Source organism: Castanea sativa, chromosome 11, assembly GCF_040712315.1.
Source record: "Castanea sativa cultivar Marrone di Chiusa Pesio chromosome 11, ASM4071231v1".
NCBI lineage: Eukaryota > Viridiplantae > Streptophyta > Magnoliopsida > Fagales > Fagaceae > Castanea > Castanea sativa.
This window is the reverse complement of record NC_134023.1, coordinates 44968422-45040510: the sequence shown is the minus strand read 5'-3', so window position 1 is coordinate 45040510 and position 72089 is coordinate 44968422. Positions and strand designations below refer to the sequence as shown.

General features: G+C 34.7%; 3 protein-coding genes, 1 long non-coding RNA gene and 1 other non-coding gene across 5 annotated transcripts; 3 read left to right on the top strand and 2 right to left on the bottom strand.

Annotated features, from left to right (window-relative positions):
• Positions 1-4387: 4387 nt before the first annotated feature.
• LOC142615574 (uncharacterized) lies at positions 4388-7007 on the top strand. Its single transcript, XR_012840789.1, has 4 exons — positions 4388-4727; positions 5870-5948; positions 6513-6735; positions 6819-7007. It is a non-coding gene; the product is annotated as an uncharacterized LOC142615574 (long non-coding RNA).
• Positions 7008-16114: 9107 nt separating this feature from the next.
• Positions 16115-17832, top strand: LOC142616566 (uncharacterized). The gene is made up of 2 exons (XM_075789391.1): positions 16115-16341; positions 17361-17832. The coding sequence occupies exons 1-2, from the start codon at positions 16115-16117 to the stop codon at positions 17830-17832; spliced, it is 699 nt and encodes a 232-aa protein (XP_075645506.1).
• Positions 17833-36208: 18376 nt separating this feature from the next.
• On the top strand, positions 36209-37993 carry LOC142617946 (hydroquinone glucosyltransferase-like). Its single transcript, XM_075790921.1, has one exon. The coding sequence runs from the start codon at positions 36306-36308 to the stop codon at positions 37725-37727; it is 1422 nt and encodes a 473-aa protein (XP_075647036.1). The 5' UTR covers positions 36209-36305; the 3' UTR covers positions 37728-37993.
• A 4922-nt stretch (positions 37994-42915) lies between these two features.
• On the bottom strand, positions 42916-43628 carry LOC142617481 (putative lipid-binding protein At4g00165). Its single transcript, XM_075790364.1, has one exon. It carries the CDS (start codon positions 43471-43473, stop codon positions 43096-43098), a length of 378 nt encoding a protein of 125 aa, XP_075646479.1. The 5' UTR covers positions 43474-43628; the 3' UTR covers positions 42916-43095.
• A 267-nt stretch (positions 43629-43895) lies between these two features.
• TRNAI-AAU (transfer RNA isoleucine (anticodon AAU)) lies at positions 43896-43969 on the bottom strand. Its single transcript has one exon. It is a non-coding gene; the product is annotated as a tRNA-Ile (tRNA).
• Positions 43970-72089: the final 28120 nt, after the last annotated feature.

Here is a 72089-nt window from a genome sequence, read left to right as displayed (position 1 = left end):
AATCAGCCTCCTCGGACATAAGCCAAGAGTTGTTCTTATATTATCTCTCTCCTTGTTTCTTTTCTTTTTAGGTTATAAAAAGTCCGTCCCCCCCTTTTGTGTTCTAGGTTGCCCCTTAAATACTTCCCTCTTTGATAATTTGTACACGTGTTGTCCCATCTCCCCCTTAACCTAGATATTTCTTTTCTCAGTGCCTTTGAATAGTAACCAGAAGTTTCCCTTCCACTGTTCAGGTGTCACTTCCCCATTAATGCGGCCAGAGTGGTAGGTGTAGGGTCTTTAATGTGGAGGCAGCAGCCTTTATCTTTGACATTTCTCCAACACCGGTGCTTCTGGGACATTCTAGGGTTTACCCCTTTTAACCATTGGCCTTAACCGTGTCATCCCCTAATCTTTACTATGAAATCCCGAGTTCTTCGGTGTCCATCCGAGGGTAAGTTCACCCTCGGCTGGATCCTCGGACCCTCGGCGTATGGGCCGACCCATAGTACTTAACAAATTCTGAACCCAGGAGCAGGTCGGCCTTCCTTAACACGGCCCAAAAGGCCCACATTCCCATCAGGATCTTTTCACCCCCCACATTTACTATGAAAAGAAATTGAATGAAAAAATACAATACTCTAGAACTTTTCTTTTTTGGATACATTGTATGAAATTATTTTCCATCAAAATAAATCAAACGACCAAATTCAAAGCTCTGTATTTTTTTTTTTTAATTTTTATATATATTATAAATGGTACAAAGATAATTTGAATCCTAAATGTTTTCGTTAGAAACATAAAAAAATGTCATTTGATCTAAAGGTCGTTGGCAATACTCTATAACTTAACTATGAAGAAAAGATAATCTAAAAAGATTGCAAGATAGATGAATTTGATTAGTAGAAGGGTTGAAAATTTTAAGAAATAGAAAACTAATCAAGTGAGAACTATCCATACCATTCAATCCAAAATGATGTTGCTTGTGGATTCAACCAAGTAGAGTGGCTTTTAGGGTTGCAAGTTCAATATATCCAAGTGACTATTATTATTATTATTATTATTATTATTATTATTATTATTATTATTATTATTATTATTATAACAATGAGAGATTTGAAACCTAGATTTTCTTCATATATAATTGAACTAGATAATACCACTTAACTATAAAGCTCTTGACAATTATTTTAACATAGTGTGGGGGTCTTTATGTTTTTGCGAAGCTTATTAGACTCCCTATTTATATCCATAATTAAGGAAACCTCTTCCCTATAATGGCCTTCAATCTTTGCGAATCCTAAAGTTCTCAAGGTAATGAACTTTTGATTCATATCAACGCACACCTTTGGCATGATGTGTTGGGCTTTGTGGAGCCTAATTGTATTTGATCCGGATTATAACCCAACCCGAAATAATGTTGTTATAGTTTTTAATGGAAGATTTTTTAAGCCCGTTTTTGTAGCCCATTGTGAATCCTGTGCACAAGATATAAAAACTGTTGTTTTGGAGATTAGGGGCCCGTTTGGTACATACATTTAAAAACTAAAAATTGTTATTTGAAAACATTTGTAGAAATACGTGTGGATAAAAAAGTGTGTTGAAATACGTGTAATATTGTTTAAAAACTGAAAATTGTTGTTTGAAAATTAAAACCAAACACCCCTTAGGGTATTGATGTCGTTTTTGAGAAAAAAAAAACTATACTGCCGCACTCTGTATTTTTCCCTAAGAATAGTGAAATCCCTACAACTCCGTGGACGTGGGCAATTTGCCAAACCACGTAAATACTGTCTTGTGTGTGATTATTTTTTCTTTGGCATATATTTTTCTCTATTTTTTGCATCTCATAGGTCTGGGAGTTTTGGACATATTCCCATCAGGATGGTCACTTTACATGTATACTTGTGAAATGTGGGGGGCAAGAGCAAGGGTTCAAGTCTTCAAGAAGGAGCTTCACACACATATACACGTAGATTAGGTTAGAGAAGAATTTCTATCTTGTATCAAAAAAAAAAAAAAACTTTTGATTCATCTTTATAAGTATAAGCTTGATTTCTAGATTTGGTAATAACTATGAGAAAATGCTTCCTTGTTCTAACCGCGAATGAAATGGTAGTTAAGGGTAATAAATAGTGATGGAGCTAGTTTAGTATGCAAGCTATCCAAGGATATTGTTAAATTACTAATTCTTCCAAAAGCTTAAACTAGTAATCTCTCGTTTCATGTGTGGGCCACCTTAGTTGCTATTGAGTGGAGGCCCAACATGTGAAAATTCAAATGGGAGGTAAAGTGGATATATGGAATCGAACCTAAGATCTCTTGCTCTAATACCAAGTTAAATTACTTATTCTCTATAAATTTTAAGCTATTAGGAGATGATGAATTTATTCATTTAATCTAACAATATAAGGAAATATTCTTGACATTCACCTTGTTGTAGACCCTCTTACATTCTTTCGGAATATATTTGTTTCCTTGAAAACATAATGGTTTTGATTGTGACAAGTCAAGCTCCTTTTCTAGCTTGGGTTGTAGATCAAGCCATTTAATCCTAAAGTATTAACTTTGGAATGAGTGACAATTGTGCTTTGCAACCGTTTGCTACAAACACTAAGACCACTGAGTCCCTCATTAAACCCCTTCTAATTTTTTCATATCAATCCTCTCTTGGTTCATGATATGACTTGGGTTCAGTGTTGTCAAAATCAAGATCCTACATAGGATCGTGGGAGGTAGGTGGAATCATAGATCGTTGGACCGAATTGTAAATCGTAAGATCCTACATTATTTGAGAAAAAAACAAAAAATAGACATTGGTATGTTAAATAATCGCATACATTATACATTCATTGATATAATTATCATATATCACTATATTCATTTGTAAGCATCATTTAAAGAGGCCAAAAACCTAAAAAATGTGACACTCTATCGGGATATTTTTTATTTGGGTCCAATTGACACTCTCTCTACATTAGAGTGGAAAATCTTGGTCTATTGAGATTTTATTTTTCATTTAGGTCCATCTAAGCCTTCTGTCAAGTTAAAGAAGATTACAAGAAACTAAGGTTGTTTGGGGTCGTCAAAATCGTACGATCCTAAACGATCCTTGAAAGATCCAGATCGTTTTGGGCAAGTGGGATCGTAAAATCGTAGGATCCAAATCGGGATTTTGACAGCCATGCTTAGGTTAGTTTCTTCAGGTTTTATTGTCTTACAAGTTTGAGTTTATGACATGAACCCTTGTGGGCATTCACTAGGGTTCAATTTCTACAAATTTAGTACTATTGGCCTCTTTTATAGGGGCACTTATGTCCTTGTGGGGCTACCTTGTTGGCTAGTGTTTTGGTTTGGGTCTCATCCTTTTCATGGATCAATGCAAGCTATCCTCCCTTGGGTTTAGGCCTATGGTAGCCCATAACAATGGAGTTCACAACCCATAGGAATAAAAATTTTCATTATGCTCCATTTGTTTTTAAGTAAAATATTTTTAAACGTAAAATATTTTCAAGTGTTTAGTATAACAAATAAAAATTTTCAAATAAACCACCAAAACTGATAGCTTAACATCGAAGTCACTGTTGCTAAAGGTCTGGTGACCAGGCCGTTGGTACTCATAGTCAAAGCTGTAACTCAGGTCACCAGACCGCCAACATTAGTCGACAAAATTGTGTTTTTGGTTATTTGACCTCTAACATAGGTCACCAGAGCGAAGTCTCTAGCCACTAGACCACTGGCACTAGTTGCAAGAGCGGTGTCTCTAGTCATCGGATCGATGACCTAGCGACCAGATGGGAGAAGGGATGGTCATTGTGTGTTTTTGGAAAATGTTTACCAAAGTTTTGAAGGTAAAACATTTTACAACTTTTTATAAAAAAATTTACAGTCAAATAGTTACTAAAATAATAAGGGAGATGATATTTTTTTTATATACATGATAGAAGTTCTTCTCTAACCTAATTTAAGGTAAAACATTTTACAGCTTTTTGTTAAAAGATTTTATAGTTAAATAGTTACTATAATAATAAGGGAGATGATATATATATATACACACACACACAAGATAGATCTACTTTAGTCTAATTTAAGTATATATATATATATGTGTGTGTATGAAACTCCTTTTTGAAGACTTGAATTCCGACCTTAACCCCCCTCCACCACATAAGAATTTTTTACTTGTGAATTAACCATCACGCCAATTGTGCATGATAGTAGGAGAGATATTATTTAAACCTTAAACGTTTCTATTAAAAACATTAAGCGTGCATTTGACATGCTAAAAGTTGGCTGCGTTTCTACATTTTGCTTAATTTTGTGGGTCCCTTTTCACCGTTTATGGGCCTATGGCTGAAAGAAAAAAACGTAGAGTATTTTTGACAAAACGATGCGTTTAACAACGGTCATTTTTTGAATCTCTGCTTTCTCTTCAACTGTATCTTGCAAGAAGATCTCTCTTCTTCTTCCTCATCAATGTCCCAACCTCCTCATCAATGCCCCCAACTTCTTCCTCATCAATACCCCAACTTCGTCTTCAAGCTCTTAAATTTTACATCTACCACCAACTGCCCCAATTTATGTGAAGCATCTGATACACAAACTCTTTGAAACAACCTTTATTCGAACAAAGTGATACAACCTCTCTGGAATAGCCTTTGTCACTGTGATTTTCTTGGCTGCGAGAGTCTATCCACCACAAAGCTGATGCCCCCGCTGTGAGGGAGAGATGCCGATGTCAGACCACTGTGAGTTGTCTTTAAATTTTTTGAGTTTTCTAATGTGTCGGTGTGTTTTCCCTTTTTGTTGGGTGTGGTTGAATTTTGCATGAACAAAATTTCAATGGAATTGTGTGAATTTGTTTGTGGGTTTTATATTTTTGTGTGACTTATCCGTGGGTTCCTCTGTATTTCATTTAATTTTGTGGGATTCTTCCTGTCTTTGAAGTGGCTCTAATTGAAATGCAATTAACTATTTGTTGAAATGCCTCTACGGGCTATCTATGGAAATAAGATACATCTGTTGAAGCAATTGCTAGCACATGGTGAAATTTTCTCTCTTATTCAGACGTAAAGTTTCAACTTCTTCATATTCAACCATTGTTACAAAAATTTCACATTGGTAGGGAAATGAACTAAAACAGCATTAGACAAGTCTGATTTTTCATTTCAAAAGTTCAACCACAGGTATTGAAATGTTGAATAATAATAATTTAAAATTTTTTTCTCTTGGCCTTTTTAAAATTGTTTTGGTGTAGACATGGTAGACAGGAAAGGAGGGTCACCTTCTTCAATTTTCAGAACGCTTCTTCAATGTTCTGAAATATCTTTTATAAAACATAGGGTTAGAATAATACCATTTGTTAGCTTAGAACCAGAAACTTGAGCAAGTTGGACCTCTGAATCTTAAAATAAGAAAAAAAATGGTTGACATGTATAGCTTGGAAAGAACTTTTACTACATCCTCAATACTACTGTGCAAAATATGAGGAATGATAATATTAATAAAAAGAAGGGAGAACTTCTAAAATATTCATTGAAATGGAGATGAGCTTTCTTTTCTTTTCCCCCCTAATTAAAGAAGTGAGATCCTGTATTCCAATTTAAGACTTGGATGTGTTGTTTAGAAAGAATAATTATCTAATGATAGTTGCTTGAAAGACTAAGGTAAGCTTGTCCTGACTTATATCATTTTGCTTGCCAAAAGCTTTGAAACAAAAAATTTCACTGCTTCTGCACAATCAATGGCTAAGGTTTGTAGATTATGGTGCTGCTACTCTGCATTGAAACTGCCTAGTTTACCATTTAATGTAACTCTTATGTAATTTTAATATTTGCTTCATGTGACTATTTTTTTTTGATAAGTAATTGATGTGACTATTTATATACAGGAAATTAATTAGTACAAGACAATTTAAAATATCCTTGAAGATAAACTTTAGTGAAGGTTGTGGGTGTCGGAACACAAAAGTAAGTGCAGCTTTCCTTTTTAGTTTTTGGGCGCTTCCTTAGCTTACCTGTTTCAATGTTTCACATGAGAAGATTTTCTGTTTCTCACGACTTGGCTTTGTCATCCTTGCATTTCCTTCTTTTGGACATTTCCCTTGTTTTATACATTTTTTCCCTCTCCCTTGTCTTTTCCTAACTATATTTTGTTAATTATACCCTGTTTGTCAAATGGTACTAGCATGGCATTGACAAAAATTTGTTGTGATTGTAACTAAGTATGACTAGTCGATGTCCTGCATTTTGAAATATTTTGTAAGCAATTATCTTATGGTCCTTCTATATTTTGGAAATCCACTTAGGTATTGGTTCACTGAATTATTGGCCAAACTGGCTGGGGCCAGGTCAAATTTAATAACTATGTTGATATAAGCTTTTAGTAATAGATTTAATTCAAAGCATAGTTGGTGTTGGCTTTGGTTGGACAAAGCTCATAAGCTTTTCCTAGAATTACTTTGTTTATGTATATTTACTTGCTTCTTTAGTTACCATGAAATAGATCGACATATATTTACTTGCTCATAATAGGAGTGGAGGATGTTTGAAAAAGGAAGGGTATGATGAAGTGACAATGCAGTTGAGTGAAATGAACAAAGTGGTGACTCACCTGCAAGTTAAAAACAAATGGGATCATCTGAGAGGCCAATGCAAGGTATGGAAGCGGCTTTTTGAGCATGAGACTGGGTTAGGTTATGATCCTAACATTGGGAAGATTGATGCAAGTGATGAACGGTGGGAAAGAAAGCTTAAGGTTAGTTTACTTTTGAGAATGTTGACAACCTCACTTTTTTTCATCTAAGAAATATACCATAACTATTGTTTGTAAACATGTAGGAATGTCCCAAAGCAAAACCGTTTTGTAAAAAGGGTTTGCCAAATGCTGCTTCCATGGAAATCATGTTTGAGGGCACAATATCAAAGGGAAAAAAATGCATGGACCCCAAGTAGTCAAATACCAAAGGAAAGCAGCGAAGGTTCTGGGGACTCCTTTGACAGCAAAGAATTTGTTGATCCCCAATGTCAGTCCCCTATGGATGTTGACCCAATGGATGTTGAATGCCCATTATTATCAAGAGTAGAATCGAAAATGAATAAGGGATAAGGCTTGGCAAGAAATGTCCAACTCTTCATAGGAATTCACAAGAGGCGTGGTAAAAAGCGTTCATTTGCGCAAGAATTGTCCAACTCTTTGAAAAGCATGATAGATGTCATCAAGGAAAGTAAAAGTGTAAGTAGTCCTGCACCATTTACTTCCGCAACAACTATTAAGGTTCAAGCAGTTATGGACATGGTTTTGAGTCTTCCTGGGGTGCAATCCAGTGATCACCTCCATATGTTCAGCACATTCTTTTTCATGGAAAATGAAAATGCGATGCACATGTTTGCAGCAAATAGGCATGATAAGTCTTTCCAGTTGATATGGTTGCAGAAACAATATGAAAAAGGCCTAATCTCCTTTGAAGGAAAGGGGATTGTATTGAAGGGGTTGAAGCAAAATAATGTTGTAGGGTCTGTTTCTCTATGTTGCTATTGCTTTTTTTTTTTTGGGCAGAAACTATGCTTAACATTGGGTACTCTTTTTGGTGGGTATGGAACTATTAGGTACTCTTTTTATTGTAGTAGTAATAGTTGTGGTGTTAAGTATATACTGGTAGTTGTAGCTGTGACTTAACATCCAATTTTCCCTATGTAGACACTCGATTTTGCACCCATGATTTAATCAAAGAGAATGACTTGAATGACCATCCATGAACAAAAAAAAAAATCATCACATGCATCATTCTCTTCTTGCATTACATACATCATTTTGTCTTTGCATTATATGCATCATGTCATTCATTACATATCATGAAAATGACCTTGAGATTCTAATGGTCGCAACGGTGTTTCCGGTTTTCAAATCGGACCATCGGATCGAAAGATATCGCACGATCAAGTTTCTACGATCCGTATGCATTGTGTCTAGGAAGAGTCAACCACACACGATTAATTTAAATTAATTCTGATTAGTCAAGCAATTAAAATTAATTAAATAATTTTGTGATTGGTTGATAATTAGTGTTTAAAATAGAGATGTAGGCATAGGAATAAAATGGATGATTGGATAATAATAAAATTGTGGATAATTTGAATTTTATCAAGATCTATTTTAAGGGAGTTATCCACAAGATAATTTTTCAAGATAATTGTTCCTAAAATGCCTGAATTTTCCAAAAGAGAGAAAAAATCACAGACGGAGGATGAAAACGCGTCTAGGTATAAGGCTTGGCCAAAAAACCCTAAAAAGAGAGTCAAATTGGCACCCGAACACGAAAGTACGTTCGAACTCCAAGAGCCAATTCGGCAATTTTGGAATGTCAAACGGCACTTTGAAAGTGTCGAATTTCCCTTGTGTGGGCTTTGGCCCAATAGCCTTCGGGTGACGATAATGCACACCCTTTTCGACATTTTCACAAAAGGATTTGTTTGAATTCAAACCCCAGCCATTCATACCTATTTTTAGGGATTTCTGGCCTCTATTAATAGAGACTGAACCTCATAATTCAACAACTGTTTTGCTACGCTCTGAGAGGCATACGTTTTTGGTTCTCAAAACACCCATATTTTCTGATCCGTTCTCTGAGTGTTGCTGCCTAAATTAGGGTTTTTAGGTTTTAAAGAGAATTGAACAAATTTCTTTGAATCCTAAAACATCATTTCAAGAACAAAGTGTGCTCATAAGAGGTTGTTCTGTAACCCTTTTTGTTCTTATGTTTCTTTAATCGTGATGATGCATGCTCTCTCTTTTCTTTTCCTTTTTTTTTAAACATTCATATGCTTACTTGTTAATGTAAATTGTGAAAATATGATCTTGTTTTTATTGTTGCTATAATATGTTTCTTAGTTTTAAATATTTGCATGTAATTAACTCATTTTCTTCAAAACAAAACAAATCTACATCTTTTTTGGATGTAGATCTGAATTTTTCTTCAAAACAAAATGGATCTACATCTTTCTTAGATGTAGATCTAAGTATTTCTTAAAATAAAAATGGATTTTGTATCTTCTTTAGATACAGATTTGATCTTTCTAATACATACAGATTTTTAAAATAAAGAAAGAAATCGTGAATTGTTTTTTGTTTTGTTTGAGTCAAGTAGCATGAAATAATTTCATGAATGACATCCTCTCCATAAAAAAACATATCTTTTTCAAATACAAAAACAAATCTGATTTTTCTGTTAGAAAAATCATTCTTTTTATCATCGTCAAAACAGATCTGATCTTTTACAAAACTCAAAACCACTTTTTTTTTTTACAGATTTGAATTTTCTCTTCAAAAATCATTCTTTTTACACATACAAAAGCATATTTGAATTTTTATCTAAAAAACCACTTTTTCTAAATATTACAAAACAGATATGATATTTTGACAAATCAAAATTAATTTTTTTACCAAACAGATTTGATTTTTTTCAAAAGGAGAGATTTCATTCATAAATGATTTTGTGTTTGTCTTTCACATGTTCAACATATCATACATAACATGCATAAATTGGTACATTGGTCACAAGAGTCTAGAAGACCAAACTTTGTCTAGGCGGAATGGGTGCCTAACACTTTCCCATTCCGTAATCTAGCCTCCGGATTTAGATTTTTGGTTAAGTAGACTTAGTTTGATCTTTATTTATTTTGGGTAGATTGTAACCTGGACAAAAAGCCATGTATATTTCGTAGATTTTAACTAGGACCTAAAGCCATGTAAAGTTCAAATTTGCGAACTTGTATTTTTATTTATTCAATCAATGAATGAATGGAATATTCAGTCATGTAAATTTGTATTTAGTTTCTTATTTTTTGTACATAAAAAATAAGTGGCGACTCCATACCACTTAACCAAAAAGGAGAGGTGCCCTAAAAGGTGCCCGAATCTCTTTTTTGAGGGACACCGTCTCTCACAGTGGCGACTCCATTGGGGATGTCAAGGGTTAAGCTTCATATTAGACTTAAGTGACCAAATATGTACCATTATTTTGCATGGTCTTGCATGATATGGTTGTTATTTGTTTATTTATGTTTGATGGGATGTTGTATGATATTTCATTGTATGTATTGTTTGTTACAATCTTTCCCTAACTGTCATTGTGTGTGCCATTCAAACAATATGTATGCACTCCTTTTGCAACAATTTTGTGGTAGTGGTAACCATGGATCATCGGTCTTCATTAGATTCAGGTACCCAGTGGCAAACTCACCAACTTATAATGCAAAGTCATTGGATCATTTTCCGTTGACTGTAAAGGACAAACCATGCCGCTTGGACCAACGCAATGTTTATTACATTACAAGTTGGGAGGTGTAACGTCCTAACTGTGGGAAACAATGAAACAACAAACCCACCCTACAACTTAGAACCTATCCCTAGGTTGGTCCTGATTAAAAATGCATTGCATGTTGTGTGTGTTTGTTTTGGTTGAATGATGAATATGGATGGGGTCTTAGCTTTGATTAACCTGACTAAGCCTGTCATTAGGGGAGAATTTGGTCAAGATCTGAAGGAAGGCTACAAAGAGAACAAAAGACCGACACACAAGCTAATAGCTCTAGTTCCAAGCTTGTCACTCCCATCACCATACTGAAGCCGTCAAGCATAGAAGAGACTCCACTGCTGCAACACCACAACCCCATCTTCGAGCTTTAAGATAGTTCAAGCCACAAGAAGAGTGAAACTCCCCATACTATGGCCAAGGAAGGAGAACACCCAAACATAGAAGAACCCAAGAACACCCAAGAGCTACTCAACACTATGGTAGCTAGTTAGACTCAACTGAGGGAAGATGTGAACCGTATGATGCAATAGTTTTAGAATTTGGAGAGTAGTCAAGAGGAAGACAAGACTGATCATGATCCATCAGCCATAGAAAGTGAGAAGAAGATCAACGAGAGAATGAATAAGATGGAGGAGATGATTAGAAGAGCCCGTAAGATGGAGTACCTTATGGACTACTATTCTCTCTCATTATTCCCCAATGCAAGATTGCCACCCAAGTTCAAGATGCCAACCCTTGACAAGTTTGATGGGACCGGTTGCCCAAAGTCCCATCTGAAGATGTACATGAGGGCTATGCAGCCTTTAGGTACAACTGAGGAAGTGCTCGCTCAAATGTTTCAAAGCACCCTGACCAGAGCCCCTTTTAGGTGGTTCCTCAATCTAGATGATGCATGAACAAGAAGTTGGGAGGACATCTGCCAAGAGTTCCACAAGCAATACAAGTACAATACGGAAGTTGACATCATAAGAAGATACCTTGAAACTACCAAACAAGAGCCAAGGGAGTACTTCTCCACTTTCATCACCAAGTGGAGAGCTAAGGCCGCATAAATGATAAGTAGGCCGAGTGAGGAAGAACAGTTAGCCATGGTTGTAAAGAATTTGTTACCTGTGTATCGTAAGTATTTGTTTACACAGTACTTTCCTAATTTTAAAGCTTTAATTGTTGTTGGAACCCAAATTGAAGATGCTTTAAATAATGGAACCATAAAAACTGATGGCCCACCAAGGTTTAGAAAGAGTGTAGGATCCAAGTCTGCAGAAATCTCCAACATCCATAAAAATGATCCTTACCAATTGATTGTGCCCATTGCACTTGTGCAAGTACCACAAGGACCTAGGCCTAAAAGAGAATTTCATGAGTTGTACATGCCCATGAGCCAAGTGTTTGATAAGCTGAAAGCAAAAGGATTACTGAAGCCCTTAGACCCAAGACCAATTCTGAACCCTTTACCCTCAAGGTTTGATGTAAATAAAAGATGTGCCTACCACCAAGGCCTTGGTCATGACACTAACTGTTGTTTCACCCTTCATCATGCAATTCAAGACTTAATAGACAACAAAGTGACTGCGCTGCCTACAAGACCTAGCATCACTAAAAATCCCTTGCCCAATCACAACTTTAGGAAAGGACCAAGGATTAATTGCTTGATGATTGAAGAGGAGAATAAGGAGGATCCATCCGACTTAATCTATAACTTATCTGCATACTTCATGATGACATGGGAAGAATTAATGGATAGGGCATCTACCACCGCCGCAAGATATGACATATGGAATGAAGAATTAGTACCCGAGGACTGCCAAACACCCACAAATGGGGGGGAGACACTTCAAACCCCAAGACACTGACCTTAAGTGGAGGGGGGGGGGAGACACTTCAAACCCCTACATTTGGAGACCGAAAACCTTGTGGAAGCCTTGAATTGATCCACCCAACAGACACCTGCTGAGGAAGATGAAGTCCTCAAGCAACTACAAAAGACACAAGCCAACATACCTCTATGGGGTTTACTCATGGCCTTATACAAACACCGCCAAAACCTAGAAGACATTTTTAACCAAATCCAAGCCCCTATAACCATAACCTCCTAGGATTTGAATGCTATGATTGGGTCCATAAATAGGGAACTCACTATCTCTTATTCTGACAAGGATCTGACCAAGAAGGGGAAGCACCACAACGACCCTTTGCATATCACTTAGATTCTATGGGGAAGAGGATACCAATGGTTTTGATAGATGATGGAAGTGCTTTAAATGTGTTCATTGAAGACTGCAAACTGTCTGGGCTTTAGTATTGAAGACTTTGTGTCTACTGATCAACATGTGAGGGCATACGACAACAATAGAAAAGAGGCCTTAGGGACCATAACATTAGAGCTTACCATAGGACCAATGGTAAAAAAAGTGGATTTTCAGATCCTTAATATAGCCTTATGCTTCAACATCCTCCTTGGGCAACCTTGAATTTATGACATAGAGGCCATACCTTCTTCCTACATCAAAAGGTTCGGTTTCCACATGAAGGAGCTATTGTGACCATCTATAGGGATACTCTAACCGTGCCTAAACCAGTTTATGGTACGTTTCTGAGAAAGAGCCATTAACCTTGGATGGCTTCGTGATTGAAAGGCCTATTTTCCAAAAGAGATAGGGAGAAGTTGAGAAGATCCCAATGGACTTTCCTCCTTATAGTAACAACAATGTGGTAGCAATGATGAGGAGAATGAACTACCTTCTGGGGATGAATTTGGGGAGAACTATGAAAAAGCCAAATGTTCAGGATTTGATGATCCCTATTGCCACACCACCTTTTGGGCTAGGCTACAAGCCCACTGATGACGATTTGCTAGAGATGGAAGTTAGAAATATGGCCCGAGCCAAAGCCAAAGCAAAAGGACTTCCTTGTCCTCTAAAACCACTAAAGCCCTACACTTCTACGTTGAATGGGAAGTTTGTAAAAGCCGGAGAAAGTCAACGTTATTGGGGATTCCCTAAACCAAGATTTGATCCTGTGACAAAGACAATGGTACTTGGATTTGAGATACTACTTGACTGCCACAACAAGGTTCCAGAATCGAAGAAAGAAGATGCAGTGTGGGTTCTTACTGATTGGGCTGATTACATGGATCCTGACGCCATGACTGTGCTTCTTGGAGATCATATTTGCAACATAGAAGGTGAAGAGTATTGGGAGGCTAGTTAGCATGCATTAAAGAGCCCGTATGAAATAAGAGCCCATAGCGAAGATGAGGAAGGGGGAGTAGCTCCTAGTAATAATGAAGATGAAAGCAATGACAAGAATGATAGTAGTAGTGACAGCAGCAGCAATGATAGTGGACATGATGATGATGACAGTAGCACTGATAGTGAAGCTAGCAATAACAGAAGTTATGATAGCCCGTATAGTGGTGATGATTGGGGTGAACCCCCTAGTGATGGAGAAGATGAAGATGCTGATCTATTCTATGAAGAATATGATAGTGATGTGGACTATTATGATCAAGACATTGAAGATGGCGTAGAAGCTAACAGGTGGGGCGATATTGATAATATTCAATATAGACTAGTGAATGTGTTAGAGAATGCAATAAAAGAGAATGCACAAGCCAATCGAATGTACCACGAAGAATATCTGTATGAGAACATTTCAAATTGGAGTGATATCACTCATGTTAGCTCAAGGTCTGGCCCAAGGTATGACAAGCATGGAAGAGAAGTTCTAGAATTGGGGTCATATTATGATTCAGAACCAAGTTCACCTACTACTAAAGAGGAGGATGATATAGATGCCAAGTTGGCTGCACTAGACCATAAGCTGATGGTCCACAGTCACAGAATCATAACACTTGAGAATGCTAAACATAGTAATGAGAGGGAAGAAGAAGGCGAGCCAGAACATCTCCCTTAACCCACTGACTTGGGCAATAGAGGCAAGCATGACCTATTGGATGAATGGATGGATATCATAGAGCGTTTAGATGCTTTTGTGACCGACAAGTCTATAGACATGGAGGTTGAAGAAGAAGCTACAAATTAAATGGATATAGATCTCGCAGTACTGATGCTGAGGGAAGAAGGAGCTTACTGGGAGCCACCTACCATTGTGGAAGCCACAACCGAGTTGAAGAACTAGGCATAGGAAGGAGCCGCCCACCCCATGGAGGACTTTATGAGGAAAATCAAGACTGTCAAGTCAGTTACCTTTGCCAAGAAGATAAAGATCGCTGAGCCAGTCGCCCCTGCCAAAAACATTGTTTCTATTCCTATTGAGTCTATTTTTTATAGTATTTCTATTCCTGTTATGTCTGTTTGTGATAGTTTTCCAGTTGAGTCTGCTTTAGTTGAGTTTGTCAAGTCTCTTGAGTCTGTTAGGAACTCTTTTCCTTTAAAAATGATTTTTGATTCTGCTTATTTGCTGACTTTGACTGTTTTTATTTCTAAAATTGGTAAAGAAACTCTTAATAATATGGAATTAAAACATGGATACCTAGAACCTATAAAAGAAGAAACTCAACCTATTAACCTAGGAACTGAGGATGAGCCCAAAATAATCCAAGTTGGCAATACCCTAACCACTTCAGAGAAAGATGCATTAGTGGCATTACTGACAGAGTTCAAGGAGGTTTTTGCTTGGTTATATGAAGAAATGCCTGGGATTGATACAGATATAGTACAACACTACATTCCAACAGATCCAACCATGAAACCAGTCAAGCAAAAATTGAGAAGAATGAAGCCAGAGTAGACTCTTAAGATCAAGGAAGAAGTGGAGAAATAGTACAATGATGGATTCCTAAGAGTGGTCAACTACTCGGAATGGTTAGCTTATGTGGTTCCAGTACCAAAGAAAGATGGGAAGGTCAAAATGTGTGTAGATTTTTAAGATTTGAATAAGGCCAGCTTGAAAGATGATTGCCCTTTACCTCACATTGACGTCTTGGTTAACAACACCGCGAGTCATGCTTTGCTATCATTTATGGACGGATTTTCAGGATACAACCAGATCAAGATGGCTTTGGAAGATATGGAAAAAACCTCCTTCATTACACCATGGGGGAAACTCTAATACAAGGTCATGCCATTTGATCTTAAAAACGCTGGTGCTACTTACAACGTGCGGCCACCACTCTGTTGCATGATTTGATCCACAAGGGAGTATAAGTTTATGTTGATGACATGATAGTGAAGTCCAAAGACCATGAAGGGCACATACCAACTTTGAGGAAGTTCTTTGAAAGAATCCGGTTCTACAAGTTACGATTGAATCCTAAGAAATGCACTTTTGGAGTTACATCCAGAAAGCTGTTAGGGTTTATGGTAAGCCAAAGAGGAATTGAAGTTGATATTGAAAAAATCAAGGCGATTATGGAGATGAAGCCTCCAAGAACTGAAAAGGAGATCCAAGGATTTCTAGGGAGGATACAGTACAACAGCAGGTTATAGCCCAGCTCATCATGACATGTGAACTAATCTTCAGACTGCTTAAGAAGGAGGTCTCTACAGTATGGAATGAACAATGTCAAGAAGCCTTTGAGAAAATCAAAAGTTATCTGATGGAACCACCAATACTTGTCCCACCAGCACCAAAAAAGCCATTGTTGTTGTATCTTACCTCTACAGATACAGTAATGGGAGCTCTACTTGCTCAATACCTCGAAGAGACTAGGAATGAGAATGCAATCTACTACACCAGCAAGAAGATGCTACCCTATGAAGAGAAGTATTCACCATTAGAGAAGACATGTGTAGCACTTGTATGGGTAACTCGTAAACTCAGACATTATATGCTTGCTTACCCTTGTTAATTGCAAGAATGGATCCTTTGAAGTACTTAATGGAAAAACCTGTGCAAGATGGGAAGACTGCTAAATGGGTCTTGCTTTTGTCAGAGTTTGATATTAAGTATGTGACTCAAAAATTTGTGAAGGGGAGAGCAATTGCCGATCACTTAGCCCATTGTTCACCAGAAGAAGCTAAAGAGATCCAAGGAGACTTTCCAGATGAAGATATCATAGGGATTGAGGTAGAATCATGGAAGATGTATTTTGATGGAGTAACAAATCAAAACGGAAGTGGAATTGGAGTTTGTTGAGTTATTTAAACCCCTTAAACCACAATTGAATTAACCTAGTTAACAAGCCAAGTTATTACTTAGTCCAAATTTCAGATCTAGGTTAACACAATCATATAATCATATCAATGTAAAGTGCGGAATATAAAAACACAAAGATATGATGACTCAGGAAAACCAAACCGGTAGAAAACCTGGGGAGGATTTAACCTAGCTATTCTTAAGGTAAACTTGAATCCACTATGAAAGAATCGAAGTTTGTACAATAGCAACTTAGACCACTAACATCCTATTGCTACCCACCAGTAGAAAACTTACTGACATGACCACGTGCAAGCTCCGAGACCACGAACTCCTTCTTTCTTGGATTCTCTAGCAAGTACAAGCACAAGCACTCCCGCTTGTATATCTTTAAGCTCTTATGGCAGCAACTGAATGATCATCAAGTTCTTAAAGTAATCTCCTTCTTGATAATCCTAAGCTTGTGTGAAGGCAAGCACCTCTCAGATCTCACAAGAGATTCACACAAACAGCAATATGAGCAACAAAGAATTTAGAGAGCTTTGGGTATAAAACCCTAGATCAACAAAAGAGGCACACATTTCTCTCTCTTAGAAGCCTTTAAAAATGTGCTTAGGGTTTCCTTTATATAGTGGGAGAAGTATATTTGAAACCCTAATCCTTAATGGGCTTGGGCTGAGTTGAAAAAATCTGTAGAAAAAACAATCTGCACGACTTTCGATCGGTCAAGTCTAATTCTCGATCGATCGAGCCAAGCAGAATTGCATAGTAAATTCTGCAGCAACTCGATTCCAACTTTACATATAAGACACATACTTTGAGCAGTCTAAAAAAGACTAAAGCGTTTTGATCATGGTTTGCCAATATTACAAATTAGTGTTCTAATACATTTAAACCTAAAGGTGTTAGAACCTAACAGAGTTCTTTTAATTTCACCAAAAGGGACACACATTCCATTTTTTGGCAGACTTAACTTTCCTGCCACCAACAATGCTACAGAATATGAAGCTCGCATTATGGGTCTACAAGTAGCCTTAGGCCTAGGCATGAAGGAGTTAGAGGTATACAGAGATTCAGCTTTAATAATCTCTCAGATTCAGAATAAATGGAAGGTCAAAGAAGAAAGGCTTGTGCCTTATCATGAATGTCTTCGGAAATGGACATCAAAATTTAGCAAGATCCGATACCAGTATGTGCCAAGGATGCAGAACCAAATTGCAAATGCTTTAGCAACCATGGCATCCATGATGGATGGGCCAAAAGAAGATGAAGCCAGACTGATAGTGTTAGAACAAAAAGAAGAACCAGCCTACTGCATGACAATAGAAGAGGATGAGGGAAAGAATGGGGAAGGTGAATGGTATTCAGACATCCTACAATACCTCAAGGATGGGACATACCCACCATCTGCAGACAAGAATGACCAACTGACCATCTGAAGGTTGTCTATTAATTACATTATTTGTGGTGAAAGACTTTATAGAAGATCATACAATGGAATTCATCTCCTTTGTGTAACCGCTAAAGAGGCACAACAAATAATTGAAGAGGTTCATGAATCAAGTTATGGGCCACATATGAATGCACACATATTGTCAAGGAAGGTAATGAGACAAGGTTATTACTGGACTACTATGGAAGCCGACTGTGTGGCTTATGTTTGAAAATGTCATCAATGCCAAGTACATGGAGATCTGAAACACATGCCACCCATGCCATTACATACTATGACTTCACCCTAGCCCTTTTCTACATAGGGAATAGACATTATTGGGAAAATTCACCCGACAACATCCAATGGCCACAAATTCATACTTGTAGCCATAGATTATGATGATGCTAAGAAGATCAGTGGGTTGGATGCTTCGGACTTGATAGGACCACTTGCTCTCTCTGTAGCCTGAAGAAAAAAAGAGAAGCCAATCAAAGGCGACTGGGGCTGCCGGCCAAAAACCCTCCGATGGGAAAGTTAGTTTTTCTCACTATGTTTTTGGAGTTCCAACTTTTTTTGGAGTAAAATTCACATACCTTTGCCTTGTCTGAATCAGTCTTTATATAGTGCCTTCATGAACGGTTATCGGAATTGGAACCTCTCCTGGATTCAAGGAGGATTAAACGTAACTGCCATAACCGTTTAGGAGTTACACTTCTACTTCACAACAGATACATGACGGTTATGCGTGGGATAAGAGATTGTCACATTATATTCAGAGATTCTTCTAAGTATGATCTCCTCGTCCTGTAATTCCTTCGTCGAGTGTGCCTGATAATTCCAAGTGTAGCATACTCGTCCACGAAGCTTTATGTGGACGAGTCCTCTTGAGGCAGGCCGCGCGCATCCCCTAGACGAAGGATGTAGCTTAGCTATCATCCTCTAGACGGCTTGTTCGTTACCCTCGTCCTGAGGATAACTCCTGGACGGCTGTCGAGGTGATGACCGTCCAGGGACGGTCTGAGCGTTTTCATCCCACATCAGATTACTTTACTAAGTGGGTAGAGGCTGCCTCCTACAAAGTTATGAATTCAAAGAGAGTTGTTCAATTCATTCATACCAACATCATCTGCAGATATGGGGTACCACATGAGATTATCTCTGACAATGAGTTGCATTTTAAAGGAGAAACAGAGAAGCTACTTCAACAGTTTAACATTGATCACCATAAGTCTTCACCCTACTGTCCTCAGACTAATGGGGTAGTTGAGGCTGCTAATAAAAATATAGGGTGAATCTTGAAGAAAAGCACAAAGAACTACAAGGATTGGCACCTACAACTACCGTATGCACTCTGGGGGTATAGAACATCAATTCGGTCTTCCACAGGAGCCATTCCTTACTCATTGGTGTAGGGGATGAAGGCAGTCCTTCCCATTCAAATGAGTGTCCATTCATTAAGGATAGTATTGAAAAGTGAAATCCCTGAAGCGAATTGGTTGCAAAGCAGATACGATCAGTTATGCATGCTGGATGAGAAGAGACTCAAAGCCCTGTATCACATTCAGGGATACCAAAGGAGACTTTCGAGAGCTTTTGATAAGAGAGTAAGGACCAAAGATTTGAAGTTGGGAGATTTAGTGTTGAAAGAAATACGAGCCCCAGTTTCAGATGTTAACGGGAAGTTCAAGCAAAATTGGGTAAGTCCATACATTATCAAGTAGATATACTTTGGATGAGCAGTAAGGTTGATGGACTTACATGCAAATCCTTTCACTGAGCCAACCAACATGGATCAATTGAAGAAGTACCATGTCTGAAGTGGCAATTGCAAACCAAGCCATGAAAAAAAAAAGGCTCGCTAGGCTGAAAACCTGAAAGGGCAGTCTAGGAAAAAATTAGAGCAAAAAAAAAAAAAAGGTAGGTTGAAAACTCGAGAGGGCGACCTACACAAAAGGAGAGTAAAAGGAAAAGAGAGTAAAAGGAAAAGAGAGTGAAAGAGCCTGCTAGGTTGAAAACCCAAAAGGGTGGCCTAGGTAAAAATTAAGGTAGATAAAAATTAATGAACTACGTGATGACCTGATCCTTCTATCCAAGGGGGTACATAAGCAACCATGCATTGGTTCGGTCACAATTTCCCAAAACCCACAATTTGCCCATTAACCAAAATTTTTCCAAAAGTTCAACCATTCCATTAAACTATGTCATTACACAAAAACTTAAACCCTAAGCCAAACCATTTAAAAAAAAAAAAAAAAAAAAAAACCCAGAAGCCTACACCATAAGACAAAATCCCTAACCTACAAACCCTAAATAATTCCTAAAAGTAAGAGTTTTTTACATCAACTTCTAAATAAACATGCTCAAAGCTAAGAAATAAGAAAGTCATTTTGTCTTCAGTCTTTTCTTTTTCTTCTGATCATTAATTTCTTTGGTGTTAGGTACTTCGTCATCCCTGTCTCTTCTTTTGAATTCATAATTGTTGCTTGCTCACTCCCAAGTGTAGGAGATCATAGCAATATAATTCTCGGAGTACCGAGGTCGAACCACAAGGAGCAGGATAAATTCAAAGACAATATAATTAAATAACAATTTGGGTGAGGAAGAAAAATAACTTTGCTTGGTGACTGTTAATAAGAATAATAATAATAACTTATTTAAATCAATAATGTAAACACTAGGGCATCTGGGTGTTTCCTTATATTGATATGAAATTCTTTATGATCTAAGAATATATATATATATATATATATATATATATATATATATATATCATAATTAATTGTTCTTATACAATTAAAAATTTATGATTTGGTTGAACTAAGACAATTCAAGAACGCATGATAACCTTGATTAATAATGCGGTTAGAAAAGTTTTCAAAAAAACTCATTCACTTTAAAACATGATTTCTATTTGAAAATATTATAAATTCATCTAAACAATAAGAAAAATATGATTGAACCTATTGAAAGCATGGAAGAACTAATACATCAAAAGAAATCTAATTGAACAATCAAATATGTTGTTGATAAAATCTTAGAACGAATCACATTGAATATTCATACCGTATAGAAGAAACATAACCCCTAACCCTAGCAAAGAGTTTAGGCTACCATTAGAGAAAGAAAAATACAAGGTTTTCTCTGCCCTAAAATTCATTCTCCCAGCCTCCCTTCAAAACCTTAACATAAAAGTGTCTAAAGAAAATAAAACTTTTACTATTTTAATTTCTGTCCAGGTTTACAACAGTAGCTTGTGATTTAATTTCGGCCTTCAAAACTTGAGAATTTAGAAAAACTCAAAATTGTAAAGTTGTAGATATTTAAGTCACGGTTCCAACCTTGGCCTTGTGTCAATTGAATTTTTGAGGAGAGAGATACACCCAAAATATTGATCAGTGCTCAGATTAGATTTTTCCTTTTCACATTCCGCCTCTTTGATTTCTTTCCTTATTTAAAACTTCCAATCATGATAGATGATCCAAGCACTCCAGCTGCACCTCTTTAGACATTCAAGCATGGTCTTTTAGCTCCACTTAATTTTAGTTTTGCCTCCATTCTCTCATAAATTCCTGTAAACTCATTTTTCTCACATGATTTCCTGAAAGTAGAAAATTACACACAATCAATGGCATCTTATTCAAGAAATTATGTAAAGATAAATAATAAGGACTAATGCAAATCATGACTTAATTATACAAATTAAGCATAGTAATAAGGAGATAACGCCCACATAAATATATAATAAGTATACATTTTAAGGTGTTATCAATTGTCTTCATCGAGTCTTTTCCGGTTGTCTCTGAGAAATTGTTCTCTCATAGTAACCCTCTCAGCTTCCTTGACAACAATCTTGTCTATTAGCCAGTTAAATATTCTGTAGTCATCTTGTGAAAGTGAACCTTGAAAAAAGATTTGTCCATTGGTCAGCCATCTTTAAACCTAATAGCATGTTCTTTACAGTAGTAGGATTTGTGTCCACAGAAGAGAAAGGTCTTCTTCTTTGGCCACCTAGCAATCCTTGTTTGTATTTGAATTGCCTCAAGAGTCTATCTGCCTTGTAGAAAGTTGCCCTCCGCAACCCAATAAGGGAGATGTGATCTAAGCCTAGAGACCGCAATAGAGGGGGTGGGCACTTCCACCAATAATAATCCCATTTAATTGAAGAACTAGACTTCTTGTTCAAAAACTTCACCCAATCACTCTCAGTTTGACATTCAATCTTGATTACAGCCCTGCTAAGAAAACTAGTAGGTCCATAATTACCAGTGGTAGGCTTAACAATCATATCTAGTCGCTCCATCAGCCATATCTGCAAAGTCAAAGGAATCCTAAGGAAGTTTTAAGTTTCTCCACCATGAAATACAACATCCAGTCCAAGAAGGATTTCTACAAAGAAATAGGATTGTCACCATCCTTAAGTTAGCTCACAACACTTATAGCTCGAGCATCCACAGAACCATACCTCCCAGAGCAAAGTAAAAATTCTCCCACAAAACATAAGGCCAAACTGAAGTTTTTCTGCATATTGTCGGCCACCTCATAAATGCGTTTGTCAATCAACCGAGAGATAATTGCACAAAGATTCACCATATGGCCTTCAATCATACTATTAGTAATGGAAGTATGAAGACCGATAGCATCAAACAAAGATTCCTTATGCCTGGGATCGCATGAAATAGCAACAGATTTTCTGATTGGATCATAGCCTAGAATAGCGAAAAACTCTTCAATTGTCGAACAGAGTTTGGCGGTGTTAAACCGAAACACATGATCTTCCGAATCCCAGAATTTCACAGCAGCACGAAGAAAGTCCCACTTAATCTTGACATTCCTCAAAGCCTTAATTCCCTCTAGTTTGAAGGCTATAAAGTTGGTTTTGGTGCTGAAATCAAAGCTACGAACCCATTTGTTGATATCATGAATTATTGGATGAGAAAAATTTTGATTGCTAGCCATGGGTGACTTTTGCTTATGATTATGTGTGTTGCTAACCTTTTCGCAGAGAATTGTCGCAGGAGGATTTATTTATATGAACTACATCAATTCCCAATCAGTTTTGAAATAGATTTCATAAAGTTTGTAGCTGATTAGGAGAGTGTTTCATGATCACAAATGAAGTAAACATTTTTCAAAAAACGCAAAAATGCGAAATACGCATGGGAAAAGAATGAAGAGTCGGCCCACCATGGCGCGAACGTCATAACATGGCTCAGTGCCATTTGGCACTCTAGAAATGCCGAACGGCACTCCAAAAGTGTTGAATGGCACTCCTTATTCGCCAAGTGGCGCGCAGCCCCCTGGTCCTACACTCATGCAATTCCATGTAGTTTTACGTTCTCTGGTAATTTTTAAAGCCCATGTGACACTCAAAAAGATTTTTTTTAAATCAAATTGGGACATTCTGACATATCTAACTCGCTTGTTTAAAAAAAAAAATCATCACTTGCATCATTGTTTTAAAAAATTTGATCAAACCAAGTTCTTTCAAAGACTCATGAATTTATGTTCCAAACTAGGGGCATTTTCCTTTGCCTCATGCCATTTTAAAAAAAAGACCATCATCATCTTTTCAAAAAATTTATCATTGAGATTTCCAAAATTTATGCATCCCTTTTTAAACAAGGGGCATTCGCCCATGGCTCATTTCATTTTCAAAAAAAAAAACAGAGGCGACACCATCATTTTTCTAAAAATTTTCATCAACAAGATTTTCAAAAGCTCCACCTCATTTAAGCAAGTGCAGATTCCAACAGAGCCAGGCAAGATAAGTTTAAATTAGTGTTATAAGACCTTATCAGGTGAATACTAAACTTATCTTAATAAAGTCTCTACATGATCCAAAGGGAAAAGAGCTAAAGCATGGAAATTAATACCAGATTGTCTAAGGAACACTTCCTTTTGTTTTGCAGGAAAAATAAAAATACAAGTCATGCATCATTGGGACTCTGAGTCCGCCTGCGTGAAGATCTTCTTGATCCACCTCTAGAGGAGCCACCTTCGATATTTCCTTCTTGACTTGGGAAAAAGCGAGGATCGTATTGACGATTTTCAAATTCAAGGTTTCTAATTCTTTCCTCCAAAGTTCTTCTGGTAGCATCAACAGCTTCCCTTCCATATGCTTGAAAAGTTAGCAGAACCAAGTGTTAATTCCACCATCAAGCAAAATGCAAGTAATAGATACTCAGAGAGTAACAAGGCATACCCAACTCACATCATTGAGAACATATTGGGAAGATTGAGTACGAGCCAATGACTGCAAGCCGCCAATCATCCGCATACTTTCCTTCACAAGATCCACATCAACCTGAAGCACAAATCCGCCAAATCATGAACCATTCAATAAGCCAAGAAGAAATAAGGATGAAGGGTTGAAAATCACCGGATTGAGCGGCCAAGGAATATTTGGCATGTGCTCTGGCCTATTCATAGGCATGAAACCATACGTTCCATCAGGATTCATCACATCATATTGCCATTCTAGAAAATGAGGATAAGTCTCCGCAAAGGAACAAGAAGAGCTACCAGCATGATGAGGAGAAGGGATGTCTTCCTCTTCCTTTCCTCCAGAAGGTGGAGGCTGAGAATCCAACATGCAAATTTTGACACCAAGCAGAACTATGGAAAGAATTTGCAAAATGAAGGTTTGGCTTTAAAAAAGAAAAGAAGTACCCCTTGATTAGCCAAGCAACCTTGCAGGTGAGTTTTAATAAATTCGGAGTAAGATCCTTCTGTTCCTGGAACAACAAAGCCTACATGAGCCTAAGCAATCTCTTCATCATCAGAAAGTCAGCTAACCGAATGGAAGGACTAGGAGGAACTAAAAATTGTTGTAGGAGGATATACATGTTGAACTTGGGGCAACACTCGATCACCAAGATACCAATACTTTCCATGCCCACATTCAAACAATGACCATTCAATTCTAGAGCCAACTCACACTCAACATACACCTCACATCCAGCCCAAGGATTTAAGTTCATCTGAAAAATCACAAAAAGGAGCTCAAAAAGAGAAGAGACTGAATCCTAACCAAGTGCTGAAGATTTAAAAGGAGAAGGAAGAGGAACTCACGTCATCAATGGTCAGATTGTCAATCACCAAGCGCCAAATCTCCAAAGAACGCCTGGAGAGTATAGACAAACAAAGTTGGGGCAACCAACAGAGAAATCTAGGAAAAATGCCAGCAACTTCCTCCTGTGTTTCATGGTCCACTCCAAAATACTCGTACATCTAGAACTAAAATCGCCACAACACCATTACCACAAAACCAAAATAATTATCCAAAACTTACACATAGCCAAAAAAAAAAAAAATTCCAAACCTCACTTGCTATACAAATGGAACCCCACCCAAGCTTGAAAGACTCCACCTAGAAAGTTGGGCCATAAAGTGCATTAGAGTGGCATAAGCCATACCTCCCCAATCATAATTCCGGATTTGTCCAACTCTTTTCAAACTTTCTAGGTAGCGCAAATTCACAGTACCGTCTAAATCTACACACAAGAAAGCCCCAATAAAATGAAGCATGAACATGCGAGCACCTTTTGCCGCAATCTCACAATGAGGAATACTTTCACATAACCATGACAAGGGGATATTGTTACTCCTCATTCTAGAAGGCATTACACTTAAGAAGTTTTTTGAGTTCGGTTGAAGTAAAGGAATCATTGACAAGAATTCTCTCACCACTCAACCTCAGACCAGTGATAACAGAGAAGTTGTAAGGTGTCAACATTACCTCCCCAATACAAGGAAAATGGAAAGTGCAAGTAGTGTCCCAGAAATGCTCTGCCAAAGTAAGAAGTAACTAAAGATCTTTGTACTCATGAGTCTCATGATTCAACAAAGCTTTGAAGAAAGTACCAAAGTCTGCTTCATTGATAATGCTTTTGATGCTAGAAGACAATGCTGCCCATGCAATTCTCAACATTTGGAGACTACCTCGACTCTTGAGGCTCTGCAACACACAAACTTGGCCCATTAAATTCCATGACCAAAATCACATGCCTAAAAAAAACTCCCATGACCAAAATCACATGTCCAAAAATTCCCATGTGCCCAAAAAGTCAATGCCCTACCACCACAAAAGAAAATCAATGCCCCACCAAAATTTCACCATAACTAAAAGTTCTTCACATATCCATACACAACTACCAAATTTTTCCATAGCCATGCAAAAAAAAAAAAAAAAAAAAAATCCTGTATGACCAAGAAAAAGTTCCACAAGCTCATACACAAACAAATTCTCACATAGTCAAAATCATAACCACACAAATTTACCAAGAACCAACATCACATGCCCAACAAAATTCTTTCAAAATTTCATGCCCATAAAATTTTTCCATGTCCAAAAAAAATTTGCCCATCTCCACAAATATGTCCATGCACATACCCACAAAATTTTTTCCATGTTCATAAAACAAAGTTTACATATGCCAATAAACTTTTTTCCATATCTATCATGAACAATGCCAATATTTTTCCCAAAAATCCAAAAAATTCATCCAACAACATAAATATCTACCTACATTGTCAAAATTCCATAAGCCACCCACATTATCCAAATTGCACCATGATCACAAAAATGATACTTTAAGAATGCTCCAAAGCCAACATTTTTCAACATAACCAATCAAACAATGCCTCAAATTTAAAACAACCAAATGACAAAATCTCATCATGAAACTTTCAATGAAACATGAAACACATTTTTCCAAGCAAAGAAACCAAATAAAAACTCACCTTGGTGTCTACTTGACAATATGGAGCATCGGTCCTAGGGTCTTGAAGAAGTCCATCTTCTTCATGCCAATCAAATGTTGGATTATATTTCTTACCAAGAAAAGTAAGAAAAGAGGGTCCTTTGGAAGAAGAAGTTATCTTGATGCAAAGAAAAATGGATTTGGAAGATGGGTATTCACCAAAATGGGTGTGGGAAGAAAATGCCCAAAACACAAAGATCTAAAGAAATATTGATGGAGATGGATGAGGGAAACTTGAGAAGCTTAGAAAAGTGTTTTTTTGTGAGAAGAAATGATGAAATGAAGAGGAAAAATCAAGGGGAAGAAGAAGGTGAATAGTGCAAATGGAGGAAGAGAAGTTGATGGAAGATGAACCTAAAAAGCAAAAGAGAGAAACAATGAAGTGGCCCCCACACACTTAAACTCAGTCAACCCAAAAAAAAAAAAAAAAAACTTTTTTCAAAAGTCATCAAGTATCTTCTAAAAATCCAAATCTTCAATTCAAAATTTTCATTTCCAATTTTTTTTAATTTTCCATTCTCAATTCCCAAATTTTAAACTCAAATCTTCGGTTGTCAAAAGAAAAAAGAAGAAGAAGTAGAAGAAAAATTTCCCAACCTCAGATTTCATGATCAAAATCCTGAGCCTCAATTTTCAAAATTCTAAGGCTCAAAATTCTGGATTTTAAGTCTTGGGTTTCAAGAAAAAAAATTTCTAGATCCCAAAAGTCTTGGAATTTGAAATAAGAATTTCAAAACTTCCAAGTTCCAAAAATCAAATGTTTTTCAAAAATAAAATCTTTTTCAATGAAATTTTTTCTTGACAAAATTCAAATTAAGAGTGAGCAAATGAAAATCACACATCTCAGAAACGGTGCGACTATGAAGCACCTATCAATTAAAGTCTAATTTAAAATTTTGACTTTTTGCAAAAAGCAAGTCTAGATCTAGGTAGAGGAGATCCCCTTGATCATCATTTTAGTTCCAGATTATCAAAGTAGAGGAGATCCATTTGATCATCATTCCAAAGCCAGATCGAAGTAGAGGAGATCCCTTCGATCATCATTTCAGTTCCAGATTATCAAAGTAGAGGAGATCCCTTTGATCATCATTCCAGCTACTCTAGATCGAAGTAGAGGAGATCCCTTTGATCGCCACTCCAACAACTTCAGATCAACGTAGAAGAAGACCTTTGATTGGCATCCCAGACAACACCATTTTTAAGATCAGGATAGAAAAGTCCTTTGGTCACCCCAATTACCAAGAATCATGTCAACTACTAGCTAAGTCCGGTATTTTTATTTTGTTGTCAAACGATAAGGCACCAGTTCTACGTTCCAAAATTTTAGGTTCGAGGGCTAGATAATCTTTGAGAATTCAACTTCAATGAAATCATGGTTGTTGAAATCAGTGGCTTTGTTTTACATTGACATTCGCTTTTCAAGCTTTGTTAATGAGGGGCGTTCTGTAAACACTCGATTTTGCACCCATGATTTAATCAAGGAAAATACCTCAAATGACCATCCATGTACAAAAAAAAATCATCACATGCATCATTTTGTTCTTACATTACTTACATCATTTTGCCTTTGCATTATATGCATCATGTAATTCATTACATATCATGAAAATGATCTTGAGATTCCAATGGTCGCAACGGTGTTTTCAGTTTTCAAATCGGACCATCGGATCAAAAGATATCGCACGATCAAGTTTGCATGGTCCGTATGCATTGTGTCTAGGAAGAGTCGACCACACACGATTAATTTAAATTAATTCTAACTGATCAAGCAATTAAAATTAATAAAATACGTTCTAGGTACAAGGACTGGCCAAAAGCCCCTACAAAGAGAGTTCAATTGGCACCCAAACATGAAAGTACGTTCGGACTCCAAGAGCCAATTTGGCACTTTTGGAGTGCCGAACAGCACTTTGAAAGTTCCGAATTTCCCTTGTGTGGGCTTTGGTCCAACGTCCTTCGGGTGACGATAATACACACCCTTTTCGACATTTTCGCAAAAAGATGCATCCAGATTTAAACCCTAGTCGTCCATACGTATTTTATTTAGGGATTCTGACCTCTATAAATAGAGACTGAACCTCATAATTCAACAACCTTTTTGCTACACTCTGAGCGGCATACGTTTTTGGCTCTCAAAACACCCATATTTTCTGGTCCCTTCTCTAAGTGTTGCTGCCTAAATTGGGCTTTTTAGGTTTCAAAGAGAATTGAACAAATTTCTTTGAACCCTAAAACATCCTTTCAAGAATAAAGTGTGCTCATGCAAGGGGTTGTTCTCTAACCCTTTTTGTTCTTATGTTTCTTTATTTGTGATGATGCATGCTCTTTTTTTTTTTTTAAACATTCATATGCTTACTTGTTAATAAACTGTGAAAATATGATCTTGTTTTTATTGTTGCTATAATCTATTTCTTAGTTTTAAAGATTTGCATGCAATTAACTCCATTTCTTCAAAAAAAAACAGATTTTCATCTTTTTTTGATGTAGATCTGAGTTTTTCTTCAAAAAAAAAAAAAAAAGGATCTACTTCTTTCTTAGATGTAGATCTAAGTTTTTCTTAAAATAAAAATGTATTTTGTATCTTCTTTAGATACAGATCTAATCTTTCTAATACATGCAGATTTTTAAAATAAAGAAAGACATCTGAATTGTTGTTTTGTTGTTTGTTTTGTTTGAGTCAAGTAGCATGAAATAATTTCATGAATGAGATCCTTTTCATAAAAAAACGTATCTTTTTCAAATACAAAAATAGATCTGATTTTTCTGTTAGAAAAACCATTTTTTTTTTATCATCATCAAAACAAATCTGATCTTTTACAAAACTCAAAACCACTATTTTTTATCTCTTTAAAAACAGATCTGAATTTTCTCTTCAAAAATCATTCTTTTTACGCATACAAAAGCATATCTGAAAAAACCACTTTTTCTAAATATTACAAAACAGATCTGATATTTTGACAAATCAAAATCAATTTTTTTTACTAGCTAAAACAGATTTGATTCTTTTCAAAATGAGAGATTTCGTTCATAAATGGTTTTGTGTTTGTCTTTCACATGTTCAACGTATCATACATAACATGCATAAATTGGTACATTGGTCACAAAAGTCTAGAAGACTAGACTTTGTCTAGGTAGAATGGGTGCCTAACACCTTCCCATTCCGTAACCTAGCTTCCGGATTTAGATTTTTGGTTATGTAGACTTAGCTTTATCTTTATTTATTTTAGATAAATTGTAACTAGGACAAAAAGCCATGTACATTTGGTAGATTGTAAGTAGGACCCAAAGCCATGTAAAGTTCAAATTTTCGAACTTATATTTTTATTTATTCAATCAATGAATGGAATATTCAGTCATGTAAATTTGTATTTAGTTTTTTTTTTTTTGGTACATAAAAATAAGTGGCGACTCTATACCACTCACCCAAAAAGAGAGATGCCCTAAAAGGTGCCCAAATCTCTTTTTTGAGGGACACCGTCTATCACACCCTAGATATGTACTTGAAAGATATGTGTTAAGTATGTACTCTTTTTTTCTTTTTTCTTTTTTTGATCCTTTGGGTTTTTGCATTAATTTCCAATCTTTGAATGGATATTTGGCAAATCATTCATTTAGCTATTGAAAAGGGTTGATATAACAATGCAAAGATCATGTGCCAGATTTGTAAGTATGAAATATGTGTGGGGGATTGGTATTTGTGATAAACCAACAAGTGCTCTTTTTTTCTTGGTGATTTAGGGGCACAATTTAATACTATAGCCAACAACAAGTTGAATAGGATGGACTACTGCCTCTTATGGTTGGCTGATAGTGCTTAAATTGCATTTTTGTTTGCCATGAATTTTTATATCTTCACCATATTCACTCAAGCTTTATTAAGGAACCCTTTTATGCTAAATGAGTTACCACATAGATGCATGGAAATGAGTTTTGAAATAAGTGACGAGCTTGAATATTTAGCTGGATATGCAAGTGCCATAGCTTATATGGAGATGTATATGAACAAAGTATTGATGCATACAAATGTAAAAAGGGGGTATGAATGGGTACAATATATTTTATATGGGAATGAGCGGAAATGTCGCAATGTATTTAGAGTATCACGTCATGTTTTTGGAGAATTGTGTAATGCATTGTGCACTCAATATGGATATGAGGGTAGTAAAGGAGTTCACTTGGAAGAGTTTGTGGCAATTGCATTGGTAGTACTTGGTAATGGCATGTGTAACAGAATGCTTTAGGATAGATTTCAGTGTTCGGGTGAGAAAATAAGTTGACATGTGAAAATGGTAGTTACATTGTTAGGCAATGTTATGCCACTAGACATTATCAAGCCTGCTAATCCTACATTTTCTAATGTGCCACAACATATTCTCAATTCAGATAGATAGTGGTCACATTTCAAGGTACTTTGTTATTTTGGTATATTGATTTAATTTTATTTAATTTATCTTTATGATGAAAACACGTTGCAAATTTCACGCTATTTTTATGGCAATAATTAGGATTGCATTGGTGCGATTGATGGAGTTCATGTCCCCATGGTCTTACCAGTTGATAAGCAACATACATATAGAGGAAGGAATGGGAAGCCAACAATCAATTGCATGTATGCTTGTAATTTTGACATGAAATTCACATTTGCATATGTTAGATGGAAAGGGTCAGCACATGACACAAGAATATTTTTAAGTTGCCTCAATAATGAGAATGACAACTTCCCTGAAAATGCTAATGTAATAAACATTCTCATTTGCAGGAAAATATTGTCTTGTTGATTTAGGATACCCTATGAAGAAAGGGTTCCTTGCACCATTTAAGGGAGAGAGGTACCACCTCCTCGATTTTCAGAAAGGTCGAACACCACAAAATTCAGAGGAGAAATTTAATTATCTCCATTCATCACTTCGCTTTGTCATAGGGCGAACTTTTGGAGTTTGGAAGAATAGATGGAGAATTTTGAGAAATATGTTATCCTATGATATATGCATTCAAGATCACATGATTGTTGTTACAATGGTTCTTCATAATTTTATTAGAGCACGTGAAGACAATGACCTTGGGCAAAGGCTTTCTAGAGGGGGCACATGTCAAAGTAGCAAGGGAGGTTATTACAATGAAATGACACATGTGATCTCTTCTTTAGATGAACCTGAGATGAAAGTGATTCAGAACAATATCATAGCATCGATATATGGGATGCCTCCATCCTATGACTTCCTTTGTTACTAATGTTATAATTATCATTCATATTATGGTATTTTTTTGTCAAAATCTAAAAACTTGTGGTTATAATTACCATTAACATTATGGTATTTTTTTGGGTAACCATAATTGATGGCTTTGATGAAATATGTATCTTAATTATGATACACAAACTTGATAGTAAATTAATATTTAAGACAAAAAAAAAATTAGTTATTATTATTGTTGTTGTTGTTGTTAAATATTTGACTTTCATATTTAGAAGTCACTTTGCATATTCAAGCATTAAAATAGGGTTCAAATTACACCCAAAAAAAAATATCTAAAGTACTTTTAGCACTTTCAACTTTAGCTACAGTACTTTCAACACTTTCAACTTCAGCTACAGTACTTTCAGCTAAAAAACAATCATCCAAATTTTAGATTATTTTGCTATAATACTTTCAGTAAAAAGTTTTCATTTTTAGCAAAATAAGTGAATCACAAATAGACCCTAAAAGATGTTAGTTAAGTTTTAAGACTCTTGAGAAGCCTTTTATATTCTAAATCTAGTCAAGAAGTTGTGGCAAAGTAGGGGTGGCAATTTGTGTTCGTGGGTCGGATTCGTGTCATGTCAAACTATGAGTATTCGGCTAAATGGGTTAACCCGAATCCGACCTGTTTGGTAAACGTATCAAGAATCCTCAACTCGAACATGTCCTGTTTATTAAACATGTCGACTTGACCCGATACATTTAACTCATTTAATTGACAAGTTATGTAAAAGTCAATGCAAATAACCCGTTTAATAATTTATTTGATTAATAGGTCATATCTAACATATATAATTTTTATCAATTTCCATATATCTAAAATTAAAATACAATTACAATCATAAATATAACATATAAAAACAAACATAAATTAAGTAATAATATAAAATTAAAAAAAAAAACTAATAACTTAATAAGTTAAATAGGTCAAACGGGTCAAATGGGTTTGCATGTTGAACACGAACCCAACTCGTTTATTAAACGGGTTAGCCGCGTCAACCCGAATATAACCTGAACCTGTTTAGCCTCAACCCATGATCTGTTTATAAATAGGATAGTTATGTCGGGTTTATGGGTCACGTCAGATTTTGCCACCCCTATGGCAAAGTGTGTTTTTATATGTGGTATTAGAGCATTCCCATTGGAACTGCTAAATGGGATATGTAGGGATGATTTAACATTAAAGCCCAAAAACCGCCCAACATTGGAAATTGCAAGATCTTACAATTACATAAAAAATTACAATTGTGCTATAGTGCCATCCTAAATGTAGGATGACATTGTAGCACTTTAGTAAAAATTATAATATATTTTAATAGATAAAGTGGAAGAGAGATGGGAGAAGAAAGAGAGAAAATTGTATTAGAATATATTATATTATTTTAGTAGGTAATATATATTATTTTAATTAGTAGAATAGAAAAATAATAGTTGAAATGTTGGGTATATTGTAAAATGGTATAGTATGATTGATAAAGTAATTTTTTGAGATGGTAAAATAGAATAAGACGATATTTTCTATTGTGAATGCTCTTAGCATTACTGAAATTCCATGATATAAGATTACGTATTACTTACGTGAAAGTGAGGTCACAATTAATTTGCGACAATACGAAGGGATTTTTCTCCTGCACGGGTCAGGCATAAATCAAACGGACAAATGCATAAATGAGGCACACGAGTTATGACTTTATATTAGAAGACGCCTTAAATTATTGAATGCGCAGCTATAATTGACAAACAATATGTCATTACTTTATAACTTGACGTCACTTTTAAAGTGATATTAGAAATTCAATAAATTTAATTCAATAATCATAGCCTACCGCAAAAAGTCTACCGCAAAAAGTCAGATAGGGATAAGATAAATTTTATTATATAAAAGTTTGACTTATTTTTAGTAATTTTTTAAATTTGATATATATATTTTTTTTAAATATATAATAGTAAGTGATAGTAAATTTTAATTTTCACATTTTATTTAGTTAGTAGGTGATGTGACAGTTTTTTATTAAAACAAAATAAGATTCTTTATTAAAAGTATTGAAAATAAATCAAACGCATTATATAAACCTTATATTCTAATGTGTCACCAAACACCAAGAAAAAGTAATTAAGGCATAAATTTATTATGTTTTAAGTGACATTAATCTTATTTTTGTCATATCAACTTTTAAGCTTTTTGTAATAATTTTGTTAATACCTTTTATTATTTTCCTTATTAACAAAATAATTGACAATCTCATTAATTAATTTGTTAAAGTTTACTAATTACATTCATTACTACATTATTTTGTAAATATTTAATTTATAATGAGTTTACTCTTTTTTTTCTTTCTTTTTATTATACACCATATAAATTTCATTATATAAGAGTTTGGTTTATTTCCAATACTTGAATATGTCCTTTTGTTTTAAATATACAATGGCAAGTGGTAGTATGTTTTAATTTTCACTTTTTTATGAAGCCAGTGGGTGATGTGACTGTCTCTTATTAAAACAAAATGAGATTCCTATGTAAAAAGTATTGGAGATAAGTCAAACCCATTATATAAACCTTATATTCTAATGTGTCACCAATCCCCAAAAAAATTATTAAAACAAAATGAGATTCATTTTTAAAAAGTATTAGAGATAAGTCAAACCCATTATATAAACCTTATATTCTAATGTGTCACCAGTCACTAAAAAAAGTAATTAAAACATAAATTTATTATCTTGTTTAAGTGACATTAATCATATTTTTGTCATGAGAAATGATATGTCCACAACATTTTTACAATATTTTTACAATAAATCCTAAATGGCAAGTTGTTACTGGTTGTTATTGTTGGGGCAAAATAGTAATCCTAGTGCTAGGTTCAAATTTGAACCAATAACAACTAACCACTTGTGATTTGTTGTGAAAATATTGTAAAAATGTTGTGGATGTAGTATCTCTCTTTTGTCATATCAGCTTGTAAGCTTTTTGTAATAAAATTTTTAATACCTTTAGTATTTTCCTTATTAACAAAATAATTGATAATTTCATTAATGAAGTTGTTGAAGTTCACTAATTACATTCATTACTACATAATTTTGTAAATATTTAATTTATAATGAGTTGACTCTTTTTTTTTTTTATTATACACCAATTATAAATTTTATTATATAAGAGTTTGGCTTATTTTTGGTACTTGAATATGTCCATTTGTTTTAAATACACAATGACAAGTGGTAGTATGTTTTAATTTTCATTTTTTTATTTAGTTAGTGGGTGATGTGACCGTCTCTTATTAAAATAAAATGAGATTCCTATATAAAAAGTATTGGAGATAAGTCAAACCCATTATATAAACCTTATATTCTAATGTGTCAACAATTGCCAAAAAAATTATTAAAACAAAATGGGATTCATTTTTAAAAAGTATTAGAGATAAGTCAAACCTATTATATAAACCTTATATTCTAATGTGTCACCAATCGCCAAAAAAAGTAATTAAAACATAAATTTATTATCTTGTTTAGGTGGCTTTAATCATATTTTTTTCATATTAGCATGTAAGGCTTTTGTAATGAATTTTTTAACACCTTTAGTATTTTCCTTATTAACAAAATAATTGACGGCTTCATTAATTAAGTCTTGAAAGTTTACTAATTATATTCATTACTACATCATTTTGTAAATATTTAGTTTAAAATGAGTTTACCTTTTTTTTTCTTGTAATTATTATACACTGGTTATAATATATCTACTTAACAATTGCAAATAAAATTATGAGATATTTTGTGTCACTAAAATTTATTTATTAGTTAGATTAAAATCCAGCAATCACATTCATATATCATCACCTCAAATTGTAAGTCTAACGTAATAAATTTTGTAACAATTTTAGCATTTTCCAAATTGTAAATCTAATTATTTCCCTAAATTTGCTCCCAAACCCACCGTGGAATACACTAATAGACACCACACCCATCGTGACTATTGTGCCTACTTCGTGGATGGGCAATCCCATCCCACATGTTGACCGAGTATTGATTAGACTACTCGCTGTTAAGCTACTTTCAATGCTTATGTTTTCTCTCTTTCTTTGCTCACCAAACACAACTTGAATTTGTACTCTATTAATCAATAATATTCTGGATACATGGAACCATTTCAATGCTAAGTAGTCGATTAAAAAGTAATAATTCTAACAGAAAACATTAACCATTTACAATCGAATAAATCAATAATATTCTGGATACCTTTCAAAAAAAAAAAAATATTCTGGATACAGAGAGCCATTTCAATGCTTAGTAGTCGATTAAAAAGTAATAATTCTAATAAGTCAAGTGTGAACAGAAAATATCAACCATTCACAATCGAACGAATCAGCCAATTATCAGAAAAAGTATGTATGTTTTTAAAGTTATTCATCGGTCTGTATATATAGTAATTCGTGAAATCCTATTTGTTTGCCCTTCACCTTGAACTCCCAAAACCTGCCAATACCATGGAACACACCCAAGTTCAGAAACCACCCCACATAGCCATTGTGCCCACTCCAGGGATGGGCCATCTGATCCCACTAGTTGAGCTAGCTAAGAAACTCGTCCTCCACCACCATTTCTTCGTAACATTCATCATCCCCACCGATGGGTCATCCTTGAAATCTCAAAAAGCAGTCCTAGAATCCCTTCCTAATGCCATATCCTACATCTTTCTTCCACCTGTGAGCTTTGATGACCTCCCTAAGGATGTTAGACCTGAGACTTTGATCGTACTCACTCTGACACGGTCCCTCCCTGCACTAAGAGATTCATTCAAGGTCTTAGCTGAGTCAACTCCGCTAGTTGCTCTAGTGGTTGATTTATTCGGTGTGGTTGCCTTTGATTTGGCTAAAGAGTTTGGCGCTTTGTCCTATATTTTTTTCCCTACAACGGCTATGTGTTTGTCATTGATCTTTCATATACCAGAGTTTGATGAAACATACTCTTGTGAGTACAAAGAATTGCCTGAACCGGTCAAATTACCTGGGTGTGTACCTGTCCAAGGGATTGATATTCTAGACCCAATTCAAGATAAAAAGAATGATACCTACAAAAGGGTTCTACACGTTGCCAGAAGATATCCTTTTGCTGATGGAATCATGGTTAATAGCTTCATGGATTTGGAGCCAAGTGCTTTCAAAGCTTTGATGGAAGGAGCTAAAGAGGGTAAGCCACCTGTTTACCCAGTTGGACCTCTAATTCAGTCCGGTTTATCTCGTGGGGTTGATGGGTCTGAGTGTTTGAATTGGTTGGATAAGCAGCCAAATAGGTCAGTGTTATATGTTTCATTTGGTAGTGGTGGGACTCTTACACACGAGCAGCTAAATGAGTTAGCCTTAGGACTTGAATTGAGTGGGCAAAGGTTTCTTTGGGTTGTTAGGAGCCCACATGAAAATGCAAGTGCCAATTACTTTAGTGTCCAAAGCTTCAAAGACCCTTTTGATTTTCTTCCTAAAGGGTTCTTAGAAAGGACCAAAGAGGTGGGTTTAGTGGTTCCCTCTTGGGCTCCTCAAGCCCAGGTCTTGAGCCATGGCTCGACTGGTGGGTTCTTGAGCCATTGTGGGTGGAACTCAACCCTAGAGAGTATTGTGCACGGCGTGCCTATAATTGCATGGCCACTCTACGCAGAGCAAAGAATGAATGCTGTCTTGTTAGCTGATGATTTGAAGGTTGCATTGAGAGTCAAAGTGAATGATAAAGGCTTGGTGGGACATAAAGATATTGCAAACTACGCAAGAGGCTTAATTGAAGGAGAAGAAGGGAAATTGCTTCGGAACAAAATGAACGAACTAAAGGATTCAGCCGCAAAGGCTTTGAGCCAAGATGGGTCGTCTACGAAATCACTAGCAGAAGTCACTCAGCTATGGAAGAGCCACAAAAAATAATGTGCTTGCCATAAAGTGGCAAGAAAGATCAACAAGATGTGTTTTCTTGTGCTTTTGTTTGTTTGTATGGAACGTATCTTTATTTAAGGATTAAAATAAATATATAGGGATATCATCTTGATTGATTGTGGTGGAATTGCTGTAGCAGTGGAATTTATCTTATTGTCCCGCTGCACGACTGCGTATATTGTCGTGTTCTAAAATCTTAGTTGTTTCATAATGTAAAACAAACAATATTTCTTCATAACTTTTTTTTGGTCGAGAAAGACAATATCTTCAGAACTCAAACCCATACCCTGAGTCATGGGCTAACATGCCTCAGGGCATGAGTTCGAGCCCCCCACTAACAGTGTTATGGCTTCTTATACCCCACCTACAAATTGTTTCTCTAACTCATTAGAAACCGTGATGTGGAGTTTTAGTTGGGAGCAGTTAAAGTGCTACCATTGTCCCAGTAGAAGCTATATTGGTACCCTCTTAACAATTTTTATTTTATATATATATATATATATATATATATATATATGTGCGTATGTGTGTGATGCTACACGTGAATTGTGATGCTACATGTGGTCCATCTCTCGAAGATTGTTTTTTTGAGGCTTGCAAGTTACAAGTGGGAACCACGTTGAGAAAAATCTGAAGCCCATCACATAGATCGATAACGACGCAAACCAACATTTTAGAACATGTGAGCCAATAGTATCTTCCCATTTTTCACTGATACTAGTGTGGGTGGCACGTCCGTGCAAGGAACGTGCTACCAAGTTAGAAAAGTAAGATAAAATTTTTATTGGAAGATGTATAAAATTATATACATAAAAAGTATATGTTATACAAAGTTAATATCATTTGTATAAGAATTTCGATACCTATTTGCCAAAGACAATATTCACTTATTAAAAACTTCTAAGAATGATAAAGAATATTATCATCTTTTAATAATAAATAACTAAGTTTTGCTAAAATTTTGTCACAATATTTAAATTTTTGCAATGAATGATGTTCAATTAAAACTCCTTATCAAATCCCTTCAACCTACACAATGAAGATTTTGTCATTTATACTTTCTTTTTTATCATTCTACATGAGTCTAGATGCAATCTTTAGCTTAATTAGTTTTCAATGAAAACCTATTTAGGCAAGAAAAAAGAAAAAGAAAACAAAAGATGTGTCATCGAATTTTTCATTAAATAAATCATAAGTTTCAAAGGTTTAAACTTAGAAAATCAATGTTGTCTAGGTAACAAATAAAACACTTTATATTACCATTCCAATTTTCTAAGTATTACTATCATCTAAAACTTAAAATACATGAAGAAAATTTTTTGGATGTTAAAATTTAGTAGAGGCATTTTAGACATTACACAATGAAATATTTAAGAATCATAAGTTTTCATTGGGGTTTGATTGAGAGAATAAAAATATGACATATTCGCTCTTTTTCAAAATATTAATGGGGGAAATTGATTGATTTTAAAGTTTAAGGAGGAATTGTAAACTACCCCAAACATAAAGGATGAAAAGTGTTTTAATCCAAAGTTTTTGTTTTTGTTTTTTTGTTTTGTGTGTGTGTGTGTGTTTAGAACTATGTGTTTTTTTTTTACTTTAAATGTTGTATAAAGAAAAAAAATACAAAACAAAATACAAAAATTCAACCCAAAAAAAAATGTATGTAAAATAGTGAATCTTGGCTCAACAAAAATTGACTAATAATTTTTTTTTTCTTCTAAAAATACAAAGAATGACAACATTTTCATAATAAATTTATAACTTTGTTATATTTTATATTGACTTGTAAATAATTGACACATTAGCAATTGTGAAAATATTGTGAGCAGTTGTGAAAATATTGTGACAATAATAAAATGTCTTAACAATATTTTCTCAAGAGAAATGCAATGTCCATAACATTTTTTGTGTTTTTTCTAAAAACTTAAAGAATGACACAACATTTTCATAATACCTTTATAACTTTGTTATATTTTACTTTGACTTGTAAATAATTGACACATCAGCAATTGTAAAAATATTGTGACAACAACAAGATGTCTTAACAATATTTTCACAAGAAAAATGCTATGTTCATAACATTTTCATTACAAATCATAAGTAGTAAGTTTTTACGAGTTGTTATTAGTGGGCAAAAAGATAATTTCATTGGTAAGTTTAAATTAAAATAACAATTTACCACCTAAAATTTGTTATGAAAATATTGTAAAAAAATGTTGTGCATGTATCACTTTTTTTTCACAATACATATATTTTTAGTTGTGGTTGGTTCTAATAGGATATTTTATTATTTTATTTTGGCATATCATGAATTAACATGACTCTTTTTATATATAGAAAATGGTGTGTTAAATAAAGAAGCAAAAAATACAAAAAATCAACTCAAGAAAATTGCTTGTGAAATAGTGAATTTTAGCTCAAAAAAATTGGCAAAAGAATTCTAGAAAAAAAAAAAACTACAATATTTTCACAATACCTTTATTTTTTGCTGTAGTTGATTCCAGTGTGATATTTTATTATTTTATTTTGACTTATAAGGAACTAAAACTTTAAAAATTGAGAAAATGCTATGATAATTTGTTTTGTGTGTGTGTGTGTGTGTGTGTGTGTGTGTATAAACCAAAGTCAAATTTTCAAACCAAACTGGGCGTTAAAAAAAAAAAAAGGCCAGAAAAAAAGAAAAAGAAGAGAAACTGCGAGTTTTACCTAAGTGTATTGAACAAACCAGAAAGTTACCATAGATAAGCTATTGGCTATTTTTATAGAGAGAGATATCAGATATCAATTAGAGGTTCATAATTTCATATCAACGGGCCGGAAAGTAGAATATGTGATTTTAACTTTTATTTTAGAAGAGAAATATGTATCTATATTATTTACGACCATATTAAGATATGGACTATTAAAAATATCTTAAAATTGGAATAAAACAAGAAATTGATTGGTATAGAAAGTTGTGACTGATTTATGTAAGTAAATCTCACTATAAAAATAGGTCCTGTTAATATAAAGTATTATCATCTAAAATGTAACCTTTTGAGCTCTTATTTTGTGGATTTAAGTTGTGTGACCAAACTAAGTAAAACTCTTTATATCTCTCTCTCTTTTTTCAATACTGTATTACAAATTTCTACACAATAATATAAAAGGAAAGCCTATTCGTTATTCAAAATTTCTTTTTTAAAAAGAATCAATCAAAAGTTTAAAACATTGTTGAAGCAAGCAGCAATGGTTGGTTAAGTGTCCAGGCTATTTAACATAAACAGCTAGCATTAGCAATGGGCGGCAGAGCAAATAAACAACGTTATGATTTTACATTATAAAACATCTAAGATTTCTAGAACTCAATAACCTAAACAGGCCCCTCCTAAACATCTCAAGTTGCAGGACGCAAAAACTTAAGAGCATCAGTATCTAAGTGGCTAAACCTCATAATATGCTAAATTTTAGCATCAACGTACAAAACAACATGCATTATCTGGCAAGTAAGTTGTAAAAAATTTTACAATCTAACTACGGTAACGTCTTACTTATAAGATCTTACTATAGCAGGTTGTAAAATTTTATATTAATTTTTCTCTCACTTCATTCTTTCTCTCAACATGCTTTGTCTCTCTCTGACTCCCAACTTCCATCTCACCTCTCTCTCTCTCGGTGGTAGCTAGGTTTTTTTTTTATTTTTTTTTTATTTTTTATTTATTTATGGTGGTGGCTGGTTTGCTAGCCGGTGTCTAGTTGCTAGCAAATCCGGCTCTCTCCCTCTCTTCTCTGCTTTCTCAAGTGTGGCTCTCTTCTCTCTCCAACTTTCTCCTATCTCTGGTTCTTTGGTTCTATTCTCTAGAATATTTAAATAAAGTGGCAAAAAAATAGAGTTTGGGATGTTGGGTGTGTTGTAAAATGGTATGGTATAATAGATAACGTAACTTTTGAGATAATAAAACATAATATTTTTTAGAAACTAGATGCCAATGCTCTAATACCCTAGAGTTTGGACCATTTTGATTTATGTGAGAATTTAGCCTATGAAGGTGTTGTGTGGGTAGGTATTGACTATTGAGTCTTACGCCAACAAGTGTATTTATTAGGTTAATATGAGTTATATAAATAATAATGAGAATGTCAAAATGAAATATGATCAGTACTTTTTGTGTATATATGTGTGAGTGACGTAAAATAGTTGAGCATAAACTCTTAGATTTAAACTTTTTAATTAAGTGATATCTATATATGTTATATTAACTATTTAATTAGAGTTTTTCAAAATGTAGATGCAATAGACTCCATTCACCAAATCCAAAGTAATTATTATACAATTGGAATGTGATTTTTTTTTTTTTACCTTTTTTTTTTTTAAAATAGAGTTTCACAATCTATGACTTTTGCTTATAATAATATTACTTTATCATTAGACCAAGACACCAATCGGATTTTGGTGTAAACGGAAATTGAACCCTAAATGTTTTATTCAATGATAAAAAACTTTATCAATTGAGCTAACTGAAACCCAAAATTGTCAAGGATAGTGACTCGCTAACTCTACACTCCATTCACAAAAAAATCCTAATACAAATTGTCAAGGACAGTGACCTCACACTCCATTATAATCACAAAGCTATTAGAAATCAAGGATAGTGATCCACCAAATTAAAGCCAGAGTAACTATTATACAATTCAAATGCTACCCCAAAAAAATGTAATTTTATAAATTGAGTACAAAACTACAAATTATTCAATGTACCCAAACATAACTAATTAGTTAAAATTAAGGCTTAATTTAGTTTAGTTGAGTTGAATAACATTAATTGACGGGTTAGGCTTGGAGAAATCAGCTCACAGAACTTTTATTCTAAGCTTAAAATTCCTGGAATTCTTCTTTTTGTTTTTCAAATGTGATTTGGGGTACAAAAGTGGAGCAGGAATTATTCAACCCTGTGCATTTTTCTGAAAGTGAAAGACATGATCTGACTTTTATGCCGACAAAGTTGATTTAGTTGGAAGAACAGTAGGAATCAATAAGTGCATGCACCACGCACTATTTGAGAGAGATAAGATTGATTTTAACCAAAAAACACAGAAAGAGAAAGATAAAGAATGAAGACAAAACCGACTAGAACTAGTCTATGTGCATACAATTCGGAGAGAGAGAGAGCTTATTTTCGTTCTAATCACAATTATATTTTGACACAATAAACAAAATAAGCTGGATATACTAATTAAAATAGGGTAATTGTTGTTCCACACTCTTTGCACACGATTTCCGGTCAAATTTTACTTGTATGGTTATGTGCAACAGTGTGTAATAAATACGATTCATTAAAATAGACTCATATAAATACACTCTACTAGGCTAGAGTTTCTATGCACATACAAAGCCTTCAGGGACCTTCTTCCCACACCCATTAACGAGCAAACTAAGGGCAACAGGTACCTGGACTTTGACGATTCCCAATACATTAGCCTTAATAGCAGTGCATAAACACACTGCAGCTTCAAGATCTGCAAGACCTTTCACCACTGTACAGCATTCTTCGCTTGGTTTAGTCCCAATAACCTCAGTGACCAACCCTAGCCAACTGCCACAAACACCGAACTTTAGAGTATCTTTTGGGCATTCAGCATGATTCTCTGGGACAGAGGGAGGGTATAAAACCTTATAAGATGAAACACAAGTGAAAAATATGATGTTAAGTAAGATGAAACAAGCTGCTTTGGCCTTATAACCCCTAATACCCATTTTATCATGCAACAAAGGTAGTTCTCATCAACTACAGGTAGGGTTCTACATATATATTATACACCAAGCAACAGGCTAATAATCTTGAGTGAATAATGGCCACAATTAGGCCATATATGGATATTGTAGATAGATTTTATCAAGTGGATTATTGAAAATTTGAAACCACTCAGCAAAAGTCTGTCCATGTTAAAAAACATCCAAGAGAATTCATAAATTCCGCATATATTAGCTGTTGTTATATAAAATTGTCTTCTTTCTCTAAGGTTTTTAATGCTTTGGGGGACCATTTTTTAGAAAATAGGAAACTGATGACAACATATGAGGAAAGAATCTGACTGAGAAAATATAGGGAATTGATGATGAAAGTGTGAGGAAAGAAATCTGGTTGAGCAAAAAAATAGAAAAGCTAGAAAGAAATCTGGCCCATGCAGGTCTCGAACCTGCGACCTTCGCGTTATTAGCACGACGCTCTAACCAACTGAGCTAATAGGCCTTGTGATTAATTATTTAATTGTTTTGAATTTCTTTATTATTTCAAAATACTTTTTGTATGACAGTGTTATATGTGATAACGTACTCTTGTACCTGTAGATCTAACATTAAATCGACAAAAACTAAAATCATAGCTGTAGTGCACTGTCAATGAAGATAGCTTCCCCCAATGAAAATTGAATTGAAAAAGCCACACAAAAAAAAAAAAAAAAAAAAACCCCAAAATCTCAAACTATAAGTTAAAAATCTGGTCTTTTTGGTAACCTAAAAATCTGGTCTTTAGGTATCCCTATCAATATAACTCCAATCAATGCCTAAATCCTTATCCATGTTTTGAAAATGCAAGGCACCACAACTGAGTACTCTTTATGAAGTACAAACATATAGCTTTGTTTTTGGTATAGTTATCATTAATTTTGTCTACGTCTTTAAAAAAAAAAAATGCAATGAAGGAATTACACATCCACTAGACGTAAAAAGCAATGGAGATAAAGGCCTCTATCCCGCTGTATAATTAGTAATTAGATATCCATTAGACAAAAAAAATCAAAAGGAAAGTCAATCTCAGAATGAAGGATATTAGTAGAGTATATCTCACACAACTTGTACCATATATGAATGGATGGTGATGAATATATGACAAAGAAGAATTATTTTTTTATTTATTTTTATTTGTTGATGTCTAAAATGTGATCAAGACCCAGGCCCATGGGGGTAAGAAAGGCCCATCCCGTTAGAAATGAAAAAATACACATAAGATGATGAAATAAAGAAGAGCGCGGCCCATGAGGGTGAAAAGGATAGGTTTTGGGCCTTAGAAAAGGAAGTATCAATGGAGAATTGGCCCAATAACATGAAGAAATCCTAATGATCAAAGAAGCCCAGCAAAAAGAAAAGGAAAAATGAAGAACAAGTAGGATCTGGGCCCAAAATACACAAGAATCTGCCAGGCTTAGGAAGCAAATCCTCGTGGAAGACCAAAATATGCTGAGCAGGATATAGACAGCTCAGGATATGTCTCAAAGGAAGCACGAAGAACGAAAAAGGTCTTGTTAACATCAACTCATGGGAGCTAGAGGAGAGTGACAGGGATAAATGATAGTTTTAAGGTCAACACTTATTGAGCCAAGGCACCTTGGGCAGAGGAGGAAGGGTGGAAGAGGAAAGTGGTCAGAACCCTTTCCGACTACACCACCAGCCGAAGGGAACCCACCCCATTCCTAGAAAAGAGATGAATCATGGAAAGTCAACCTCAAGGCTTTAGAATTCTGATAAGTCCCTTTTGAAGCCTTGGAAGCGGAATTGATAATATTGGGTCTCAGAAAAGAATTTGGGTTTACCTCACAAGGATCTTCCATAAGAGGAAAACCAACAGGTGGGCTTTCAGCCTTTAGTTCCTAGGAGAATGAAATATGAAAGAGTGAGGAAAGGACTAGCTACCAATGTCTTAGACAAGACAGCAGATCGTGCCCAAAAGAGCTAAAGGGAGAAAATAATAATTTAAAGAACTCTAAAGGAGCACTATAAAAGGAGGGGAATCCAAGTCAAAAGGGATCATTAAGGGAGAAATTCAAGCAATAAGGAGAGAAAATATATGAAAAATTCTTAAGCTTAGAAGCATTACAAAAGGGTCAATATTCAGCACTTGGAGAAGCCACTTGGATTCAAAAAGATTCAAACTTCACAAGTCTTGAGAGCTCTAATAGAATTACTCAAGTCTGTGACTTTTAAGCTCTAATTGGGCCTCGTGGTACATCCTTACAGAGGGGGGCCTAGTGTACTTTGATATATATATATATGTGTGTGTGTGTGTATAAATATAATATTTAATAAAGCGTAATATCACCCTGAATGCCTTTCCTTTTATTTTGCATATTTTGTGCTATGTACTTATTATTCCTTAATATCTGCCAAATTTATACATCTTGTGTTGTGGAGTTCAGATTTTGCACACAGATTAGTTCGTAGAATGAGTCAATAAGGTCGTGGTAAGCTGAGCCAAGTCCTTCTAACAAATAACCATGTCTCTAGAAGAGCAAAAACCCCATCAATCTTTGGGCTTAGGTAGTTTTCCAGAAAGGAAACATAAAAGCATGTCTTTACCTTTAAAATCATATAAAAATTGCGATGCAAAAAATTTGTAGTTGAAATAGTGGGTATTTTAGCGATTAAATCAAACACTATAGTAATGTATTCTAGTTAACTCAATTGGTAAATTCTCTTATCGTTAAATAAGAAGTCTATCTAAAAATTAAAATTAAACATCATAACCTGATACCTGCCAGTTCATATTTACCTTCCATTATCTTTCTTTCAATAGAAAGACATGTTATTAACGTATTTGTGGAAGCTTTGAGTTTATCTCCACCTTCCTTATCTCATCATTTGCATGGGATTGGAGAGCACTAAGGACCCAGGCAATGCCAAAGATATGATCTTAATCAACCACCATACCTTGAATTATTCTTACCCAACGAATTATACATCACCCCCATCATTTTCTACTAAAAATGATTCCAAAATCATCAATTTTAAAACCAATCTTAATCAATCACTATACCTTGAATTCTTCTTACCCAACGAATTATATATCAACCCCATCATCTATAAATATATATATATATATATATATATATATATATATATATATATATAAAACCGAAACTTCTGAAACTCCCACAATTTTTCACATCAGCACAATATTTAAATAAAATTATTTTTGTTTAGTTTAAACTTAACAAGGAGTGAAACTCTATCTCTCTAACAAATCTAACTTAAACTCAAACACATCATTTTTTTAAATAAAATTATTTTTGTTTATTCCAAATTTATTAAGGAGTGAAACTCTATCTCTTTAACAAGTCTAACTTAAACTCAAACTCATCATTATCATTTTTTTTAAAAACAAAATTAATTTTGTTTAGTCCAAACTTAATAAGAAGTAAAACTTTATCTCTTTAATAAGTCTAATTTAAACTCAAACTCAAACGTTTATAAAAAATAAATAAATAAAAAAACTTGAATAAATCCTATATTAAGATTATCCTAAGCATGACTTTATTTGGATAAATATAAAAATCATCAACTATTGATAAAGTTTAACTTCTTTGGATAATAGAAGGATTCTACTGCAACTTCTTTTAAAAAGTAATTTTCTTACATAAACCATCAAACTCTTTCTAGCCATTTTTTACAAGATAAAAAAGCTTGCAATAATTGAAATTATTCTTTTGAATGTAACCAATCTTTCTTTTATATTTCTCTATTGTTTGGTCGTATATATTTTTTTTTATTTCAATAATTTCTAAGCAGTGAATTATTTGATTCTTTAATATTTTTTGGTTCTTTAGAAATTTTAATATCTGAATTTTTGAGTTATTTTTTTTCAGTATTTGAAATAGTTTGACAAATTTTTTGTAAGCTATTGCACGTTCAAGTAATGACTTCTTCATCAAATTGTAACACAAATTGAAGTCATACAAGAGCAAATCATACAATTGTGTAGTTTCTTAATTAAATTAAGATTTTATAAAATTATTTTAGTCCACCTCACAAATATGTAAGTTCCTGTGCATAGCACGAATTAGCTACTAGTTTTCTATTAAAAATTATTCCAAAATCATCAATTCTAAAACCAATCATAATCAACCACTACACCTTGAATTATTCTTACCCAACGAATTATATATCACCCCCATCATTTTCTATTAAAATGATTCCAAAATCATCAATTTTAAAACCAATCTTAATCAACCACCATACCTTGAATTCTTCTTACCCAACGAATTATATATCGCCCTCATCATCTATATATATATATAAAACTGAAGCCTCTGAAACTCTCACAATTTTTCACATCAGTACAATATTTAAATAAAATTATTTTTGTTTAGTCTAAACTTAACAATGAGTGAAACTCTATCTCTCTAACAAATCTAACTTAAACTCAAACACATCATTTTTTTAAAATAAAATTATTTTTGTTTATTTCAAATTTAATAAGGAGTGAAACTCTATCTCTCTAACAAGTCTAACTTAAACTCAAACTCATCAAACAAAATTAATTTTGTTTAGTCCAAACTTAATAAGGAGTAAAACTTTATCTCTTTAACAAGTCTAACTTAAACTCAAACTCAAATATTTATATAAAAAAAAACTTAAATAAATCCCATATTAAGATTATCCTAAGCATGACTCTATTTGGATAAATATAAAAATCATCAACTATTGATAAAGTTTAACTTCTTTGGATATTAGAAGAATTCTACTGCAACTTCTTTTAAAAAGTAATTTTCTTACATAAACCATCAAACTCTTTCTAGCCATTTTTTACAAGATAAAAAAGCTTGCAATAATTGAAATTATTCTTTTGAATGTAACCAATCTTTCTTTTATATTTCTCTATTGTTTGGTCGTATATATTTTGCTTTATTTCAATAATTTCTAAGCAGTGAATTATTTGATTCTTTAATATTTTTTGGTTCTTTAGAAATTTTAATATCTGAATTTTTGAGTTATTTTTTTTCAGTATTTGAAATAGTCTGAAATTTTTTTTGTAAGCTATTGCACGTTCAAACAATGACTTCTTCATCAAATTGTAATACAAATTGAAGTCATACATGAGCAAATCATGAAATTGTGTAGTTTCTTAATTAATTTAAGATTTTATAAAATTATTTTAGTCTGCCTCACAAATATGTAGATTTCCGTGCATAGCACGGGTTAGCTACTAGTTTTCTATTAAAAATGATTCCAAAATCATCAATTCTAAAACCAATCTTAATCAACCACTATACCTTGAATTATTCTTACCCAACGAATTATATATCACCCCCATCATTTTCTATTAAAATTATTCCAAAATCATCAATTTTAAAACCAATCTTAATCAACCACTATACCTTGAATTCTTCTTACCCAACGAATTATATATCGCCCCCATCATCTATATATATATATAAAACTGAAGCCTCTGAAGCTCTCACAATTTTTCACATCAGCACAATATTTAAATAAAATTATTTTTGTTTAGTCTAAACTTAACAATAAGTGAAATTCTGTCTCTCTAACAAATCTAACTTAAACTCAAACACATCATTTTTTTAAAATAAAATTATTTTTGTTTATTCCAAATTTAATAAGGAGTGAAACTCTATCTCTCTAACAAGTCTAACTTAAACTCAAACTCATCAAACAAAATTAATTTTGTTTAGTCCAAACTTAATAAGGAGTAAAACTTTATCTCTTTAACAAGTCTAACTTAAACTCAAACTCAAATATTTATATAAAAAAAAAACTTAAATAAATCCCATATTAAGATTATCCTAAGCATGACTCTATTTGGATAAATATAAAAATCATCAACTATTGATAAAGTTTAACTTCTTTGGATATTATAAGAATTCTACTGCAACTTCTTTTAAAAAGTAATTTTCGTACATAAACCACCAAACTCTTTTTAGCTATTTTTTACAAGATAAAAAAGCTTGCAATAATTAAAATTATTCTTTTGAATGTAACCCATATTTCTTTTATATTTCTCTATTGTTTGGTCGTATATATTTTGCTTTGTTTCAATAATTTATAAGCAGTGAATCATTTGATTCTTTAATATTTTTTGGTCTTTTAGAAGTTTTAATATCTGAATTTTTGAGTTATTTTTTTGCAGTATTTGAAATAGTCTGACAAATTTTTTGTAAGCTATTGCACGTTCAAGCAATGAATTCTTCATCAAATTGTAATACAAATTGAAGTCATATATGAACAAATCATGCAATTGTGTAGTTTCTTAATTAATTTAAGATTTTATAAAATTATTTTAGTTTACCTCACAAATATGTAGGTTTCCGTGCATAGCACGGATTAGCTACTAGTTTTTTTATTAAAAATGATTCCAAAATCATCAATTTTAAAACCAATCTTAATCAACCACTATACCTTGAATTATTCTTACCCAACGAATTATATATCACCCTCATCATTTTCTATTAAAAATGATTCCAAAATCATCAATTTTAAAACCAATCTTAATCAACCACTATACCTTGAATTCTTCTCACCCAATTAATTATATATCACCCCCTGTAGTTTTCTATTAAAAACGTTTCTACTTTCCAAAGTCATCAATATTAGGTGTATTGACTGTTGACCCTTGGAGAAGGGATTAACATTCTTCAAACTTGTAGAGAAAAGGCTTGGGCTTTACAAAACACACGAAAAATCCCACACCTTATAAATCCAACCTTATTCCTTACATTCCATACCATCTTAGATCTCCAAAAATATTATCCCTTGCTTTCTATCTAGTTTTGTACTCTCTACACACACGACATCCCTCTAGTCTTAAGAGTGAATTAAGCTACATAAATATATAAACCAAAATGAGTATGGTGACTAGGCCTGGTGTTACATTTGTTATGGGGACCATGTTTGGAGCCCTTATAACTCGTGTGGCAATGACACGACGTTTTCATCATCACGAAGGCGAAGGTCGCCAAAACAGGCATTGTCCACGCGAAGATCTTGGGAAGAAAACGAGTGCAAATGCAAGTGCAAGTGCAAGCCCAGGAGCAGCGGAAGAGGCGCTCAAAACCATTCCAAATAATTAATTTGTCATCTCTTTCTCCCTTCTCCTTTTTTTTATTTTTTATTTTGTTTGTGTTTATTTACATAAAATATTAAAATTATATATGTGTGTTTGTAGTAAGGACATGGCATATTTTGCACACAGTCTAGAGTCTCTCTCTCTCTCATTTATTAATAATAAGCTCGAGTGGCACTCAAAGTCAAACAGTGTATTTCCAAGATCATTGATAGTCCATCGATAATTATATTCCTTTTGATATCTCGTCTCTAGTTTGGATCTCTTCCTCTCCCACTATCTATTAATACAACAAAAAGAAAAAGAAAAAAGAGTGTATTTCCAGATCAAGAGGACTAATTGCAAGTCGCAACTATGTTTATGCTAAAATTAGTATTTATTATAAAATAATATGACAAAGAATATGACTGGTATCACATAAATGTTTATGCTTGCTTTTTCCCTCGAACCTCTTGGTGCAATTTTATTCAACAATCCGTACCACATCCACATTATTTCACACTAGCAAAAAAATTAATGGATCTTGGGTTAAATTTCTTTAAAATCCAAAAATCTCAAAGTTTAACAAGTTACACAAGTTGCTTTACCCAAAGATCTCCATTCTTTAGGGTTGAGCTTACGACATGTGGATAGATCAATATTTAATTAAATTCCCTAAGCCTCAACTCACTAAGGGACCAAGACTCCATAAAGGCAAACTTGTTAAGCACATGGGACACCAATTAAAAAGGAACCAAATCAGTTCCTATAAAGAACTAAAAACCATGATTTTAAAATTTTAATTATATGTACTTTTAATTCGCTTTTAATAAATCAATTTTCAATTAATTAACCATTGTTACAATATGTGAATATTATTATCTCGTTTAAAAAAAAAAAAAAAAAAAAAAAAAAAAAAAAACTTAGTAACACAAGTTACACATCCATTACGATGGACCAACAAGTATATAACACTATATATATCCGGTAGACTATAGGTGATATATTCTTGACCCTTGGAGAAGGGGTCATCACTACTCACCAATTCAAGTGAACCTCTTCCAAAAAGACTTGGGACTTACGACACCTCAACAAGTTCCATAACTTATATATAAAACTCAATATTCCTCAAGGCTCACTTGGTCAAATCCTAGATTTCTCTACCCCTCTAAGTTTCTCTCTTCCTCTATACAATTATAGAAGAGATTTTGCTTAGCTTTTTGTTTGATTCGCCAAATGGGTTTAATAAGAACCACATTCACATTCATGGTGGGGACTCTATGGGGGGTCTATATATGTCAGAACTACAATATCCTCGACATCAGAAGGTTTGCCGATTCGGACCTTATCATGGCCAAGCAGATTGAGGAAGCATATCCCAAGCCCAAGAGCGAGGACAAGGACGTTTTGCAATAGAATAGTTTTATAAGGCTAACCCAAGTTGTAAACTCCTGGTTATTTTGCATATAGTTCTCAACTTACCCTTGGATTATGTTAAGTAGGTTTTTCATATTTGGGTGTTTCATTGCATTATTTACATATGTCTTTGATTTAATGAAATTTTTTCGTCCTACCTAGGGCTGTAAACAAGCCAAGCTTTGTCAAGTAGTGCATGTTCAAGCTTGACTCGTCAGGAAAAAGTTTAAACTTGGTTTGAGCTTATAACAAGCCTAAAAATAGTGTTTGAACTTGAGCTCATGGGAAAGCCAAAAAGCTTGAGCTTGGCTTGGCTTGGCTTGGCTTGGCTTAGCTTGATTAATTAGTTAAGCCAAGCTCAAGCTTAATATCAAGCTCAAACTCGAGCTCAAGTCAAGTTTTTGAACTTGAAATCTAAAAAAAATTACGTTATTAAATGCTTAAATCTCTAAAATTAAGAAAAAAGAAAAAGAAAATAGTGTACTCATTTTATCATGTATCTAGTCTTACTTATGATTAGCCATTATTCAGATTAAAAATTTACATAATTAAATTCATTAATTCATCATTCATTGTCTACAGTTTCAGCAATTGTTCAAAATACAATTGTTACATTAACGTTAGATGGTGAAGGACTAGAAAAATACCTGTTTGTAACCATTCTGAATGAGAAAATACTAAAATGTTTCATAACTTTACTTTAAATTATTGATAGGGAAGGATCATATGTGGCCTACTTAAATTTTTTTATTTATTTTTAAATGTAACTATAGTCTAAAGTTTGATCAGTTTAAAGGGAATAAAAAAAATTAAGGTAATATAGGTAGTGGTCTTATGGTGGCCATGTCATTATTAAAATATGTGTAATGAACATATGCTTGAATTGTTATGTATCAAACCTAATAGCTCACGAACTTGTTCGTGAACAAATATTTTTGCTTGAGCTTGGCTTGTTTATTAAACGAGTCTAAAACTAAGGCTCAAGCTTGGCTTATTTATAAACAAACAAACATAAACAAGCTTTTTATCGAGCCGAGCCTGAGTTGTTCATGATCGGCTTGGTTCATTTACAGCCCTAGTCTTAGCGTTATTGGAAATAGTATGATCACCGTATATTATCAACTTGGGATATAACTTATAAATTTTTGAGTTATAAATTCTTTGCTTTGATTATAACTATGGGCAGGTTTGATATCATGCATCTTCTTGCAATTTTAATTCTTTAGTAAAATAATAGCTAATTCATGATATATTGTTCGAAATTAGAGACTTGGAACTTCATCACCAATTGCACAACAAACTGATAATTTTCGTTTATTAGCTTAATTTGCATGACATATTTCTTCCCATTTCCTATCTTTTTCAATCCTCCTTAAATAGAGTACATTATTTGAAATAGCTTCAAAAACTTCTATTTGAAATAGCGTACAGTAGGGAAGGTAAGTTTATGATAAGTTCTCTGAACTCTAGACTTTTCAACTAATTTTCAAAATAATATACTTAGGAAATTGGCAAAGATATGGACCATATGGTTCTGTTTAGATAGAAGTACTGTCTTTACCTAACATAGGCTTTTATAGAGTTTCTTGCTCGTTGCATCATTTGTTGTGGAAGTCCTTAAATACGTGTTTTTTTTTTCCTTATTGTTTTTCCATCCTTATAATTACTTTGGTTACTTTTGTTACTTAGGCATATATAATTGGCCAGGAGTGCAAATACCCAGACACAACTACCGGACTCCTGAACATTTCAAAATTTAAACTCTTAACTATCCTTAGTTTACAATATAAGGAAACGTAAAAACATATGTTTTTACCTTTACAATCATATAAAAACTGAGATGCTAAAATTTGTGGTTGAAATAGTGGGTATTTATGTTAGCAATCAAATGCTAACCAGCCTCTTTACCCCACATAAAGTTCAGTTAATCAACAGAATTCCCCTAAACATTGTTCTTCTAGATGACTGTTTTGGCCTCGTACTCATTGGGTGCTTACACGGTAGAGTCTGGGTGTAATTTTCTTGCTTAAGACCTCTCCATGCAAGCTTGGAGGAATATAAGCTCAGAAGTCTGTCAAAATATTTGGTGTCTTAAAGTCCCAAACAAGGTAAAGCATTTTAAGAGCATTCGCATCCCGAATCTTCAAATTATTCTATTTTACTATCTCAAAACCTACTTTATCATTTATACAATACTATTTTACAATACAGCCAACATTCCAACTTTTATATTCCTATTCTACTCATTAAAATAATATATCTCCATAATAAAATATATTTTTCCTTTTTTTGTTTTTCCCAATTTTCTACTCCACACACGTATGTACCTTCCCTCAACCTCTAGCATTGCACCTCCACTGCCCACTCACCACCACCACGTCTCCACCAAGCCCAACGTCACAAAAAAAAAAAAAAAACAGGAAAGAAAAAAGAAAAAAAAAAAAAAAAAAAAGCAACGCAGAACCCAGAAGAACTAGAGTCCAACCATGTGGAATCCAAAATCCAACCAATTGGATTTACCCCATCAGAAATCCATAGCAAAACCCATTGGAATCCACCCACATCTCCACCATGCACGACCTCACTGTGACCCACGCCGATCTCCACCAAACCCATCACGAATCTGGGCAACCCAGAAACCAAAACGCTGAAACCCAAAACGCTGACAACCACAACGCTAAAACCCAGCAACACCGAACCCAAACACTGGCCATCTCTGACGACCAACAAAACCCAGCAACACCGGACTTGAGAGAACCACGACCCACTTTAGCCATACCCACCTCTTCCTTTAAGCACCGGTCATAGCCAAAAAAAAAAAAACTGCCGATCCACTGCCCTGGAGACCCAACCATCAGCACAAAGAGAGACAATGAGAGTTGAAAGCAATTCATAGAGAAAGAGAGGGAGATGAAATGTGAGGAAAGAGAGAGAGTTGAGAAGTCTAACATAGAGGAGAGAGAAATAATAAAACAGATTAAAAAACATATGCAATAGTCTACAGTGCCATCATAAAGGTAGGATGTCACTATAGTACCATTCTTCACTTTTATAATTTCGGATGTGGGAGGTTTTTGAGGGACAAATGCTAAATAAAAGCAACATATGGTATTTAGCATTCTGGATGCGAATGCTCTAATGGAGAGCTCATAGGAATGCCATCCCTACCAAAATATTTGGTTTGCATGACTTTGTTTGGGCTCTCCCAGTCATCTCGACAGTTCCTCAAAGAAGCCTCCCTAGTCTAGTACGTTGGATTCCTCCCCCTTAAACATTTCTATAGGTTAATTATGACGGTGCTATCTTTTAGAACTAAAATGAGGTAGGTGTTAGGGTAGTTATCAGAAACCACATGGGACTTGTTTTAGCCTCTATGTCTGACAAGTTTGCTCTCCTTTCTTCAGTAAACACTGTGGAATGCGTGGCGATTGTTCAAGCTCTTAGATTTGCTGGAGATTGTGGTTTCTCCTCTATCATACTAGAGAGTGACTCTGAGCTATAACCAAGGCCTTTAGAGAGGACGAATCATTCTTTGCATGCAGTTATCTAGTAGCTAAAGCCAAATTCTTTATAGAGACATTTTCTGAAGTTATTTTTTCTCATACTTGTAGACAAAGCAATTATGTAATTCACATCTGGCTAAACATATTAGTGGTATATCGATGTGGATAGAAGATGTTCCTCCGCACATTCTTTTAATAACTTTAGCTGACTTTAGCAAAGTTTTGTTAATAATATATTTTACAGTTTTCTTCCAAAAAAATCAAATGTCAAAAACATAGACTCTAGTTAATTCAATCAACTCTACTTGAGAACATTTTATTTAACTTTTTGCTAAAAGTGTACTAAAGTATATTTATATTTTAAAAATATGAGAAAAAGTAAGAATTAAAATAAGGTTTCAAAAAATTGTTTATAAAAACTATAAGTTAAAAGCTGAATTTATAAGCTCTAGCCCAACATACACTTGTCATCAAATAAGAGATACTACCTAAAAAAATAAAATCAAACATCACAAAATGATACTTGCACGTTTGCATTTCCCTTCGATTCTCTCTCTTCCATTGGAAACCCTTGTGAATAACATGGTTTTGAAATTTGGAATGTTCAAATAACCATATGAGAAAGATATTCAAAGTTTTTAAGATTAGATTGAGATCGAACCAAAGTTGAACTGTAATAATATCATAATTAATTTAATAATTATTCAAAATATAGATAAATATATTAAATTAGTAAAAATTGAAAATTAGACTAAAATAATTAAAATAAATATAGAAATTTATTTTTAAAATATAAATATATTTTCACCTAAAATTTATTTTGAAATTACAGAAATAACATTACTTTAAATACCAATCCATTACAAAAAATTATCACAAAAAAATATTATAAAAATTTTATGAAAAGTAGCGCTAATTCCTAACCCAATATAGATTAAAGGAAAATGTTAACAAGCACTGCAGTACTTATTAAGATTTCCCTTAATGAGTTGTGTTAATAAAAAAGACAAAAGGTGCTTATTAAGATTTTCCTTAATGAGTTGTGTTAATAAAAAGAACAAAAGGTTATTAAAAGGGTTGCTAAAAAGAATTTTTAAAAAAACTGCTAAAAATTGTCAAAAATAATTTTAAAAAAAACTATAAAAAAAATGCTACAAAAATCTGCAAAAAATTGATATCCATTAACACAACCCTAAATTAAAAACCTTTTCTTTTTATTTTCTTCTTTTACCCCCAACATCACGTCTGATCAGGACATCAACTTTACACCCATTCCCAAAGTTTTATCTGCACCACAGCTTTTAAAACAATCACTATAAACAAAATTGTCATCCACTTCATCTTGTCTCCTTCCACTCATTTTCATAACTTCCCAGTTCACCCTTTTAATCAACCACTATACTTTGAATTCTTCCTACCCAATGAATTGTATATCTAACCACATCGTTTTCTTCTAAAAATGTTTCCAAGGTCATCAATTTTAAAACCAAGGGACAAGGTGTATTGGCTGTTGACCCTTGGAGAAGGGATAAACGTTTGTCTTTTTTAACCTGGTACAGAAACGGCTTGGGCATTACGAAACACATGAAAAATCCCACACCTTAAAAGGCCATCCTTATTCTTTCTATTCCATGCCATAGTAGATTTCCAAAAACAATATACCTTGCTTTCTATCTAGTTTTGTACACACGACATCCCTCTAGTCTTTGAGTGAATTAAGCTACATAAATATATAAACCAAAATGAGTATGGTGATTAGGCCTGGTGTTACATTTGTTATGGGGACCATGTTTGGAGCCCTTATAACTCGTGTGGCTATGACACGACGTTTTCATCATCACGAAGGCGAAAATCGCCAAAACTGGCAATGTCCACGCGAAGATCTTAGGAAGAAAACAAGTGCAAGTGCAAGTGCCAGCCCAGGAGTAGCGGAAGAGGCACTCAAAACCATTCCAAATAATTAATTTGTCATCTCTTTCTCCCTTCTCCCTTTGTTTGTTTGTTTATTTATTTATTTTGTGTGTGTATTTGCATAAAATATTAATATTATATATGTGTGTTTGTAGTAAGGACATGGCATATTTTGCACACGGTCTAGAGAGTATTGTGTAATTCAAACTCTAGTCTCTCTCTCTCATTTATTCATAATAAGCTCAAGTGGCATTCAAAGTCAAACAGTGTATTTCCAAGATCATTGATAGTCCATCGATAACTTTTTGATATCTCGTCTCTAGTTTGAATCTCATCCTCTCCCACTATCTATTAATTGCAAGTTGCAACTATGTTTATGCTAAAATTAGTATTAATTTTATTACAAAATAATGTGACAAGAATATGACTGGTATCACAAATTTTTATGCTCGCTTTTTCCATTGAACCTCTTGGTGCAATTTTATTCAACAATCCGTACCACATCCACATTATTTCACACTAGCAAAAAAATTAATAGATCTTGGGTTAAATTTCTTTCAAATCCAAAAATCTCAAAGTTTAACTAGTTACACAAGTTGCTTTACGCAGAGATCTTCGTTCTTTAGGGTTGAGCTTACGACATGTGGATAGATCAATTAATTAAATTCCCTAAGCCTCAACTCACTAATGGACCAAGACTCCATAAAGACAAACTTGTTAAGCACATGGGACACCAATTAAAAAGGAACCAAATCAGTTCCAATAAAGAACTAAAAACCATGATTTTAAAATTTTAATTATATGTACTTTTAATTCGCTTCTATAAAATAAATTTTCAATTAATTAACCATTGTTACAATATGTAAATATTATGATCTCGTTCAAAAAAAAAAAAAAAAAACAAACAAACAGACAAACTTAGTAACAAAAGTTACGCATCCACTACGATGGACCAAGTATATAACACTATATATATCCGGTAGACTATAGGTGATATATTCTTGACCCTTGGAGAATTAGTTATCACTACTCACCAATTCAAGTGAACCTCTTCCAAAAAGAATTGGGACTTACGACACCTCAACAAGTTCCATAACTTGTATATAAAACTCAATATTCCTCAAGGCTCACTTGCCCAAATCCTAGATTTCTCTACCCCTCTAAGTTTCTCTCTTCCTCTATACAATTATAGAAGAGTTTTTGCTTAGCTTTTTGTTTGATTAGCCAAATGGGTTTAATAAGAACCACGTTCACATTCATGGTGGGGACTCTATGGGGGGTCTATATGTGTCAGAACTACAATATCCCCGACATCAGAAGGTTTGTCGATTCGGACCTTGTCATGGCCAAGCAGATTGAGGAAGCATATCCCAAGCCCAAGAGCGAGGACAAGGACGTTTTGCAATAGAATAGTTTTAAAAGGCTAGCCCAAGTTGTAAACTCCTGGTTATTTTGCATATAGTTCTCTACTTTCCCTTGGATTATATTAAGTAGGTTTTTCATATTTGGGTGTTTCATTGCATTATTTACATACTATGGTCTTTGATTTAATGAAATTTTTTTCGTCCTAGCTGATAGGCCAAGAATGTATTGACCTCTTGCGATAAATTAATCAATTAATTAGCCAAGTTAATTAATTAATTCAATTAACATGCAATATGTGTGGTAGCACAAACAAATCACCAACTAAGTTAAATGCAACATAAAATAAAGTTGACACGGTGATTTGTTTACGAATGAGGAAAACCTTCAAGGTAAAAACCCTACCGAGTAATTTTGAGGTCGCCACTCCCGAGAATCTACTATTATCACAACAAGCGGTTACAAGTAAAAGAATCCCAGTACGTTATACCAACCTACAGTTGAACACTTACCCTAATACACAATTGGACTTGTTCTGTAGTAATAATCTCTCATTTTTCAATGCATGATTCCCAATATGTGACTAACCAATTGATGCGCGGATCCTAGTACGCGGCTTACTCCTTTGCACGAATCCAAGTACGTGACTAACACATCAACACGATGAAGATCACGAAACTCTTTGGTTACAAAACCCTACTGCATACAAACACAACAATTTCTTCAAAAGAAAGATGAACTAGGGCAAATTGTCTCCAATCACAATATGCTTGAATAAAACATTTGCATTCACTTACATCACCTTTGACGGCCCTTAAAATTATCCTTATATATGTTTAGGGTTGTGAGAATAGAAAGCCTAAATACATACACATGGATGTGTGTGAAATCATATCTGAAAAACTGAATGTCGTAAATCTTAATAGATAGGTTATCTATCAAGCAGTTGTCGAGCACTGGGCTAAACCCTACTGCGTACAAACGCAACAACTTCTTCAAAAGAAGGATGAACTAGGGCAAATTGTCTCTAGTCACAATATGCTTGAATAAAACCTTTGCATTCACTTACATCACCTTTGACGGCCCTTAAAATTATCCTTATATATGTTTAGGGTTGTGAGAATAGAAAGCCTAAACACATACACATGGATATGTGTGAAATCAAATCTGAAAAACTGAATTTCGTAAATCTCGATAGATAGGTTATCTATCGAGCAGTTGTCGAGTATCGGGCTAAAACTGCCTTTTAAATCTCGATAGATGTCATTTGTCGAGCTAGCTATCGAGTTTTAAAATACAGCACTTCTTCACTTTTTTCTTGAACAAATTTGCATGGCTTTAACTCTTGACTTGAACGACATGTTTCTTGAAGATATGGACCATATGGTTCTATTTAGATAGAAGTACTATCTTTACCTAACATAGGCTTTTATAGAGTTTCTTGCTCGTTGCATCATTTGTTGTGGAAGTCCTTAAATATGTTTTTTTTTTCCTTATTGTTTTTCCATCCTTATAATTACTTTGGTTACTTTTGTTACTTAGGCATATATAATTGGCCAGGAGTGCAAATACCCAGACACAACTACCGGACTCCTGAACCTTTCAAAATTTAAACTCTTAACTATCCTTAGTTTACAATATAAGGAAACGTAAAAACATATGTTTTTACCTTTACAATCATATAAAAACTAAGATGCTAAAAATTTGTGGTTGAAATAGTGGGTATTTATGTTAGCAATCAAATGCTAACCAGCCTCTTTGCCCCAAATAAAGTTCAGTTAATCAACAGAATTCCCCTAAACATTGTTCTTCTAGATGACTGTTTTGACCTCGTACTCAATCCGGTGTAGGGCTGTAAATAAACCAAGCCGTTGATAAACAACTCGAGTTCGGCTCGATAAAAAGCTCGTTCATATTTGTTTGTTTATAAACAAGCCAAGCTTGAGCCTTAGTTTTAGGCTTGTTTAGTAAACAAGCCGAGCCCAAGCAAAACTATTTGTTCATGAACAAGCTGAGCTATAAGGCTCGATACAAAACGAGTCAAGTATAAACCCATTTATAGGCTTGATATGTGTTTTCTAACTCATTACACATATCTTAATAATAAAATGTCTCATATTGAACCACTACCCTTTACCTTAATTTTTCACTTCTCTCTAAATTGATCAAACACCACTTTAGACTTTAGTTACCTTTTTAAAAAAAATTATAAGTGGGCCACATATGGCCCTTCCTTATAAAACATGTTAATCCTTTTTCATTCACAATATTTATAAACAAGTCTTTTTCTAGTTCTTTATCATTTAATGTGGATGTAAAAATTATATTTTAAACAATTGATGAAGCTATAAACAATAAAGGATGAATGGATGAATTTAATTTTTTCAAGTTGCAATATGAACAATGGCTAATCATAGGTCAGACTAGAAGCATGATAAAATGAGTATGCTATTTTCTTATTTTTGCTTACTTGATTTTGGGAGATTTAAGCATTTGATAAGATAATTTTGTTGGATCTTAAGCTCAAAATCTTGATCTGAGCTCAAGTTTGAGCTTGATATTAAGCTCAAGCTAGGGTTGACTAATAAATCAAGTCAACCCAAGCCAAGCTCAAACTTTTTGGGTTTTCCTCAAGTTCAAGCTCAAACAATATTTTAGGCTTGTCTTAAGCTCAAGCCAAGCTTGAGCTTTTTAATTTTACCGACGAGCCAAGCTTGAACATGCACTACTCGGCAAAGTTCGGCTTGTTTACAACCCTAATCGAGTGCTTACACGGTAGAGTCTAGGTTTAATTTTCTTGCTTAAGAGCTCTCCATGCAAGCTTGGAAGGACCTCAAACATAAGCTCAAAAGTCTGTCAAAATATTTGGTGTCTTAAAGTCCTAAACATGGTAAAGCATTTTTTAATGGAGAGCTCATAGGAATGCCATCCCTACCAAAATATTTGCTCTGCATGAATTTCTTTGGGCTCTCCCAGTCATCTCGAGTCGAGATTCTCGACAGTTCCTTAAAGAAGCCCCCTAGTCTAGTACGTTAGATTCCTCCCCTTTAAACATTTCTATAGGTTAATTATGATGGTGCTATCTTTTAAAACTAAAATGAGGTAGGTGTTTGGGTAGTTATCAGAAACCACATGGGACTTGTTTTAGCCTCTATGTCGGACAAGTTTGCTCTCCCTTCTTCGGTAAACACTATGGAATGCATGGCGACTGTTCGAGATCTTAGATTTGCTGGAGATTGTGGTTTCTCCTCTATCATACTAGATAGTGACTCTAAGACAGTGACCAAGGCCCTTAGAGAGGATGAATCGTTCTCTGCATGCAATTATCTAGTAGCTAAAGCCAAATTCCTTATAGAGACATTTTCTGAAGTTATTTTTTCTCATACCTGTAGACAAAGCAATTATGTAATTCACATCTTGACTAAACATGTTAGCGGTATATCAGTGTGTAAAGAAGATGTTCCTCCACACCTTCTTTTAATAACTTTAGCTAACTTTAGCAAAGTTTTATTAATAATATATTTTACAGTTTTCTTCTCAAAAAATCAAATATCAGAAACATAGGCTCTAGTTAATTCAATCAACTCTACTTGAGAACATTTTATTTAGATTTTTGCTAATAGTGTACTAAAGTATATTTATACTTTAAAAATAAGAGAAAAAGTAAGAAAAAAAAATAAGGTTTCAAAAAATTGTATATAAAAACTAAAAGTTAAAAGCTGAATTTATAAGCTCTAGCCCAACATACACTTATCATCAAATAAGAGATACTACCTAAAAAAATAAAATCAAACATCACAAAATGATACTTGCACATTTGCATTTCCCTTCCATTCTCTCTCTTCCATTGGAAACCCTTGTATTAACATGGTTTTGAAATCTGGACTGTTCAAATAACCATATGGAAAAGATGTTCAAAGTTTTAAGGTTAGACTGAGGTCGAACCAATGTTGAACCATAATAATATCATAATTAATTTTATAATTATTCAAAATATAGATAAATATATTAAATTAGTAAAAATTGAAAATTAGACTAAAATAATTAAAATAAATATAGAAATTTATTCTAAAAATATAAATATATTTTCACCTAAAATTCATTTTGAAATTATAGAAATAACATTACTTTAAATACCAATCCATTACACAAAATTATCATAAAAAACTATTGTAAAAATATTATGAAAAAGTAGCATTGCACTAATTCCTAACCCAATATAGATTAAAGGAAAATGTTCGGTGCTTGTTAAGATTTCCCTTAATGAGTTGTGTTAATAAAAATGACAAAAAGTTATTAAAAGGGTTGCCAAAAAGAATAAAAAACTGCTAAAAAATTGTCAAAAATCATAAAAAGTTGTAAAAAGTAGAAAAAACGCTGCAAAAAAAAAAAAAAAAAATGATGTCCATTAACACAACCCTAAAGTAAAAACCTTTTCTTTTTATTTTCTTCTTTCACCTGTGAACATCACTAGCGCTGATAAATGTTTGTCCAACCTCTTCTGCGTGGTTGGGTGTATAGAAAAGTTTAAAAGGCAGTTCGGCCTAAAACTCACCTACCATGATATAAATTATATCTATAATTGTTGTAATAACCTATCCTCAGGCTACTACATCAGGGACCATCGAGGCCGATTAAGAAATATTTCGTGTCTTCCTGACTCCAACAAGAATTTACAAGTGGAATTCTTAAAGGTTACTAGAAACTGGCATGATGAGGAGATCTCATGTTCAGCTTCCTCGAACAAACCAGGCCATAGATCCAAGGGGCCGTTGCATATCCTTTTTTTTTATTTCATTTTTATCTAACACAAGGTGTTTTCTACTAATTCCCCTTTCAATGATTTTTGTGTGCAGATCAGGGTGGTCGATACGTCATGCCGTACCGGCCGTACGTACTGCAGGTCGGTGCACGGTACACTTCTATTTTGTACCGTAAAAAATACCGGCCGTACCGGTTGGGTACCGGCCATACCGGCCAATTTCGCCCAATACCGCCCGATACCGGGCTTACCGGCCGGTATATAAAAAAACATTTTTTTTTTTTTTAGTTTTGTAATTTTTAAATTTTTGTAAGGACATAATAATAACTTATTTACACTAACTTATTAGTATTATTTGTTTTCTTAATATGCAATGAACAACTAAGTTTTCTATTTTTTATATTGTGTTTTTTTTTTCCTTTTAATTGATACTAAAGTTTAAAACTATGAATAATTTATTCTGAATTGAGGTAATATTTTTTGATAAACTTTTATATTTACTATAATATAAGTGAAATATTATATGCTTATAACCATGGTTCTAGAGATTTTAGTTTGTGTATATAATATATACATATATATATGTATATATAAAATAGCGGTAAACCCGAAACGGTACACCGGTATTGACCGGTATCCGAAATATATCGTACCGGTGGCCAAACCGGTACAGCCTCCGGTACGGTATTGACTTCCTTGGTGCAGATTCTTAAAACGTTAAGCCGAACTTGAATTTTTTGGAATTGCAAATTCTCAAGATTCTTCAGTTTGAAGTTTACGCCCACTATGATGGTCACTCCGTGCCTCAAGATGCTATAGTCAAATAGCGAATACCAGGGGCTATTTTTGTTTCCTTAATAGCCCACAATTGAAGGTGGGGTTAGGTTTCCTTTTAGCTCTCTCTTGATACATGAAAGTTCACTTGGTTTGTAAAACACTAGTGAATGTTTAGACCCCCAATTTCAAATTAAACCAATACAAGCTTATACCCAAACAATTGATATGCAGAATAGTGGATTAATGCAAAAACCCAAACAAATAAACAACTCTACACCATAATTAATCACAGCACAACAACAATTAAAAGGTAAGAATAAGGGTTAGAGAGATGCAAACACAAGATAACACGGTGATGTGTTATAGAAGGGAAAACTGAAAAACTCGGTGTAAAACCTCCCAGCCGCCTTCCAAGCGGTGAAATGATCCACTAGAGAATAAAGTTGGAGTACACGAATAACAAAAGACCATCCAAGCCTAGTTTACCCAATGTACTTGAGCCATCCAAGCTTCTGCTACCAACTAGTTAAGCCTAACCGTTTCTTCTTTAGCTATCTGGATCCTACAATAAGCCCATTGTATTAACCAAATAAATTGGTCATCTCTGAATAGCTTCCCCAGTACCAAAATACCTCCTCACTGATATGGGTATTGTGAGATAAGGATTTGGCTAATGAACCTCTCAAAGATATGTCAATGGAGAGGGTGAGAGTAGAGGAATTTGGAGAATCTTTGTTTTCTCTAGGGTTTCTCTCTCAAAATTCTCTCTAAAAGCTCTCTACATGTCGTGGGTATAAGGGTATTTATAGTAGGGTACGTGAGGAATGTGAAAATATATTTTTCTATAAAACATGGCATTCTAGTGACTCATTCTCACCACTGGAACAAGTCGAGAGTTTGAATCGCGAGATAACTACCAGGCCAAACAGTATTTTTTGTCCTATAGTGCTCCAACTGCCGTGACCATTTAGCTTCCTGCATGCTTCACACGTGTGGCACTTTGGCGAGTTGCCACTCGCAAGTCACTCATGAGATCCAGTCGCGAGAATCCTCTAAATGCACACACACCTGAATTTCTTCACACTCTCTCACACACAACCCTTACATTAATCCCACCTAAATACAGGGTATCTAATTGCTGAAATTACAAGCAAATTTGACACAAAATAAAGCTAACAGATGGTTGAATAAATTCAACCTTACAATACATGTCTTTAGGTTCTATAGGCTCAGCCCCGACAAATGCATGCCCGATCTCTTTCACATGGTTGGGTGTATAGAAAAGTTTAATAGGTAGTTCGGCCTAAAGCTCACTCACTATGATATACTATCCTCTGGCTACTACATCAAGGTCCACCGAGGCCGATTAAGGCATATTTCGTATCTTCCTGACTCCAACAAGAATTCACAAGAGGAATTCTTAGAGGTCACTGGGAATTGGCATGCCGTGGAGATCTCACACCCTACTTCCTCAAATAAACCAATTCCGTAGATCCAAGGGGTTGTTGCATATCCTTATTTTATTTTTTATTTTATTTTATCTAACACTAGGTGTTTTCTACTAATTCCCCTTTCATTGATTTTTGGTGCGCATATTCTCGAAACGTTAGGCCAAACTTGAATTTTGCGGAAGTGCAAAACCTCAAACGGATTCTTCAGATTGAAATTTACGCCCACTCTGATGGTCACATCATGCCACAAGACACTATAGTCGAACAATGGGTACCAGGGGCTATTTTTGTTTCCTTAATAGCCCATTATAGAAGGTGGGGTTAGGTTTCCTTTTAGCTTTCTCTTGATACAAGTCCTTAGGATCTATCGGCGCAGCCCCGACAAATGCATGCCTAACCACTTCCACATTGTTGGGTGTATAGAAAAGTTTAATAGGTAGTTTGGCCTAAAGGTCACCCACCATGATATAAATTATATCTATAATTGTTATAGTAACCTATCCTCAGGCTACTACATCAAGGTCCATCGAGGCCGATTAAGACAGATTTCGGGTCTTGCTGACTACAACAAGAATTCACAAGAGGAATATTTAAAGGTCACTGTGAACTGGTATGCCATGGAGATCTCACAGCTTGCTTCCTCAAACAAACCAAGTCTGTAGATCCAAGGGGTTGTTGCATATCCTTTCTCTAACACCTTGCTTCCTCTAACACTATGAACTGGCATATCATTTTCTACTAGTAGTCCTTTCTCTGATTTTTGGTGTGCAGATTCTCGATAGATTAGGCTAAACTTGAATTTTACGGAAGTGCAAAACCTCAAACGGATTCTTCGAATTGAAGTTTATGCACACTCTGATGGTCACTCCTTTAAACAAGACACTATAGTCGAATAGAAGATACCAGGGGCTATTTGTGTTTCCTTAATAGCCCGAAATAGAAGGTAGGATTAGGTTTCCTTTTAGCTCTCTCTTGATGCATGTCTTGAGGTTCTATAGGCTTAGCCTTAATAAATGCATGCCCAACCTCTTCCGCATGGTTGGGTGTTTAGAAATTTTTAATAGACAGTTAAGCCTAAAGCTCACCCACCATTATATAAATTATATCTATAATTACTGCAGTAACCTATCCTCAGGCTACTACATCCAGGATCAACGAGGCAGATTTCATGTCTTCATGACTCCAAAAAGAATTCACAAGAGGAATTTTTAAGGGTCACTAGGAACTGGTATGTTGAGGAAATCTCATGCCCAGCTTCCTCGAACAACCTAGGTCCATAGATCCAAGGGGTAGTTGCATATCCTTTTTTTTTTTTTTTTTAATCTAACACCATGCGTTTTCTACTAATTCCCTTTTCAATGATTATCGGAGTGTCGATTCCTGAAACGTTACGCCGAACTTGAATATTTTGAAAGTGCAAAACCTCAACTGGATTTTTCAGTTTATAGTATACGCCCACTTTGAAGGTCACTCCATACCTTAAGATGCTATAGCCGAACAACGGGTACCAAGAGCCTTTTTTGTTTCCTTAATAGCCCACAATAGAAGGTGGGGTTAGGTTTCCTTTTAGCTCTCTCTTGATACATGTCTTTAGGTTCTATAGGCTCTGCCCCGACAAACGCATGCACAACCTCTTTCACGTGGTTGGGTGTATAGAAATGTTTAATAGGTAGTTCGGCCTAAAGCTCACCTACCATGATATAAATGATATTTGTAATTGTTACAATAACCTATCCTCGGGAAATTACATCAAGGTCCACCAAGGCCGATTAAGGCATATTCTGTATCTTCCTGACTCCAATAAGAATGCACAGGAGGAATTCTTAGAGGTCGCTCGAAACAGGCATGCTGAGGAGATCTCATGCCCGGCCTCCTCGAAAAACCATGTCCGTAGATTCAAGGGGTTGCTGCATATCCTTTTTTTTTTTTTTTTGTCCAACACTAGGTGTTTTCTACTAATTCACTTTTCTCTGATCTTTTGTGAGTAGACACTCGACACGTTAAGCCAAACATGAATTTTGTGGAAGTGCAAAACCTCAACCAGATTCTTCAGTTTGAAGTTTACGCCCACTCTAATGGTCACTTTGTGTGCCAAGATGCTATAGTCGAACAGCAGGCACCAGGGGCTATTTATATTTCCTTAATAGACCACAACAGAATGTGGGGTTAGGTTTCCTTTTAGATCTTCCTTCATACATATCCTTTGGTTCTATAGGCTTAGCCCTAATAAATGCATGCCCAACCACTTCCGCGTGGTTGGTTGTATAAAAAAGTTTAATAGATAGTTCAACTTAAAGCTCAGCCACCACGATAAAAATTATATCTATAATTGTTGTAGTAACCTATCCTTAGGCTACTACATCAAGGACCACCGAGGCCAGTTAAGGTAGATTTCGTGTCTTTCTGACTTCGAACAAAATTCACCAGAGGAATTCTTAAGGGTCACTGGGAACTTGTGAGCTAGAGAGATCTCATGCAAAGCTTCTTTGAACTACCCATGTCCGTAGATCCAAGGGGTTGTTTTATAGCATTCTTTTTTTTTTCTTTTTTTGTCCAAGACTATGTGTTTTCCCCTAATTCACTTTTCTCTGATTTTCGGTGAGTAGACACTCGAAACAAAAAGCCAAACTTGAATTTTATGGAAATGCAAAACTTTAACCATATTCTTCACTATGAATTTTACGCCCACTCTGATGGTCACACCATGTGTCAAGATGCTATAGCCAAACAACAAGCACTTGGTGTGATTTATGTTTCCTTAATTGCCTTCAATATAATGTGGGGTTAGGCTTCCTGGTACATCTCTCTTGATACATGTTCTTAGGTTCTATAGGCTCAGCCCTACTAAATGCATGCCTAACCTCTTCCGCGAGGTTGGGTGTATAGAAAACTTCAATAGGCAGTTCGGCCTAAAGCTTAGCCACCATGATATAAATTATATCTGTAATTATTGTAGTAACCTATACTTAGGCTACTACATCAAGGACCACTGAGGCCAATTGAGGCAGATTTCATGTCTTCCTGACTCCAGAAAGAATTCACAAGAGGAATTCTTAAGGGTCACTGGAAACTGGTATGCTGAGGAGATCTCATGCCCAGCTTCCTCAAACAAACCAGGTCCGTAGATCCAAGGGGTTGTTGCATATCCCTTTTTTTTTTTTTTTTTAATTATCTAACACAAGGCGTTTTCTACTAATTTCCCTTTCAATGATTTTTGGTGTGCAGATTCTTGAGATGTTAAGCCGAACTTGAATTTTTTGGAAATGCAAAACCTCAGCTAGATTCTTAAATTTAAAGTTTACGCCCACTCTAATGGTCACTCCGTGCCTCAAGATGCTTTAGTCAAACAATGGGTACAAGGGGATATTTTTGTTTCCTTAATAGGTCGAAATAGAAGGTGGGGTTAGGTTTCCTTTTTGCTCTCTCTTGATACATGTCTTTAGGTTCTACAGGCTCAGCCCCGACAAATGCATGCCCAACCTCTTTCACGTGGTTGTGTGTATAGAAATATTTAATAGGTAGTTCGGCCTAAAGCTCACCCACCATGGTATAATTATATCTATAATTGTTAAAGTAACCTATCCTCGGGCTACTACATCAAGGTCCTCCAAGGCCGATTAAGGCATATTTCGTATCTTTCTGACTTCAACAAGAATGCACAGGAGGAATTCTTGAAGGTCGCTGGGAACTGGCATGCTGAGTAGATCTCATGTGTGGCCAACACTAGTTTTTTTCTAATAATTCACTTTTCTCAAATTTTTTGTGAGTAGACACTCGAAACATTAAGCCAAACATGAATTTTGTGGAAGTACAAAACCTCAACCAGATTCCTCAATTCAAAGTTTACGCCCACTCTAATGGTCACTCCGTGCGTCAAGATGCTATCGCCGAATAGCGGGCACCAGGGGCCATTTATGTTTCCACAACAGCCCACAATAGAATGTGGGGTTAGGTTTCCTATAAGATCACCCTTGATACATGTCCTTAGGTTCTATAGGCTCAGCCTTAATAAATGCATGCCCAACCTCTTCAGCGTGGTTGGGTTTATAGAAAAGTTTAATAGACAGGTCAGCCTAAAGCTCAGCCACCATGATAAAAATTATATCTATAATTATTGTAGTAACCTATCCTTAGGCTACTACATCAAGGACCACCGAGGCCAATTAAGGGAGATTTCGTGTCTTCCTGACCCCAAAAAGAACTCATAAGAGGAATTCTTAAGGGTCATTGTGAACTGATATGCTGAGGAGACCTAATGCCTAGGTTCCTCGTACAAACCATGTCCATAGATCCAAGAGGTTGTTGTATATCCTTTTCTTTTTCTTTTTTTGTCCAACACTAGTTGTTTTCTAATTCAATTTTCTCTAGTTTTTGGTGAGTAGACACACGAAAAGTTAAGCCAAACTTGAATTTTGTGGAAGTGCAAAACCTCAACTAGATTCTTTAGTTTGAAGTTTACGTCCACTCTGACGGTCACTCCGTGCGTTAAGATGCCATAGCCGTACAGCGGGCAACAGGGGTTAGTTATGTTTCCTTAATAGCCCATAATATAAGGTGGGGTTAGGTTTCCTTTAAATATCCCTTGATACATGTCCTTTGGCTCTATAGGCTCAGCCCTAATAAATGCATGCCCAACCTATTCCGCGTGGTTAGGTGTATATAAAAGTTTAATAGGCAGTTTCGCCTAAAGCTCAGGCACCATGATATAAATTATATCTATGATTGTTGTAGTAACCTATCCTTAGGCTACTACATCAAGGACCACCAAGGGCAAATAAGGCAAATTTCGTGTCTTCCTGACTCCAAAAAGAATTCACAAGAGAAATTCTTAAGGGTCACTGGCAACTGATATGCTGAGGAGATCTCATGCCTAACTTCCTTGAACAATCCATGTTCGTAGATCCATGGTGTTGTTGCATATCCTTTTCTCTTTTTGTCCAACACTTGGTGTTTTCCACTAATTCACTTTTCTCTGATTTTTTGTGAGTAGACACTCGGAACATTAAGCCAAACTTGAATTTTGTGAAAGTGCAAAACCTCAACCGTATTCTTCAGTTTGAAGTTTATGCCCACCTTGATGGTCACTCCGTGTGTCAAGATGCTATAGCTGAACAACGGGCACCAAAGGCTATTTATGTTTCCTTAATAGCCTGCAATACAAGGTGGGCTTAGGTTTCCTTATAGATCTCTCTTGATGCATGTCTTTAGGTTCCATAGGCTTAGCCCTAATAATTGCATGCCCAACCTCTTTCGCATGGTTGGGTGTATAGAAAAGTTTAATAGGCAGTTTGGCCTAAAGCTTAGCTACCATGATATAAATTATATCTTTGATTGTTGTAGTAACCTATCATTGGGTTACTACATCAAGGACCACTAAGGCCATTTAAGGCAGATTTTGTGTCTTCCTGACTCCAAAAAGAATTCACAAGAGGAATTCTTAAGGGTCACTGGAAACTGGTATTCTGAGGAGATCTCATGCCCAGCTTCCTCGAACAAACCAGGTCCGTAGATCCAAGGGGTTGTTGCATATCCCTTTTTTCTCATTATTATTATCTAACACAAGGCGTTTTCTACTAAGTCCCCTTTCAATGATTTTTGGTGTATAGATTCTTGAAACATTAAGCCGAACTTGAATTTTTTGGAATGGAAAACCTTAACCGGATTCTTCAATTTGAAGTTTACACCCACTCTAATGGTCACTCTATGCCTCAAGATGCTAAAGTCGAACAATGGGTACAAGGGGCTATTTTTGTTTCCTTAATAGGCCGAAATAGAAGGTGGGGTTAGGTTTCCTTTTAGCTCTCTCTTGATACATGTCTTTAGGTTCTACAGGCTCAGCCCCGACAAATGCATTCCCAACCTCTTTCACGTGGTTGCATGTATAGAAATATTTAATAGGTAGTTCGGCCTAAAGCTCACCCGCCATGGTATAATTATATCTATAATTGTTACAGTAACCTATCCTCGGGCTACTACATCAAGGTCCTTCGAGGCCGATTAAGGCATATTTCGTATCTTTCTGACTTCAACAAGAATGCGTAGGAGGAATTCTTAGAGGTCGCTGGGAACTAGCATTCTAAGTAGATCTCATGCCTAGCCAACACTAGGTCTTTTTCTAATAATTCACTTTTCTCAAATTTTTTGTGAGTAGACACTCGAAACGTTAAGCCAAACATGAATTTATGGAAGTGCAAAACCTTAACCAAATTCTTCAGTTTGATGTTTACGCCCACTTTGATGTTCATTCTGTGTGTCAAGATGCTATAGCTGAACAGGGGCACCAGGGTCTGTTTATGTTTCCTTAATAGCCTACAACAGAAGGTGGGTTAGGTTTCCTTTTAGATCTCCCTTGATACATG

Bases quoted from the DNA above. Each gene is read 5' to 3' on its own strand.
- LOC142617481 (XM_075790364.1), bottom strand. From the start codon at position 43,473: ATGGGTATTAGGGGTTATAAGGCCAAAGCAGCTTGTTTCATCTTACTT.
- LOC142616566 (XM_075789391.1), top strand. From the start codon at position 16,115: ATGGATCCTTTGAAGTACTTAATGGAAAAACCTGTGCAAGATGGGAAG. The intron at 16,342-17,360 runs GTATTTTGATGG...ATTTTTTGGCAG, and splicing joins GAGGTAGAATCATGGAAGAT to ACTTAACTTTCCTGCCACCA.
- LOC142617946 (XM_075790921.1), top strand. From the start codon at position 36,306: ATGGAACACACCCAAGTTCAGAAACCACCCCACATAGCCATTGTGCCC.